The sequence below is a fragment of the Diabrotica virgifera genome, chromosome 8 (assembly GCF_917563875.1).
Source record: "Diabrotica virgifera virgifera chromosome 8, PGI_DIABVI_V3a".
Classification (NCBI taxonomy): domain Eukaryota; kingdom Metazoa; phylum Arthropoda; class Insecta; order Coleoptera; family Chrysomelidae; genus Diabrotica; species Diabrotica virgifera.
In genome coordinates, this window is record NC_065450.1 from 14613831 (window position 1) to 14685919 (window position 72089).

Consider the following 72089-nt stretch of genomic DNA (forward strand, 5'->3'; position numbering starts at 1 on the left):
TGAAAAACTCCTGATACAAGAGTATAAAACCGCTATACGCCTTAAAATGAGTGGCGCACACAATATTCCAGCTACAAAAGAGCTGATATGAATATTACGTGGCGCGATAATATATTTTCATTTTGATGAAAAATAAAATTTTAGTTTTATTTCAAAAGATTTTTCCAAAATATTTGCTAAATTAGAAGTAAAACTGGTCACAAAAGAGCTTCAAATGCAAATTGTGTCGAAGTTATCCTTTTGTGGCGCGTTTTACTTCAAATTTAGCAAATATTATGGAAAAATCTTATAAAATAAAACTAGAATTTTATTCTCCATCAAAATGAAAATACATTATCGCGCCACGTAATATTCATATCACCTCTTTTGTAGCTGGAATTTTGTGTGCGCCACTCATTTTTACGGCGTATAGCGGTTTTTTACTCTTGTTTTATATACATGGCATTTCAAAACTCATAACATAACACTAGTATACAATTGAACTAAATTACAATTTCTTCTATAGTAAGTGCTCAAAAGTGTTGTCTATTTGTCTGTTGAAAATAATACAATCTATCGTGAAAGCTGCGAATAAAATTGTTAATCATTTCTACAACAATGAACTACATTTCACGATGGCGACGTATGCCACATTTTAAATTATTTAGGTTAGTTGGTATGTTAATATAACGGCAGTTTTTCAAGTAACCCCACAGAAAAAAATCAAGTGGTGTCAAATCGGGTGATCTTGCCAGTCACTCTTTCACCTCTTTCATTGTCACCACACTTTGACTGTAGTTTAGTTCAATATTTTTAAAAAAGATTTTTTCAATGATTTGGTTAATTATTGAAGTTATACTTCTTTACCGGCGATAGAGGGTGAATTTTTATATGGTAAAACCTAGCGATCGGGCGCATGCGCATTATAACTTTGTTCTGATTGGATGTTCAAATGACATGTCAAAAATTATTCAATATGGCGGCTGTCGCACAGCTGTAGTTAGATTATTTATGGTTGTTGCGTTTTAAAATTTGTGTGAAAAGAAACAACAAACAAAAGTTAGTTAATAGTTATACTGCCTTTTTAAATAGTTTTCATATACCTATATTTTTGGACTTTTGGACTATTTTGGACAAGGAAAACTCATTCTAATTTGGTAACTAGTTTTTATTATAATCATATTGTAATTATACATTTGGATTAGGTTGAAATACACACATTTATTTTCTCAAGAATGCGGATTTTAGAGAGAAATCCCAAATTAGGTTCGATTTTTATTTTTAAATTATGATTTTTTGGCGTAGATTTATTTATCTAGTAGGTATGTAATGCTTTGATTTACATACTTAATTTGATTACCAACAAAAGTTCTACCAAGCTTCATCTAATATATTGTTTTCTTACTGTTTTGTTATATTTTTATATTTTCTTCCACAAAATTTAAACTACATAATTTAATTTTCAAAACAACTGTCAAACAGTAAAACGTTCAGTTACCGTATTTTTCCACATGATAAATAATGTGGGATTGGACGAGTGAGTCTACGCTTCGATTACGAATCAAAGCGCCACGAAATTCACGGGTTCAATTCCCGATGCAAGTTTTATTTTTTTATGCATGTTATGATTGTAAGTATATTTGTTATATAATTTTTTTTTCAGAAAATGCGTATTTAAAATTTTTGCCAACAATTATTATCGTTCAGAAATCATTTTTTCTTTGTGGCATTTTCAATGTGTTTGTGTGCGTTTTATTCTTTTATTTTTTAAAATTTTTGGTATTGTCTTAAAAATCAGATAATATGTAGTTGAAGTATAACTTCTTACGTGCGTACAAAGTACACACACATTCTTGTTTATTATTGCGTCAAGCTACTATCATTTTTGAAAATTGGATGAAATAAGCTCTTCTTTGACATATAACTCAACCTACGTCGCTATTTAAAAAAGTGTAAGATGACGGCGATACTAGAAACGATGACGTCATACAAACTTGAGTTATCTTGTAACTCATGCAGAATATAATGCCATTTAGTATCCCAAAATTTCATAATTTTAAGTTTATTACTTTCAAAGATAAAGCCTTGTTGCCAGACTTTTTCGCAACCCTGTATATAAAACTAATTTATTAGGATCAGAGCTGAATAAAAAAAATAATTATTTGAATATGAACATACTACTACCACTGCAAGAACTTAAATGACACTATATTATTATCATATACAAATAAGTAACAGTAAACTCAATAAAAAGTGATATAAAAAAGACTGATAATGATAAGAGGGAAGATACACAATAAAAACGAAAATAAGGGAAGCAATTGAAAATTCGCTGAATGAGAAATGCCTTGAAATAAAACTTCTACAATAATTACAGCCTTGTGTGAAACAGCTTGTGTCGTTCTCCATAGGATTGCTTTTTAAAGAAAGTATAATAATTTTTAAACAAGAGCATGCTTCATTTGTTTACTTAGACAAAACGTCAGGACGAGCGTATAAAATCTATAAAACACACCGATACTGAGGGAAAGAGACAAATGGTTTTATTGATGAAGCGGGTCTTTCATTTTTATCAAAATAAAAGGCTGATAATTATCACTGATTACATAAATAGGGAGATGTTTCTAACACAGTTGAAAGAGAAAATGCTTCCAAGTTTCCGTGAACCGTCTTTTACAGTGTTGGATAATGCTCCATACCAATCTGTAATTTTAAATAAGCGACCAACAAATTCTTGGACAGTACATAAAATAAAAGAATGGTTAACGAATAAAAATATTTTATTTACTCAGGCTTCTTTAAAGCTAGAATTACTAGTTAGCCAATAGGAATAAAAAACCAAAAATATTTATAAAATAGACGAAATTATACATAATTTTGGACATTCTGTCTTAAGACTACCCCATTACCATTGTGAATTCAATTATCTACAGTTAACATATTTGGGAAATATGCAAAACTTACTACGATAACTATACTTTATTGGACGTTTTGGTTATGGTAAGGGAGCAAAGTATGCTAAATGTGCAGTCACTCGAGCGTTATGGGGACCTATTGGGTTGTGATGAGTAGGTCGTAAACCAAAAAAAGTTAAGTAAAGTTTTCCATTTTAGTGGGCGCTTGCCATTTTTTTATTTAATTTTCCATTTCCAACAACCTTTTTTCCGATTATAACGCCATCTATCCATAATTCGAAAAAATGTTTCGAATAAAAGTTACTTATTTTTGCGTAAGGAATCCAGATCTGCCATAAAAAATGGGGGCTCCTATTTAAGATTTTAAAGTAACCCCCTACCCCCCTCCGTGGGGGTTCGTGTTTGCTGTCATTCGATAGATTTTTTATAAATATTGAATAAGTGTATTTTACAGTTTTTCGATCTGATGTTCATTTAGCGAAATATCGCAGAATTCGTATTTAAAATATTAAATTTACCCCCACCCCTCTCCGTGGGAAGTCGTGTTTGGTATCATTCGATAGATTTTTAAAAAATATTGAGCACGTATTTTTTAGTTTTTCGATCTGTCATTCATTTCGCAAAATATTCGCTTTTTTCTTGTGAAACTTTGGGACTCACCCATTTCCTTACGCCCGGCTCAAATCGTAAGATTTTTGAAATATACACTCTTTTGCATGTACTTAACTTACCTTATCTTAATCTGACAATTTCTAGTTTTTTTAAGAATAGATTATTTTTTTCGGGCCCCCCTTAACGAACTCCCCTGTGTTAAGAGCCAATATATGGTAGAGGTACATCTGCAGGATACCAGATTTCTCCCCATATGATAATCTGGCGCGCTCGAGTAACTGCAAAAATCCCCGCTTGGGCTCCCCTACCATTACAGTGACGAATAGGTTTTGAAAACATTCAAGAAGCATTAAATACTGCTACTCCTACTGTTAAGTACATTGACTTTGAAATTTATTAGACTCTGCCAATTATTGTACAAGTGCGTATTACCGAAGATTGCCGAACGAAGTGACCCAAGTTCATTTGCCAGGGTTACTGGGTGACAAAAAAGTACATAACGACGAGAATACACACAAAACCAACGCTTCGATGAACGAACATTTTTACTCCTTACATTCAAATTATTGTAATTTGTTTTAGATCTGTTGTATTAAAATTTACGTGAAATTCTGAAAATTCTTCACCACATCCACAACTATTGGTCCTTCGAACAACGAATCTACAGTGCCAGCAGAACTACAAAAGAAAATAGCAGCTTTACATTCTACGAACCGACGTCGTACTTGACCCGCTGTATCAACCCCAGGAAGCTACATTATTTACAACACTGAATACTGAATCCTTTTTATAATTTCACATTTTTTCAGTCTCTATTTGATAAATATTTTAAGTACATGAGTTTCAATCTAAATTAATATATTTATTTCGAATAGTGACATATTTGACGTTTTACCTACTCTCGTATTCATTGTGAATGTGCTAGCTGATTTTTTATTTTATTCTGACAGATCGTAACTAAACGTTAATAATAATTCTTACGTACATAATAATTGAATTACAAAACATTTATTTCCGTTTTCTGCACTTGAATAAATCATTTCTTTTTATTTAATTACATTCATCGAAGATCAAATATTTATTTCTTTAAACATCAAACACATTTTGATTGTTTATATCTGTATAATAATATACGCCACATACATACATAATATTTAATTATTTTGCATCCTCATAAATTTTGGTCAAATTGTCAAAAATGTCAGACCAAAACAAAACAAAGAGAATGGCCACTAAAGGTGCTCTTACACGTTTAACAACATATTTTCGAAGTATAGAAAATAATGAAATTATCGACCTCGTAGATTTAGAAATGCGATTATCCAAAGCCGAAGAGCTTTTAGATGTTTTTAATGAGGTTCAGCTGCTTATTGAAACTGATGATCCTGACTGCGAGGAAAATTATGACACAATACATGCCATTGAAAGGCAGACTTTTGAGGACAGATATTTTAAAATAATATCTGACATCAAAAACCTTATTTTATCTAGACGACCTACTGAAACGTCTGATTCACGTATTGTCAATGGTTCAACAGCAGCTGGGCCTACAAATACAAGCAACATTAAGTTACCTCCATTGAATCTAGCTACATTTGATGGATCGTTTGATCAATTCCTCTTCTTTCGCGACAGTTTTAATTCTATTATTAATGATGATACTTCACTTTCCAATGTACAAAAGTTTCATTACTTACGTCTGTCATTACGTGGCATAGCTGCCGACACTATTAAATCTTTGCAAGTCTGCGATGCAAACTACGACATTGCTTGGAGTTTATTGATCGAAAGATTTGAAAATAAACAGTTACTTGTAAACAATCACATTAAAGCTCTCTTTAACCTACCACTAGTCACAAAAGAATCAAATGAAGGTCTCAGACAACTTCTAGACAATACACAAAAACATTTACGTGCTTTAGAAGTTTTAAAACGCCCCACTAAACACTGGGATGATTTGATTATTTATTTGTTAACAACTAAATTTGATAACTCAACAAGACGCTCTTGGGAGTCACAAAATTGTAAAGACAACCTACCAGTTTTAGATGATTTACTGAAATTTTTAAAAGAACGATGTCGTATCTTAGAGTCATTAGATAACTACAATGATAATAAACAGGATCAAAATTCACCACGATACAAAGGTAATAAGTCTGAAACAAGAGCCTTTGTTTCTAACACAGAGAATAGGTTTAAATGCAACTTTTGTAACAAGGAACATAAAATATATTATTGTCCTGACTTCTTAAAACTAAATCCTACTAATAGGTTAAACAATGCAAAACGTCTACGTTTATGCCTTAATTGTCTTGGCACATGCCATCGTACTAAGGATTGTCGTTCTACTGGTTGTAGAAAATGTGGAAAGATCCATCACACTCTGTTACACTTCGAGAATTCACAATCCTCAAATTCAGTTTCCACAGAAAACAATTCTTCTCAATCTTCATTACCTTCCAATGTTCCAAACACTGGGCTGCAGTCAAATGAATCTACTTCTACCTCTAACTTCTCTTCAACACATCATATAAGCTCAAGTGTTCACACTGCTATTAAACCGTATATTCTACTCTCAACTGCTGTTGTTAACGTTTTTGACAAGTTCGGCAACTCACATAAATGCAGAGTACTCTTGGACAACGGAAGTCAATCCAACTTTATATCTGAGAAATTTTGTGATATTTTACAACTTTCAAAGGAAAAAATCAACACTTCGATCTCGGGAATTAATCAATTAACTCACAATATTAACTTCCGGACATCACTAACATTTAAATCAGATATTAACAATTTCTCGAAAAAAATATCTTGTCTAATTTTGCCCAACATAACAAGTAATTTACCTTACATACACATCAATCGTTCCCAGCTCAATGTTCCAACAAAATTACTTCTAGCTGACCAGAATTTTGAAAAACCTGGTCCAGTAGACCTTCTTATTGGAGCTGACACATTTTGGGATATTTTAAGCGTGGGACAAATCAAACTTGGTCCTGGGTTACCGATCATTCAAAAAACCACTCTTGGTTGGATAATTTCTGGCCCAATTCCAACAAATATTCAACACCACCCCCAACATAATTGTTACTTTTCTTCTACCAGTGAATTAGATTCACAGCTCACAAAGTTTTGGGAACTAGAGGAGTGTCCTAAAACTAAGTTTGTTTCCGAAGAAGACATCTATTGTGAAAATCATTTTAAGCAGCATATTTCTCGCCATTGTGATGGTCGTTTTATCACTACTCTTCCACTAAAGGAATCTCCATCAGTTTTAGGGGATTCTCTAACTACTGCCAAAAAACGTTTTTTAAACTTAGAGAGAAAACTTGAAAATAACATTCAATTGAAATTAGAATATCATGACTTCATACGTGAGTACATTAAACTTGGTCACATGTCCCTAATAAATGACACTAATGATAATTCTGGATTCTTCTTACCTCATCACTGCGTTTTAAAGGAAACTTCAACCACTACAAAGTTAAGAGTTGTATTTGATGGTAGTGCGAAAACTACCACAGGCTACTCATTAAATGACATCATGTATGTCGGCCCTCATTTACAAGATAATTTATTTTACATTTTACTTAGATTTCGTCAACATAAATTCGTAATGGGTGCAGATATAACTAAAATGTATCGTCAGGTTTTCCTTACTCCTGAACAACGTTACCTTCAAAAGATCCTTTGGAGATTTAATAAAAATGATGAAATTTCTGCTTATACACTGAATACTGTTACCTACGGTACTGCATCAGCAGCGTTTCTTGTCATTAGGTCTCTTCATGAAATTGCTCATCGACATATTTCCGAATACCCAAAAATTTCCTCTATAATTTTGCACGATTTTTATGTAGATGATCTATTAACTGGTTGTGACACATCGGAAGAACTCCGAGAAATCAAGGAAACTATTTCATATTTATTATCTTCCTACGGTTTTCCTCTGAGAAAATGGACTACCAATGATTCGTCTCTACAAAATCATTCTGATCCTGATTTTTTGCATTTTGGTTCTGACGAACATAACAAAACACTAGGATTACTTTGGAATCCGTCTTGTGATTCCCTACAATATTCTATAAATATCTCCACAATTAACTTAAAGATTAGCAATAGACAGATTTTATCCTGTACAGCACAAATATTTGATCCTTTGGGGTTACTTTCACCCGTAACAGTTACATCGAAAATTATTCTTAAAGAGCTCTGGAAACTCAAGATAAGTTGGGATGAATCTGTTCCTGAAAGTATTTACACACTTTGGTCGAAATACTACTTCGAACTTACAAAATTAAACACTTTAAAAATACCTAGACATGTACTTTCTTCTAACCCAGTTTCTGTTCAACTTCATGGGTTTTCTGACGCCTCGGAGGCGGCTTACGGTGCATGTATTTACATATGCTGCACAGATACATTTGGAAATTACACTTCAAATCTTTATTGTGCTAAAACTCGAGTTTCTCCTATGAAACTTGTAACCATTCCAAGACTCGAACTTTGTGGGGCATCACTACTTTCTGAACTTGTCGAAAAGGTCACTTCATCTGTAAATGTCTCCTTTAAAAACATTACGTATTGGACTGACTCTAAAATTGTTATTTCATGGATAAACACCTCTCCCCATTTACTTAAGACTTTTATAACAAATCGAGTCTCACAAATACATAAACTGACCAACCCTGAATTTTGGAAATATATTAATACTTATGATAATCCAGCAGATCTACTGTCACGAGGTATAAGTCCTTCTTCGCTCAGTAATTCCCACATATGGTTTCATGGCCCTTCTTGGCTCACTTTGCCTCAAGAAGAATGGCCTCAATATACAAAACATCAAGAAGTTTGTATAACTTCTGAATTACCTGAACTGCGTAACAAAACTCTTGTGTTTCATCACATCAACAACGAATTTACCTTTTACTACAAATATTCTTCATTAAATAAATTAACACGCGTCTTTGCTTATGTCTTAAGATTTAAAGACAATCTGTCGATTCATAAACATTTACGAATAACAGGTCCCTTGACCACAATAGAACTCAATAATTCCCTTTTAACCTTAATTAGGTTCGTACAACGTCAGTCATTTCCATATGATTATGATGCACTTTCCAATTCCAACCAAATTGACAAAAGAAGTAAACTTCTTGGCCTAACTCCATTCTTTGATACAACAACAAAATTAATACGCGTTGGCGGTCGTTTACATCATTCGTCATTTGATTTTAACAAGAAACACCCCATAGTCCTACCTCAGAAAGATCACCTCACGATACTCATTGCTCGCCATGAGCATTTGAAACTTTTACATATTGGTCCTCAAGCACTTCTTGCTTCCTTAAGAGAAAATTACTGGCCAATATCAGGGCGCAATTTGGTTCGAAAAATTGTTCGTGATTGTGTCCGATGTTTTAGATTTAACAATAAACCCGAACAGTATCTTAAGGGCAATCTTCCGGAGTCACGAGTTACCCCTTCACGTCCCTTCACGGTTTCTGGTGTCGATTATGCTGGTCCCGTTTTATTACGAGATAGAAAGGGTCGTAATTACAAAACTTCTAAAGCTTATATTGCTCTCTTCATTTGCTTCGCCAGTAAGGCTATACATTTAGAAGTTGTCAGTGATCTCACGACAGAATGCTTCTTAGCGGCATTACGCCGATTCACGGCCCGACGCGGTAAATGCTCCGAAATATTTTCAGATAACGGCAGCACTTTCGTGGGAGCAAATAATGAACTCAGACAATTTTTTAACACAAATGCTGATCACATTATTACAGACCTCTCAATCGACGGTATTCAATGGCATTTCATTACTCCACGTGCTCCCCACTTCGGTGGATTATGGGAGTCAAACATTAAATCAGTTAAGCACCACATGAAACGTGTAGTAGGTAATGCAATTTTAACATTTGAAGAATTTACCACGGTTTTATATCAAATAGAGGCTTGTCTCAATTCTAGACCACTCTATCCTCTTTCTAATGACCCAAATGACCCTAACCCTCTTACTCCTGCACACTTATTAATTGGATCTCCATTGACGAGTATACCACAACAAAACTTAATGGACATTAATGAAAATCGTCTTTCAAGATTCCAAAGGGTGCAACAGATATTACAGCACTTTTGGACAAGATGGTCCAAAGAATATGTATCCCATCTTCAGCAGCGGGTCAAGTGGAAGGAGAATTGCCAACAGCTGATCCAGCCTGGACGCATGGTTCTAGTAAAGGATGATGGACTTCCTCCCTTGAAGTGGCAGTTAGGCAGAATTTTAAAAACTTAGACCGGAAGTGACAATATTGTGCGGTCGGTTGTGATAAAGACAAACTCTGGTGAGATTAAACGACCGGTTGTGAAATTATGTGTTCTGCCTAACCAAGATCAATAACTTTTGTTTGAAAACTATAATTAATATGATCTTTGACTTTTTCTTTAAGACTTTTTATTGAAACCCGGTCTTTGGGGTTTCAAGGTGGGGGAGTATATGTTAAGTACATTGACTTTGAAATTTATTAGACTCTGCCAATTATTGTACAAGTGCGTATTACCGAAGATTGCCGAACGAAGTGACCCAAGTTCATTTGCCAGGGTTACTGGGTGACAAAAAAGTACATAACGACGAGAATACACACAAAACCAACGCTTCGATGAACGAACATTTTTACTCCTTACATTCAAATTATTGTAATTTGTTTTAGATCTGTTGTATTAAAATTTACGTGAAATTCTGAAAATTCTTCACCACATCCACATCTACCTACTTTTTGGGAAAAAAGTGTACGGAATTGTGAAAAAGTAATACAAGAATGTTGAATGCTGCGAGGTAACATGTCTTCATCTTCTTATTAAGAAAAATTGTGAGTGTCATTGTTATTATTTTATAAGTAAATACTAACCACTTCAATTTAGACACAAGACAATTTGTAATTTTTTTCTCTTTTGCACTAATGATTATATAAAAAAATAATAGGAACCTTACCTTGTAAAAGGTATATATTAAAATCCCTAAAAAGGGTTACATTACAACAAAACGTTTTCGGAATCAATATTCCATCATCAGTGTTATCACAGGTTTGCATGTTTTAAGTCACCAAAATATACGGGTAAAAACCCTTGAGTTGTTTAAAATTGTTAAGGGTACATTATATTATTTACAAGATTTTTAAAGGATGTCAAAAATATTTCCGGATTAACCCCTGGCATCACATGGCATCAACGATATTAGTTGGAATAGTTAAAGGTAGGACCTTACATGGCAGAGTTTAAGTGATAACTACTAACAGTCGGGGTGAAAAAATATACGTTCAAAATAAGTCCGGAAACAGATAAACTTACTAATTCTAAGCAACTTTTGTTTTACAGAATTTTTTCACTAAGTTAATACTTTTTGAGTTATTTGCGAGTAAATATGTTATTTTTAAATATGTTTCAACAAAAAAAATACGGTGTTTAACGGTTTCTTGTAAATAACTCAAAAAGTAAGTACCTATTTTAGCGAAAAAAACATTCTTAGCAAAAATATTGCCCATAAAAATAGTGTATGTATGAGATATCTAGACCCAGTAAAGAAGAGCTGTAACTAATAAAAATAGATTCATGTTCGTCAAATTCCAAATCGAATATTTCAACGTGACATAACCAAATAATGAAGCACTTCTTGGCGAAAACTTATTACAACTTTTTTGAAGTGTTTAAAAAAGTTTTATTTTTGTTTTTTAAAAAAGTTTCTAGAATTACAAGTAAAGAAATTACGCTTAAAATAAAGTTGGTCCCTTTTTTTGGAAAAAAATCGTGATACACACCCTAATTAGCATCCCAAATGAAATTAATCGTAACCACTTCACAAGTTACTTTAATCATGCATTATGTATTGTTTATATATGATCTGTAAGTTTCATCGGTTCAAGGTATTTAATTTTGAAGGGGCTGTAGTTGAAAGGTACTGAACTATCAATAATGACGAGTGTATGCATAATTTCAGACAGCCACATCTTAACCAATTTTTACATTACAGAAAAACAAAAAATTGAAAATATTCATAAAAGCAAAACCTACATTTTTTACTGTTTCTGATTTTTGGCATCACTAATACATTTTAAGTAATTTTGAAAAAAAGGCATTTATTTCAAAATTAAAAATTAAAAAAAATTTACTTTCAACCAAATTAAAAGAAAAACTTTTTGAACCGATGAAACTTACAGATCATATAAATAATACATAACTAAAGCAACTTTCTTGTGAAGCGGTAACGATTAATTTGATTTAAGATGCTAATTAGGGTATAATTTCCAGAGTTTTTTGACCAAAAAAAGGGACCAACTCTATTTTGAGCATGACTTGCTTACTTTTGATGCTAGAAACTTAAAAAAGAAAAACAAAAATAAATAGTTTTGCGAACAATTTAAAAAAGTTGTAATGAATTTTCCACAAAAAGTGCATCATTTTTTGGTTATTTTACGTTGAAATAGTTGTTTTGAAATTTGACGGATATGAACCTATTTCTCATTAGCTACAGCTTTGCTTCTACTGGGCCAAAGAGTTCAGACATACACTGTTTTTTTCACTTTTTTAGAAGCTATATTTTTGCTAAAAATATTTGTTTCGATAAAATACTTACTTCTTGAGTTATTTGAAAAAAAAAAAACGCCTAAAAACGTGTTTACATATTTACGCGCAAATAACTCGAAAAGTACTAACTTGAAAAAATGCTATAGAACAAAAGTTGCTTAGAATTATTAGTCATTTTATTTACTTCCGGACTTATTTTAAACGTATATTTTTTCACCCACGAGAAGGGGTGAAACTCACCCCTATGGCAAAAGTGCACATCGGCACAATATCACTTTTCTTCTTTGACATGTTATCTATGTGTATGCCAAAGTTCATGTCAATCCAAGCGAATCTTTAAAATTTGGAGTAAAAACTGTGATTCAATGTACTATATTAAATCACGGCCTTTTTATATTGATTAATCTGCTTCAATGTTCAATCTTTAATCTTCTTAAACATTTTCAGTAAAACATATTTTTTGTTAAATTGTCGGGAGATATAAATTGCTTCTGTATTGCCTAAATTTCGCTTAAAAATTGATAGAACGGAATGCCTAATAAACATCAATTTATCGACAAACTTTTATATTTGAGGCAATCAGCATGTTTGAAGGCTACAACTTTTAAAAATTTCATTATATTTAGTAACGGAGCGAAGGATGCCGAGTAAGTGAATGAAAACAACGCCAAACTTTCCCGCGGCTTAAAAACAGCAACATAATAATTTATTTTGGGGAAACTGTACCGAGTTTAACAAGCAGTCAGAAATGATTAATGATAAAAGGGCATATGAAACTCATCATACACATCATAGGTGTTTGCGATCACTGCTTTCACTGTACAAAATTAATTAAAGTGAAATATTACTGTTGTCCTTTATGAGTTATTACTTATATTTTCTAGTTATTAAGTTCTACGTTATTTACAGACATATCTTTGGCGTTTAAATTAAACAGATAGACGCCAACAGTCACTAACTGAACTCAATTCCATGTCAAATATTGCAGTGTTCACTCGTCCAGGGCGCATCTGTTTTGAGATGGACGTTGAGAGGTGACTCATATTTTTTTGCAGACATTGCTTTGAATTAACTCATATAATAATAATTGAGTTATCCTCCCACACAAAAAGGTCTGGAACATTGTTAAAATAATCAAAATGTTAAAAAATGAAGGAAAATTCGATTTTTTTCTTCGCTTTTTTGATTATAACTTTAAAATTATTCACTTCCGAGAAAAGTTGCACTAACATAAAAGTTAAGCAATTAAATTTCCTACAAAATAGGAATGGTTACAAATTTTAAAAATTGTCATCCTTGTTGCAAAATAGCATTATTTGCGAAAAAACTATAAAAAACAAGTATTCGCATTTTACGATTTTAAACCATTTCTGCTACACGTAGGACCTTCGTGTTTCACCCAGAAAGACTATATAATATAATAAAAGAATATAGTAAATTTCATTAAAATCGGTTGCATAGATTTTGCAAAATAAATTTTGAAATCCAGCTTTAGCAAGAAAAAATCATTTTTTCAAAATGTTGCATGATTAAAAATAAAGCAGATAGCAAGTTGATTTTTTTTTGCCTATAGAAGAATACCGTACCTTTCATTTTCAATTAGTAAAATTAAAATCGGTTAACTAACACAGCGTCAGGAATTTTTTTAAATAAACCTTAATTTTTGGTGCTACGCGCAGGACAGCGTGCGGTGTTCGATTCACACAACTTGATTTCCACCAAAATTTCTTCCAATCTTTATCTAATATATTATTTTCTTACTCTATATTTTGTTGTATTTTAATATTTTAATTCCACAAAAATCAAACTAATTTGACTATTGTTTGTGATATATTTTGTTTAAACAATTGCATATGTTTAAAAATAACAAACTTTTATTCTCCAAGTTAAAATATATGAACCAAGAAAGTTTCTGCTAAAAAAGTGTTATTTCAAAGGACTGAGTATGTGTTTTTATTTTGCAATAAACAAATTTATTTATTTATATCGAAATGTACTAAAAATTAAAATTTATCAATCATTATCAAAGGTCATTGGAATGCCCAATCAGAGCAAACGTATCCGCTGTCTTGCGCGTTGCACCAAAAATTAATGTTTATTTAAAAAAATTCCTGACGCCATGGTAGTTAACCGATTTTAATTTTGCAAATTGTAAATGAAAGGTACAGTATTTTTCTATATGCAAAAAACAACTTGCTGTCTTCTTTATTTTCAGTCATGCAACATTTTGAAAAAATGAATTTTTTTTGCAAAAGCTGGATTGCAAAAATTTATTTTGCAAAATCTATTATACCGATCTCAATGAAATTTACAGTATTGTTTTATTATATCTAATAGTTTTTCTGGATGAAATATAAAGGTTTCAAGTTTAGCATAAATGGTTGAAAAACGTAAAATGCGAATACTTGTTTTATTGTTCTTTTCGCAATTATTGCTATTTGGAAACAAGGGTAACAAATTTTAAAATTTTTAGGTAATCCTATATTATAGGAAATATAATTATGCAACTTTTATGTTAGTCAACTTTTCTCGAAAATGAATTCTTTTAAAGTTATAATCAAAAAACGAAGAAAGAAATCGAATTATTCCTTCATTTTTTGACATTTTGATTACTTAAACAATGTTCCGGACCTTTTTGAGTGGGAGGATAACTCAAATATAATTATATGAGTTATTTTAAAGCAATTTCTGCAAAAAAATATGAGTCACCTCTCAACATCCAAATGTAGTTAAATACTAATATTTTTACAGATGCGCCCTGGTCAACACTGCATTACAGATATTTCACATGGAAGTTTAAAAATTATCTTCCGTTATTCTTAAAATAGTTTTCACTTCTTTAAATAGTTTTTAATAACAGTGAAAATAAGAAGAAAAAAACCAGTTGAAAGGAATGAAAGACAGAAAAACTGCAACATCTCGGATACATTATGCATGGAGAAAGATATGGCCTTGTACAGCTGATAATCAGAACCTATTTTACTTCAAATCAGGCCCGAGGCACTACATAATTTTCGGGCCCCTAAATATAATTAAAATAATAATATTAATTAAGTTAATTAGATAATATTGATATCAAATTTTTTAATTGTTCTAAGACCTTCTTCTTCTTCTTAACGTGCCCTATCAAGTCCTCTTGACGTTGGCGATTAACATGGCGAAACTGTCTCTGTCTCGAGCTATTCTAAATAGGTGTTCTGCTTTCTTTCTACCAATTCCTCTGCGTCCTTCGATTTTACCCATCATAATAAGTTGAAGAATATTATACCGGTCGTCCCTTACTACGTGTCCAAAATAGGCCACCTTATCTCTATATTTGATGTTATCAAGCAGCTCGCGGGCAGCATTTGCTCTCTTAAGGACTGCCACACTTGTCAGAGTAGCCGTCCATGGTATTTTCAGTATACGTCTGTGCAGCCACATTTCAAAGGCCTCCAAACGATAAATGATCGATATTTTTAATGTCCATGCTTCGACACCATACAAGAAGACTGACCAAATGTAACATTTAATCATGCACTTTCGAAGTTTAAGTTGCAAGTTATCATTACAGAAGAATGACCTCATTTTTTAAAATGTCGTGCGGGCTATTTCGAGTCTACATTTTATCTCTTTATCTGGATCTAGTCGTTCAGTAATATGGCAACCAAGATATTTAAAACTGGGTACTCTTTGAATTATATGACCATCAACATATAACTGTGAATCTTGATGGGCCAAACGGCTAAATGCCATGTATTTTGTTTTTGAACAGTTTATGTTTAGGCCAAACTCTCTTCCCACTGTGTCAATGGCATTTAAAAGGTGTTGTAATCTATTCATATCATCACTTAAGATAACTGTATCATCTGCATATCTGATTGTATTTATCAGAATTTCATTAACTTTCACACCCCATTCCAAAATACGGAGCGCTTCCTTAAATATTCTATCTGAATATAAATTGAATAACAGTGTGGACAGTATTCAACCCTGTCTGACACCTTTTTGTATTTTGCATATTTTTGTTGATTTTCTTTTTATGCAAGCTGTCGCTGTTTAACGCCAGTATAATTTTTCTATGATTAGTACATCTTGACTATCAACTCCTTAATTCTTTAATATTTTAATTAATTTGTGATATTGTACTCGATCAAAGGCCTTCTTATAGTCAATAAATACAGCAAATACGTCATTCCTTTGATCTCGGCATTTCTGCAATAATACATTTCGTGCAAAGAGTGCGACCCGGGTTCCCAGTCCATTTCTGAAGCCAAATTGTGTTTCATCCTGGTCTTCTTCACATTTATCTCTGATTCTACTGTGGATGATACGTAGAAAGATTTTCAAAGTGTGGCTCATGTGGTTCTAAGACCACAGTTGACAAATTTGAAAATTTATCTTGTTTTATTGCAATAAAAATTTTTTGATGATCTTTCCGGGCCCCATTAAAATGCGAGCCCGGGGTAGGTGCCTCACTGGCCTAGTGGTAAAATAGGCCCTGCTGATAATTTAAGCCAAAATAGAGGACAGAAGGAGGATGGAAAGAATGCGAAGATCTTGATTGAAAAACCTAAGGGTATGGTATGGTTGCAACTCAAAACAACTTTTTAGAGCAGTTGCTGTAAAAGTTAGGGTGACTATAATAGTTACCAAACTCCATTTGGATATGGCACTTAAAGAACAAGAAGAATACATTCGGATTCGGAACATTCGGATAGAAATACGAATACGAGTATAATACAGTCAAATAATTAAAGTAGAGGTGCATTTTTATACATATATTTTGTTCTCTGGTGTAGATCCGTGGTATGCATTTGATGGAAGTAACATTTGTATTGTGTAAGTATCATTATCTCTCTTTTTTTATTGACTTACTTCTTTAGTTATTTAGGACTAGTTTTATGCAGTTTCTTTAAACCCTTTGGTGTAGAACTCTGTCTTATTTGGCTGATCGGTACAGTTAGTACTTATTTTTTTAATGGTTTATCTATAGTTGCACCTGCATTTTTTAAGTTATTCTTCTTTACGATCAAGAGTGAAGTTTTATAATACCGAGCTCATGCGCACACAGACAGTATGTAGTTCGTTGCTAATCTTTCAAGATATGTATGTATCAGCGCTGTTAGCTCAAATAAGTCATTAAAAGGATATATTAGTGTTTTTGGTAAATGTATTATTTATTATAATTTTTGTGTCTTTGGATTGGTCTTCCTCGGGAATAAGATATTTTATAATAATAGTAAGTATATTTAAAGTATTTTTGTATACTTCACTTGGTCTATTAAATTTGTCAGTATGTATGAGAAATCTTGTAACCTGTCAAAGCAAAGGGAATATAGCTCAGTGGGAGGGAGATCGAGAGGTCCCGGGTTCAAATCCCGGACGAATCATATTCTTTTTTTTTTAATTTTTGTTATTGTTTTAATAAAACATTTTTAAAAGTGGTAGGTAAGAAAGTTAGTTTAATATTTAAATAAAATACAAATAACCTGTTAAGTATATTTATTTCTTTGAAATTATATAATAGAAGTATCTTACGTGCGTACCAAGTACACGCACATTCTTTTTTTTATTATATTATACTTATATTATCTTTATCTACTTATGATTTTACTTACCTTATTATATTGATAATTATTATTTTATTACCTTACTTTCGAGACTCACTTCTTAGTAGCTCCACTAGCTATTTATTTATTTTTTTTAGGATGTAATATCCATTTTATATTTATTAAATTTGTTATATGCCTTTTATAGATACCTGAATATTTGCAATTCAATTTATTTTTTTAAGCCTACATTATTTGACTTTTGATTACTAGTCAGTCAATTTATTTATCTTTAATTATTACTTAGACTTTATAGTCTTTAGAGTTTTGAAGTAATTTCAAACTTTTTTAAAGTACCTTCATTTTTTTTTCTCCAGAGATACTCTCTGAAGTCATTTATTTAAAATAAATGAATTAGTTTAGTTTCACGAATACTACAATTCATTGGGTAATCTTTATTTTTCCTAGAATAACATCTGAAAATTATTTTGACACTTGAAAATTTTTATGATTAACAATTTAAATTAACTATATACATTGATTTAATGATTACTTTATTATGAGTATTTATTTTTTATTTGTTCTGAACGATTACTACTGCATATATTTATTTCTGGTAAGAACTTTGTGTTCTTTTTTTTGTTTGAGAAAAATTTCTCCCTTGTGTTCAAAATTTTTCTGATGGGTGAGAGGAGTGTGTAACGTTACAAACGTCACATACTTGTTATTTTATTTTTAAATAATTATTTTACTCTATTTTCTTTAATATTTCATTAATAATTTTCTTCTATTCGTTTTAACTTTCTTCTTCGTTAAAAACTCGTTGGCGTCCTCTTTTATTATTCTCTATTTCTATCTCTCTTTTCATCTAAAATCTAAATCATCATACGGAACGTATTTCATATATTCTTACTCTGTAGATATGTGTCTTTTAATACGGAACATGCCTGCAACCTCCTACGTCCTACTGTCATGATAGTGACACTTCGTTTATCAATTCTCAAAATGGTGGTGGTAAATTCATAGAAGTCAAGGGAGCTTGGAAATAAATCATTTTTATTCAATAGACGACCTTTCTCTTGGGGTAAGAATACTAAAAATTCTAATTATTGCAATCATTATATTCCTCATTATATTCCTACATGCATACCTAGTTTTTATAGTAATTTTTTCTTATACCTAACCTCAATGTCAAAGCGTGTGTTCTAATATTTTAGTTTTAAATATATCTTTTTAATTTACATATATGAAAGTTTAGTAATCAAATTTTAACTAGTAGTATCAATCTTAATTCCACTTAATTTACCCTTGCCATCTACTAGTTTTTCAATACTATTTGGCAAAAGTACAATTTGGTTTTTTAACTTCTTGATTGTCACTTATACGCATTATTCTTTTAGTTTTTTGGGAATAAAACCACTTTTCTCCCTCCGGGAGCTTCAATCATCCTCAAATCGCCGGCGATACAAGAACAAGGAACATGTTATCCAGACTGAAACCACACCACCTAGACTGCAACGACCAACACCTGCAGGCCTGGTGGCCCTGAATACCTACAACAACAGAGCCAGTTGCAGAACCAACAACAGTACCATTCAACATCAAGAAGTTACCATCGAACCAACAACACAAGCCATAAGTATAATCCAGAATTGTTATTTTTGGCAAGAATTTGAATATATGTGTTAATGAATTTAATAAGTCACATTTTTATTATATCTTTATGAACAATAAACATGATTAGTTAAAAGTATTGTTTTTAGTCCAGTCGGGTTAGACGAATAACAGGCCTAACCTTGCATTAGGAGCTGCCCAAATTTTATTTTTCTAATCTTTAGGGAGGGTCAATGTTAGTCCAAATTTAAAATCTCGACTGAACTCCACCGTTGTGTTAGCCGCTATCTTGATTTTAAACGAGAACCGTTTTTGCTCAATATCTCCGCCATTTTCAATTTTTTGACAAAAAATGTGGAAAATAAAATTTTTGGAAATGAGATTTTCTATAATTTAATTTATTATAATTTTTTTCGTGCGGTCGATATTTTCCGAGTTATGAGGGGAAAATAGTGACAGTTGAACCATAATTATTGTATTATTGAATTATGTCGTTTATTGTTAGTTTTACAACAAATATGTACCTATACAAAAATGAAGAGAATTAAATTCTACATAATTTTGATTTGTCTCATTTTTTTGCTAAAATTAATATTCAAGGTAGTACGTATGCGTTAATAGCGCGAGCGTAAGACCGGATTGATTTTATAGCAAATGTTTTTGTTCAATATCTACGCCATTTTTACGTAAAATTGTTCAAAATATAATTTCCTACAATTTCTTTTTAACAATTTTTTGAAGCATAATTATTGAATTGTCTCATTTACTATTAAGTTTACGACATAATTGTACATAAACAAAAATAAAGAGAATTATATTTTATACAATTTTTGAAACTTCCAATGAAACATCAACCAAACTAAGTATATAAAAGACATAAAAAGACATTATATGCATTAAGTTCACTTAATTTTATTAACTAGCGGGTTTTATTGGTTGAATTTGCCTGTCGATATTTTAAGTTTTATGTCAGCTAAAATATCGTGATGTTTCAACATTTTTTTTTTAATTTTGGACCCTGTTGGGGGGAATTTTCCCATTTCCCCCCTTGTAGACCCGCCACTGGTTCTCTCGAAAAATTGCAGTAAATCGTAATTGCAACAATTTCAGTTCTTACACTTTTTGTCGGAGATATTGAGCAAAAACCATTGCTACAAAATCAATTAGTTCTTACGCTCGCACATTTACCACATACGTACTACCTTAAATATTGATTTTATCAATAAAATGAATGGCATCAAAATTGTACAAAATTTCATTCTCTTCATTTTTGTATAGGTACATATTTGTTGTAAAACTAATAATAAACGAGATAATTTAATAATTCAATAATTATGCTACAACTGTCACTATTTTCCCCTCATAACTCGGAAAATATCGACCGCACGAAAAAAATTATAATAAATTAAATTATAGAAAATAGCATTTTCAACAATTTCAGTTTCCACACTCTTTGTCAAAAAATTTAAAATGGCGGAGATATTGAGCAAAAACGGTTCTCGTTTAAAATACGGTGGAATTCAGCTTTTAACGCTTTCACCGTTTAAAATACGGTGGAATTGCTAACGCAACGGTGGAATTCAGTCGAGATTTTAAATTTATACTAATATTAACCCTCCCTAAAGATTAGAAAAATAAAATTTGGGGCAGCTCCAAATGCAAGATCAAATGCTATCCCGACTGGGCTATTTGTTTGCTTTCATTCTAAATTTTTAGAGCTCATATCTAAGATTATTGCAAGACGAACACACACCCTGAGAGACTGCGCTAGGCTGGGGTGAACGATAGCTATCTTGGATCATTGGAATAATATTTTCGAATGGTATTTCAATTAGCTGGGGTAGTCTATCGCCTTATTTCGTTTCAGAGGAATTAAAATTAAGATGAAATCTACAGAAATCTGAATTAAATCGATAATTTTTGATAATCTCCCGTCGTTAAGTATATTACGTCAGATACCCTTCGTTGCTACGAAAAAATACATTCAGTAAAAATTGGAATAAATCCTTTGTAAAAGGTATAAAATTTATTAAAATCCCTAAAGGGCTACATCAGAACAAAACGTTTTCCATTTTATTACAAAATCATCATCAGTGTAAGACAGTCTGGATGCTAGCTGAGCCACCAAAGAAATATAGGGGTAATAACCCTTCAAATATAAAATGTATGCTTTAGAGATGCTTTATATTTGAAGGGTTATTACCCCTATATTTCTTTGGTGGCTCAGCTAGCATCCAGACTGTCTTACACTGATGATGATTAAAACGTTTTGTTCTGATGTAGCCCTTTAGGGATTTTAATAAATTTTATACCTTTTACAAAGGATTTATTCCAATTTTTGTGATTGATGGTATACAGCCAACTACAGGAAAACTTTTCTTTCCTTGTGGACATTCAGTAACATTAATGACAATTAATGTTTTAAAAATTATAAAAGTGATGACTTTCAATCGTCAAATATTTATAAAAACTGTGTGTTTAATGGTACTTACATAAATAAATTATAATAAAATTTTGGTGTGAACAGTTTTATTCATGAAATAATCGCAACAAATTGCACTCGAGCTCTGAAATTAAGAGCTCTTGTGCAATTACTACTGATAATTATGTATCACAGGATAGTAAAAGGAAATGTAGATAAGCGGATGAAATCTATAGTAAGAGCAGAAGAGTGTTTCGAACTCCTGAGAAAAAGAATGCTGGAGATAGAAAGAATAAATTCACGGAACTGATGAAAACGTTAATAACTGATAATAAAAAGAAAGATAAGGAACTAGAGGATATAAAAAACATGGTAGGTGAGTTGCTAGGAGAAATGAAAAAACTCAGAAAAAAGAATAGCAAGTACAAAAAAAAGCTTAGACAAATAATTCAAGAAAATAAAAATTTTAAACAAGTATGAAGCATAAAGTGGATAAATTAGAGCTAACTTTAGAAATCTGTCAGAAAGGAAAAATAATTTAATAATGAAGGATTTGCCAATAAGTACGTCTGATACGGAACAGATTAAGAAAACCTCGGTGCTTCGCACCTCGGTAAACTACCTTGCCGCTCGGCTGAAATAGAGTACTTTCCCGCTAGGTATTTGATATACTATTAATTGAGATGAGTGGTTCCTGAGATACAACCGGTCAAAGTTGACCTTCCATCAACGCTATCCATTTCTGTATCAAATTTAGTAGATCTAGTATTAATAATTAACTATTACTTAATAATATCGTCTTTATCCCACCGGTGTCATCAATGTTACAATTATTTAAAATCAATTTATTCAAAAACCAACAATATTATAATAGTTGTTTACAACTTTAACTCAATGAGAACACGATCAACTTCAAAAACTCAATTACTGCTATTTGAACTAACATTTTCTTCTGTTTATATAATTTTTCTAATCTTTCAGACATAGGGCTTTTCCCGGAAACATAGGGCCCGAAGCAAATGAGAAGCGTTTAAAATCCCTATTATTAGATATTTCGGGATTTTTAGATGACATTTCAAACATTCAATATTTTTTAATAATCAATACAACGTGACTATTAGCCTATTCTATTGTGACGCCCCACAACCCGGCCTAATTATTCTCGATGCTTCCCGGGGTTACGAGTAAAGGCCAGACCTTCCACGGCGATTCGAGGCGACCGCTGTCAGAGTATTTAAGAATAGGAATTCGAGCACAGGCCAGTCAGTCAATGAACGAGCCGCGACGCGTGATATAATTGTATTCGAATCGGATTTAATGAAATGTATATATTAGTTATCGAAGTTATTATGTTTAGTTAATTAAATCATAAATTTGAGTTGTAAATAAATTAGATGTGTTAGTTGGTGTTATTTGTAATTATTAAAATAAATAAGTGATGTAAATAAAATAATATAAGTAAGTCTTCCTTTATTTAAATTAAACTTAGTGCCTAAAGATATAAATAAATAAAATAGTAGAGTCAATCGCGTAACAAAATGGTGCAGAAGTGAGGATACTTGAAATAAATATCAACGTAAATTTTCGGTTTAAATACAGTGTGGAACCTTTAAAAATAAATTAATATAAATCGTAATAAATAAAGTGTGTGATCATGTCTACCTTGTGTAAGCTAAAAATTGCAGACCCGAGACTTGAATTAGAAGAAAGGGACCTGAGTTCTACTGGGAAAAAGGCTGATCTAGTTGAACGTCTGAAGAACGCACTAAAAGAAGAGGGTCATGATCCAGAAACTTACGTGTTTGAAGACAAGCATGCTGCTTTAATTTCGTCAATAACATCGTTAGAGACCAAAGTTTCTAGTGAAATCTCCCAAGTTTCGTCGGATGTTTTGAAAGTTTCGACAGACATTACATCGTTAGAGAACAAAGTTTCGACAGACATTACGTCGTTGGAGACCAAAGTTTCTAGTGAAATCTCCCAAGTTTCGACAGAGATTACATCGTTAGAGACCAAAGTTTCTAGTGAAATCTCCCAAGTTTCGACAGACATTACATCGCTAGAGAACAAAGTTTCAACAGAGATCAGATCGTTAGAGAAAAAGGTTTCTAGTGAAATTTCCCAAGCTTCCTCGGATGTTTTGAAAGTTTCGACAATTGCATCATTAGAGAAGAAAGTTTCGGGTGATATTTCATCCCTTGACAGCAAAATGACTAACGAGATCTCTAAAGTCACTTCGGATTTTGACGACAAGATATCGTCCATAAAATCTACTTTTGAAGAAAAGATCAAGGAAATAGAAAAGAAACTGGAGGAAACGGAAAAAGTGGACAAAGTGGTGGAACCCATCTTAACAGATATTAAAGATGATGAAACCAAATACAAGTTGGAGCCACGGTCGATAGTTGAAGGGAGTGTAGGTCATGCTCATGTTAAGGTGCCAAATTTCGACGGAAAGTCATCATGGAACAACTACATGAAACAGTTCGAATCGGCGGCCAGAGCGAACGGATGGTCCGAAAAAGAAAAAGCTGTAAACCTCACTATTGCTCTTCGAGGCGACGCTTTGGATGTCCTCCAGACCATAGCCGTAGAGGAGACAGATGACTTCGAGCAGCTTAAAAAGAGACTGAATATGCGATACGGGCACGAACATTTAGAGCATGTCTATCAGTCGCAGTTTAAAAATCGAAGACAAAAGAAAGATGAAGCTCTTCAAGAATACGAGGTCGATATTGCCAGGTTGGTACGATATGCATATCCAACAGCTCCCGAAGACATGATGGAAAAGTTGGCTGTTCAAACATTTATTGATGGCCTTCGTGATCATGAAATGCAAAGAACACTGCAATTAGCTCGTCACAAGACGCTGGTCGATGTCTTGTCTGCCGCCCTCGAATACGAATCAGCTACCCAGGCCTCTGGTGGGTACAGTAAAGTGAGGACTGTGAAAGAGGAACAGGATGAGGACAAACTTGACCAGCTTGTTAACATGATGAAAGACATTGCATCCAAGAAAACGAAGACCATAAGGTGCTGGAACTGTGGTGAAATAGGACACGTACGGGGTTCATGTAAGTACCCTAGGTACAATAACAATCAAGAGACTCACCAGCAGGAAAACTAGAACGGGTCGGCCTTAGGGGGGCAGCTTCGACCCGCAACTTTTCCAAAGACCCTCTCATACTAATAGCTTCTTTGAAATGTCGTGAAGATAGTGTATATGTGGATGGAGAAATAAATGGTAAAAAGTATACATTGTTGGTGGATACCGGAGCGACCAGGACCATTATACGACCGTCAGTTATAAACAGCCGTAAGAAACTCTTACCAACGAGGTTGCGAGTGCGGACTGCCACAGGTGAAAATGCCAACACCCACGGAGAAATCCAGATACAATTAGGTATTGGAGCAGAAAAGTTCATCCATACTGTCATAGTTGCAGACATCGAAGAAGATGTTATATTAGGAATGGACGTAATGAATTTGCATGGATTTCAATTGGATTTTAAGAACAGGGTAATCAAAGTTGGCAACGAGGAGGTATTTCTTCATCCACATGATGACAGAACTGTGCTAGCAGCCATTAAAGAAGATACAGTTGTGCCTGCGAGGAGTGAAACGATCATCGTAGCGCGGCTACAGGGAACTGTAGAAGAAGGAACGCCTGTTATGATGGAGCCATAAAACCACGACGAGGAGGTTGGTCGAGGAATCATAATTGGAAAGGAATTGGTTACTTCTGCTAAAGAAATTCCCGTGAGATTGATTAATGTCAATGACTATCCAGTGACCATCAAGAAGAAGACAAAAGTAGGACTTGTATACCCGTGACGTCCATAATCCGTCAGACAACATCAGATAATTCCAACGACAAGTTCGACCAAATGGTTGCAGTTGCAGGCCAGTCTCTAAATCAAATGGGAAAAAGAAAATTAAGGGAATTTCTTAGGCAATATCGTGATATATTCGTACCGAAAGGAGGAAAGACAGGAAGAACGACAGTTGTCAAACATAAAATTGACACTGGTACCGCTAGGCCAATTCGTCAAACAGCTCGACGATTACCACAGGCAAAGAGAGAGGAAGCTGAAAGGATTGTTCAAGAAATGAAGAAAGACGGGGTGATAGAGTCTTCTACGAGCCCATGGGTCTCTCCGGTGGTCCTGGTCAAGAAGAAAGATGGAACTACGAGATTCTGTGTGGACTACCGTTTGTTGAACAATGTTACCAAGAAAGATAGTTATCCTCTGCCTCGGATCGACGACACGTTGGACACACTGGCTGGAAGTAAATTGTTTCCTACGTTGGACTTGAAGTCTGGATATTGGCAGGTAGAAATGGATCCAGTGGACAAGGAGAAGACGGCCTTTACGACAGGATCTGGATTATGGGAATTCAACGTTATGCCGTTCGGACTCTGTAATGCTCCTGCGACATTTGAGAGGCTTATGGAAAATGTGTTGAGAGGGTTATCTTGGAAGACGTGCCTGGTGTATTTAGACGACATAATCGTTTTGGGGGAGACGTTTGAAGACCACCTGAAGAATTTAGAAGACGTTTTTAATCGACTTAAAGCTGCCCAGTTAATGTTAAACCCCAAGAAATGCCAGCTATTTCAAAGTAAAGTCAATTATCTAGGCCATATAGTCAGCAAAGAAGGAGTGGCCGTGGACAAAGGAAAAATCGATTCCATTAAGGAATGGCCGGAACCAACTGATAAACATCAAGTAAGAAGTTTTCTGGGACTATGTACTTACTACCGGAGGTTCATTAAGAAGTTTGCAGATATCGCTAAGCCATTAACGCGACTTACAGAGGAAGCAAGAGATTATTGCTGGGATGGAGACTGCCAAACGGCCTTTGAAACTTTGAAGAGGCATTTAATTACAGCGCCAATATTAGGGTATCCACTGCCAGAAGGAGAGTTCATCTTAGATACGGATGCAAGCAATGTGGGAATTGGAGGAGTGCTGTCGCAGATCCAAGGAGGACAGGAACGAGTCCTTGGATATTTTAGTAAAGTGCTTTCAAAACCTGAACGAAATTATTGCGTCACGAGAAGAGAACTTCTAGCAGTAGTAAAATCAGTGGAACACTTCTATCAATACCTCTACGGAAGGAAGTTTCTAATCCGAACCGACCATGCCGCCCTTAAATGGTTAATGCAGTTTAAGAATCCAGAGGGTCAGATAGCCAGATGGATTGAACGACTTCAAGAATATGATTTCAAGATCGAGCATGGGGCCGGAGTTAGCCACAGGAACGCTGATTCTCTATCTAGAAGACCGTGTCCAGCAGAATGTTCCCATTGCAACAAAACAGAGTCAAAGGAAGCAGCAGTACTAAGAACAACAGTGGTCAACGACGAGTGGACGCCTACCAAGATCAAGGAAGAACAAGAAAAAGATCCAGTTTTACAGAAGATTCGAAAATGGAAAGAAGAAAATCGTCGACCATCTTGGCAAGAAATATCAAGCCTAGGCTCAGTAGTTAAGACGTATTGGGCCCAGTGGGACTCATTTATCTTGGAAGACAGCTTGCTTAAACGAGTAATAGAAAATGATGATGGTTCGGTGAGGAGAACACAGTTGGTGATTCCAAAGAGCAGAGTAGCCGAAGTACTTCGTCAGTTACAAGACAGTCCATCAGGAGGGCATTTTGGTGTAAAGAAGACCCTTCAGAGAATTCGGGAACGATTTTATTGGATGAATAGTTCCGACGATGTGAAGGACTGGTGTAAGAAATGTACTACCTGTGCTACAAGTAACGGGCCCTACCGAAAAAGAAAGGCTCCTATGAGACAGTACAATGTTGGAAGTCCGTTTGAAAGAATAGCTTTGGATATTGCCGGGCCATTTCCAGAAAGTGACAATGGATGCAAATACATGTTGGTGGTAATGGATTACTTCACGAAGTGGGTGGAGATCTACGCAATTCCAGACCAGAAGGCCGCCATTATTGCAGATGTGTTAATCAAAGACTGCATCAGCCGATTTGCAGTACCTCTGGAGATCCATAGTGACCAAGGAAGGAACTTTGAGAGCGATCTATTTCAAGGAATCTGTGATAAACTAGGCATGAAGAAGACAAGGACCACGGCCTATCACCCGCAATCGGATGGAATGGTGGAGCGTATGAATAGGTCAGTCGGCAAGTATTTGACAAAGATGGTGTCGCTGGTGAGGATTACGTGAATGAATTACGAAGAAGAATGGACGATATACATGAGTTGGTCCGTTCTAATCCTCAGATCGCTAGCGACCGAATGAAGAAACGATACGATACCCAAGCCGAGAAGGGATGTTTTAAGGAGAACGACAAAGTCTGGCTTTATAATCCAAAGAAGCGAACAGGTTGTTCTCCCAAGTTGCAGCAGTTCTGGGAGGGTCCGTACCTCATTGTCAAGAAAATCAATGACGTTATCTACCGAATAAGCAAGATTCCTAGAGGAAAGCCGATGATAGTCCACCATAACCGGTTGGCGCCGTACGAGGGAGACCACGACGTAGATGAAGAAGTAGAAGTCAACCAAATTCGAGGAATACTTGACCTTACCTTTGAAGAGTTCATGGGTGCCTACGGAGGTACCGGTAAAGCAAGACATGGTGTTACCACTGAAGAAAAGCGAGATCTTCTCGCACTTCCCGATGACTATTCGCTGGCCCATACCATCCCGGCCAGTATCAAAGACGCACGAGGGTTGGCATCCGCCTTCCGAAGGAAGTTTGGTCGAGTTGCAGAACTTCAATGCCAACTGCCAGCTCCTGGCAAAGCATTGAAACTCCAAGATGCATCACGTTACCTATTCTATCTGGTAACAAAAGACACTGTCCGTGACCAACCTACCTACCAAGATGTATGGGATGCATTAATTCAATTGAGAGAGCACGTGTTGGAGTCCGACGTGCAAAAGTTAGCCATGCCAAAGTTAGAATGCAGCCAATTAGACTGGAGAGTTATCCGAAATATGGTAGAAGAAATTTTCCAAGACACCGAGGTCCAGGTGTTAGTCTGTTGCAATCCGCATAGTTACTGGTGCGGAGAGAAGACCGTCCCCTGTCACTTTTATACAACTGGGAGTTGTAAAAGAGGGTCCAGTTGCAGATACCAGCATCCAGTTCCAGTCCCGACAAGGTTCCAGGAGGAACCATCTTTTAAGGAGGGGGCAATGTGACGCCTCACAACCCGGCCTAATTATTCTCGATGCTTCCCGGGGTTACGAGTAAAGGCCAGACCTTCCACGGCGATTCGAGGCGACCGCTGTCAGAGTATTTAAGAACAGGAATTCGAGCACAGGCCAGTCAGTCAATGAACGAGCCGCGACGCGTGATATAATTGTATTCGAATCGGATTTAATGAAATGTATATATTAGTTATCGAAGTTATTATGTTTAGTTAATTAAATCATAAATTTGAGTTGTAAATAAATTAGATGTGTTAGTTGGTGTTATTTGTAATTATTAAAATAAATAAGTGATGTAAATAAAATAATATAAGTAAGTCTTCCTTTATTTAAATTAAACTTAGTGCCTAAAGATATAAATAAATAAAATAGTAGAGTCAATCGCGTAACACTATCTTTGTCGTCAAACTTTCTTTGCTATTACGCCACTTATAGCTTATCGTTCGGTAGGACTTTTTTCTTTTCCTTATACCCTTTCAGGTGTCGGATTTGGGTTTAGTTTAGCTACCTATTCACCCATATCTTTCATTATTTTCTGTCTTATGCTATTATTTTCATTTCTTTAAGGGTTTTATGTTTAATCTTTCGCGCATCTACTATTTTGATGTGTCCGTTTTTTCATCGCTCTGCGTTTTTTCTTTTTTGTAATATTCCTTGATTCGTGAATTTTTCTCGTTAGTCTACTGGGTTTCATTCTCATCAGATGTCCATACCAGTATGATTGTATCTTTATTATTTTGTTCATAATTGGTTCCTGTTTGGTTATCCGTCTTGCTGCCTTAATTCTTATTCTATCTGATTTGGTCATGCATAAGATTCTTTCCATTTCTTCTGTTTAGTTCATTTTCTAACATTTGTAACAATTCTCAATAAATATAATATTAGCTATTTTCGAGGTGGACATTTTTACTTACCCTTGGGCTTACATGGAACCTATAAAAGGTTGGGCGTTTAAGGGTTAACAAGTTGACGAACAGTGCGTCAAATGTATAAGAAAGTGTTGTGACACTAATTAATATTTAATTAATTAGCCAGCTTTTATATATTTCGCAAAGTAGAATAGGGAAATTGCTGAATTTCTTTTAGCTCTTCTTATAGTTAGAATAGAATAGAATAGAAATATGCTTTATTGCCATGAAAAATTTTACAATTTTATCGACAAAGCTTATAAATAGTAAAAAAAAAACAAAACAGTAACAATCCAATTTACTAAAATTACATAAATCGTCAATAAGTTAAATAAAATAAATAAATAAATCGAAGTTAAAACAGAAATAATCAATTGCAAAAATTTAAATAAATTTCAAATCCATAGTCTACCTAATAATTAATAAAAAAAGGTATAAAAGTTAAAAAGTTAAGCTGCTGCATATGACACCCAAATATAGATAAAAAAATAATAAAAATACTACTTGTGCAAAGGGTACTGTAATTTCTTAGTTATTGACTAAAATAATCTTCTACTGAATAATATGGTCTTTCAGACAGGTAGGCTTTTGTCAGTTTACGGAATTTGGGAAAAGATGGTGCAGATTTTAGTTGTAGGGGGAGAAGGTTGTACATTTTTTTTGCGGAATATAATATCGATTTCTTTACTAACTCCGAGGACGGGGTCGGCAAATAGACGTCAAACGTAGAATTTCTCGTGAAGTAGTGATGATTAGGTCTTGGTGGAAAGACATGTAGATGTTTACAAATTAAGCAAACAGTTTCTAAAATATACAAAGATGGAAGGGTTAAAATTCCGTGATCTTTGAAGTAACTTCTGCAGTGTGTTGTTCTTCTGAGGCCAAACAGATATCTTATAGCTCTTTTTTGTAATTTGAAAATAACATCGAATTGGGCAGCTGTACCAGAACCCCAAAAAGGAAGACCATAACGAAGATGTGACTCGAACAGAGAAAAATATGTTATTTTGGAAGATGCTAAATTGAGTTCATTCGAAACAGATCTTATAGCATAGCAGGCTGAAGAGAGTTTCTTCCGTAACAAATCGATATGGAGGGACCATTTAAGGTTGCTGTCTAAAAAAAATGCCAAGAAATTTTACAGAATCAACGGTACTGATCTGGCTGTTATTAAGAGGTAAGGGTTGAAGAGCTCCTTTATAAGACAATGCTACTGTTTTATCTACGTTAAACGAGAGTAAATTTGAGTCAGACCAGGTTTTTATTGTAAGTAGATCAGAAGTTATAGTAGCATGAAGAGTTGCAATATTTGAGTTGCTCCAAGTGATACTGGTATCATCAGCAAAAAGAAAGATGTTTCCATCGATTTTTAAATTAGTGATGTCATTAATAAAGATAAGGAAAAGTAGAGGACCCAATACTGAACCTTGAGGTACCCCACATACAATGTTTTTGAGACTAGAGTCTTTATCATTTGCTCTAACCAGTTGTTTCCTATCTTCCAAGTAAGATTGGAACCAATCTAAAGAAATGCCTATAATTCCGTAGAAATTTAGTTTTTTTATCAAAATGTTGTGATCTACACAATCAAAAGCTTTGGCATAGTCACAAAAAACGGTGGCAGTGCAAAGATTATTGTTCAGTGCTTGATATACCTCATGTAGTACAGAAAACATGGCATCAGTGGTGCATTTATTATTTAAAAAGCCGAACTGATTTTGTGATAAAATGTTGTTTTCAACAAGAAAGGACATAAGTCGGGCTTTTATGAGTCTCTCAATAATTTTGGAGAGTACCGGTAGTAGTGCAATAGGTCTATAATTGCAGGTATTAGATATTTCACCACCCTTATGAAGAGGAATAATGATGGCTGTCTTCAGGCACTCTGGAAATTTACCTTTCTCAAAAGAATCATTAATTAGTGAGATGAGGACTTCTAACACATTTTCTGGAAGATTAGAAAAAATTTTGATCGATAGACCATCAGTACTACAGGAAGATTTGCTTTTGATACTATTAATTGTTTGGATTAGTTCAGATTTAACGACTGGTTTTATAAAGAATGAATTCGAGACCTTTCTTGAATTAGGGAGATATGAAATGGGATCTTGTTGTGGCAAAATAGTTGATGTAATATTTTTACTCACATTAACAAAGTATTCATTTAGATTTTCAGGGTCTGGAAGGGAAAATGTTTGAGCAGTGTGGGTTTTATTTCGAAGATCGTTTATTATGGACCAAGTTTCTTTTGCAACACTTTTGGAGCTTCCCAGGCGGTTCTGGTAGTAGACTTTTTTAGCTGATTTTATAAGTTTAAGATAGGTTGCCCTGTACTTGATGATATATTCAGTGATAGAGACGTTGGTAGTAAATTTCTTGATATAGAGAAGAGAACGCATATTCTTGGAAGATATTCGGATACCTTTAGTAGTCCAGGGTTTGTGATGTTTTGGCTTAATTGCAATTAAAGGAAATGCTTTATTGAAGATACAAATAAGCTTATCTAAGAATTCACTGAAATTATTATTCACGTCCATGGCAGAAAAGTGCCACTCAGAGGTTAAGCATAAATTTTGGAATTTACGAAAGTTCCGGGTGGAAAAAATCCTGCCTAAACGTCGGGTTTTCGAGGAGGGTTTGCTGGAGATATTAAACTTCGTATAAACTGCTTCATGATCAGATAGTCCAGGATTAATAATTGTAGAGTGAACATCAAGTGGTGAGAAATCTGAGACTGTATAATCAATTATGGTAGATGAAGTTTTTGTAATCCTTGTAGGAGAATCAACGTGCTTTGTTAGACCATACGATTCAAATATGTTGACCAAGGATATTCGTGTAGCACAAGCAGCAGCATAATCAATGTTAAAGTCCCCGCATAAAATTTTTCTACTTTTGTGGGGCAGGTCATCTAACAAATTTAGCAGGTTCTGAAAAAATAGTTCCACGGAAGAAGCAGGTGATCTATAAATGCAAATAATATAAAGATTAAGATTCTTATTGTAAACTAACGAAAACTCAAAGGAGGCTTCACTTAACAGAAAGTCATATTTTGTTACCAAAGAAAAATCATTACTCGTAGACAAAATTAGTGTCCCCCATAAGCTGAGCTTGGACGATCATACCTAGCAATTGTGGTGTATTTATCTACAAACAAAGGCTCGTTGACTTCAAGCCAGTGCTCTGTAACCGCAACTACCGGGGGAAACCCTAATTCCTCTAGGAACAAAAACAATTCATCAGTTTTGTATCTTATAGAACGAATGTTAATCAGAACCATGCTAAAGTTGTTATCACTAAAACAATTTGAGGATTCTAGTCCCTCAGAACACGTCGTGATGTTTAAAAATTTCGTTTTGGAGAGGTAGCGGAATAGTAATTTCGGTGACATTCCCTTGATTTTTGCAGGTGGATAATTCTTTCAGAAGTGAGAAAGGACCTATAAGCATTAAGATCAGCTTCCACCTCATCTGGACCAATTCCATAGGCATTGTTGAAGTCTAGCAGAATTTGTCGTAGATCTTCTGTCTTAGTGGGAAGTCCCTCGGAAGCCAAAAAGAGTTTAACGCTTGTGTTAATAAATCCATCGTAAAACACTGAAGCTGGTTGGTCATGTAGATAAGAAAGATGAAGTTTAATGGCTTTTAAGATATCCGGTTCCCTTAATCTGGCTAGAAGATATCGACTATTAGAGTTATTGGTTAATCGAACTCTTGGTGGGGTCAAAGGATCCAGATTTATCGATGGTTCTAAAGTATCCTTCTTAACGAAATTTATTGGCGAATGGAAAGGATTCTTAGATTTACAAACTTCGATGGCTTGCTTGTCTGTACGTATGTTTGTGTTTTCTACTTCATCCTTGTTCTTGCGAGAATTGGTAATTGGATATTCCAAGGTGACAGGGCTTCTGAGATTCTTCGGATTCTTATGTGACTGAGATGAAAGCGTTGGTTCAGAATAGGAAGATTCTATAGACCATTTAATGTTAACACCATGTGGCCAAATTTCCTTATTAAATAATAAGTTAATAGATGTTTTAGATTTTATACCTATTTTGAACGAAGAGCCAGTTGTTGTGTCGGCATCTTTAAGGAGTGCGTAACATCTAATATATTCCTTAATGCCTAGCCTCTCTTTAATATAGTGCACCACTTGTATAGGGGTGTACGTTGGGGACAAGTTACTAATAACTACAAAGTGACATTTATCTTCTGTACTTTTTAGCTTTTGCTCTGGACTTGGTTCTAAATGTCGGGACTCTTCAGTTTGGGTACTTGCGGTGGTATAAGATATATTTTTCTTCAATATCTCTTTTTTAGTTGGTATAGTAGATATATTTTTAGTAAGACTGCTCATTTGATTTGAAATTTCACCGATATTTGAAGAGAGTCTTTCTAATCCCAACTTAATCTCAGTTGAATTTGTGTCTTGGATTTCAACCTTGATAGTCTCGTCTGAAGAGCCGAAAAAAACTGACGATATATTAAAAATGTCGTGTTCCATCTGTCTTAGCGATTTTAAAACCTTTTCAGGATTCAGCACGTTGTTTAGTTTGTGGATCTCGTCAATTTTTTTCGTAAGATAGTCCAGTTTACCGTCATTTTTAGTTAATAGATCATAAGTCTCGATGAAAACAGGCAAATTGTCATTTAGTTTTTTAGTAACTTGAATTAAGGCCTCAAAGTTCTCTAAAGGTATCTGATTTTTTGATAAATTTGTAATTTTGTCGTTTAAATATCTTAAACTTGGAGAGTCACATATTGTACAAAAGAATCTAAGATGGGAAAACTTTTGGTCCAATAGGGCTTTAGTAGTGGTTTTATTTAGTCCCGTACATCTCATACAAAAATTTCTTCGGCAATCTCCGTTACATCTTAACTGATTGTATTTATCTGAGTCAGAATATTGGGTAAGACAATGTTCACAAGTATACGTCATTTTCAAGGTTAATTGATTACGATGTGCAAAAATTAACTAGGTCGATGTGATGGTAGTAATAAAAAAATTGAAACACTTACAGCTAGTATTCACAACACATAAATCAAAACAAATAACAAAATGTGTAAACACAAGAAACAAATCAAAACATACATCCGTACACTTCCATTGCTGGAAAACGAATGAAGTTTATCAAAACAATGAAATTTGTTTGTAAACATGTGGAAGACGACCGTGGGATATCGTGTTAAACTTAATAGGCTTCTGTAGATGTAATGTGACATTTTTGACACCAAATTTTTGTCACAAATCGTTATTTTAAAAATATCGTCTATAGACGTTTTGTCCGTCAACGTGTTAAAACATATCTGTACCGTAATTTTAATATGTAGTTTAAGGGCCGTTTTCTATCTTTAATCATTTTCATCTAATCAGATTGCTTCTTTAACAACCAACGTATAATTCAAGAAAATATCTCGAAATAATAAAAAATTCTACAAAACAATTTCAAACAACCAAAACGTATGATAAACCTTAATCAAATAATACCGTAGAAGTATACAAACAAAATTATATTCTAACGTTATATGGCTTCCCCTTTTCTTACAGTCTACCTCGAAGACTGCCCATGAAATTAAAATTCCAATAGGAATCGAACATCTAAATCATCCAGAATACTTTTGTCGTTATCTTTGAGAGTCCAGCATTTAGCAGCATATACAAAACCAATTTTTAGGAGACCGAATGATTGGCTTCACTCATGAGGCGTACTTACTGAGAAATAACAGTTGTAGTGATCTGAGAAAGCCAGTTTACAAACGAAAAGGCTAATTATTGTTGCTGCTGTAAATGACGATGGACTCGTTAAGAATTTGTATTTGATGTGAAAATCTATCTATAAGCGAGGTTCCTACAGCCCCTGCCGCTTCTCGCATTTCGACCGCCATCATTTTCTGTTCATCCATTCGTCTTCTTTGATGGCTCTATCTCTCATGATGTGCCGTACATTTTCTTCCCAAGAAACGGAAGGCCTTCCCTTTCTTCTTCTTTGTTGTGGTATGTACTTTAAAGCTTTCTCTGGCCATCTATCTTCATTCATTCGTTTCACATGACCATACCACACTAGTTGTCTCGTTTCAATTCTATCTACACTGGAATACACAGTATTTGTCCTCCTTCTGAAGCGTTTTAAAATGTCTGCTCAGATTGGACCAGGGCAAAGACTAACTACTTGAATACTGGGGGTCGAAATGGGGCTAAAGTAGAAGAAGCAGGCACTCAAACCTTCTTTGCGAACGGCGCATCAGTTGGTTGTTCGGTGAGCTGAGTCGTGGATTCGTTAGGAGGGATGGGAGGGTTTAAAGAAGACTAACTACCATTAACAAATAAGCAAAGAATACTTACACAGACTTGAGGACTTTCCTACTATTTCAACTATGACTCCATTTGAAATAAATCCTCAGATTCACTATTGGGTACTTACTGGACACATTACGGTACTTACGGATACCAATTGGGAGGACATTAATCTGAGATTCCTCTTTTGGGTCAAACTGGGCTTTTTTTATCATCTTTCTGGCTTCTTTGCCATATTCCGTTTCTTTTCCTCTTAAACTCAATTTCAGTTGCATTAGAAACCTAGTTAATAATTTTCCAAACGGTTATAGAAAATAAAAATAGGTACATTTTCAAAATATTTATTTCAAACCTCAAACTTTATTTTCATTAAAAAAATATTCTCAAAAAGGAAATGAATGACTTTACCACAGGAATGACAATTAAAAACAACTACAAACTTTTACATGATTTGCAATATAAAAAATCTTCAACTTTACATGATCTTTTACCAATACAAAAATCTTTTACTTTATTGAGAAGTGTATCTTAAAACAAAATTTGACTGAGCTGTCAAATGTCACTGCCATTTTATTTAATTTACATAATACGGTTTATTTTCAAACAAAATAATTTTAGACAGCTACAATTGCAAAACAGGACTTTTAAATATTAAACAAACCTTACAAAAATTAAACCATTTTGAAAGCAAAATATCTTTATAGAATATTTAAAATTCTACCAATTACAAATTTTAATATTTACTTGTGATTTATTCACTTTTTTATTTAAAAACAGAATGTACCATACCTTTTCAAAAGAAACATCAGATGCTTCTCAAAATGAGATTCTCATTGTCACATACGTCACATCTCACTACTTAACCAAACTTTCCATCCAACACGGGGGTGGGGGGCAGGCATTCAATTCTTAAAGACGAGACAGGGCTTCACTGGAACGGGAAACAGGAAACATAAGCTGGAAACTCGAACGAGACCAAACATCTAATCGGGAAACTTTAAAACTGGACTTCAATAGGGGAACTTCAAACAAAAAAAAAAAAAAAAGAAACCACACACTACCATATCGGCTAGGCACAACTGCGTCACGCTATTTGCATTGCGACTTTCACCTTTAAATCCAACATTATGGAGTGAAACTTTGCACGGGTGTTCTTTAATGGTTATAGAACAAAGGATAAACCATCCACTGGATCTAACATAGCGACAAAAGAAAATTTTAAGCCCGTAGGTGCGGTTTCTTGAGTTCCACCGCTGGCTGGACGTATTACCAGCTAAGAGGGTACTTGTGGGAACTACCTTTTCCGGGCGGCAAAATCCTTCACCGCTGCGAACCTGCTGCGTACTTGTAAGCAAAATTCGTCCCTATCGCCGCAACATCAACAATTTTGGGACCAGTCCAATACGGGTTTTCAAGGGGAAATAGGTACTTTCTCAATGTTGCGTAACATTTTGAAACATTTCAAACAGGAGTGGCTTAGGATATTTTTAAAGATAAATAATCTTCACAAAATAAATTGGAAAATTGGATATTCTGGGAGACAGGATATAAAACTGATGTTTGGTTTTTTCCAAACGCTACACTTCTAAGATCTTCATTCCTGATGTGATCTTTTTTGGATATACCACACGCTCTTCTTAGATAATCCACTTCTACTACTTCTATTCTTTTTCGATCTTTCTTTGTGATCTGCCAAACTTCTGCCCCATAAGTCATAATAGGCTCTCCAAGGTACGATAGATTGTCAATTTCGTTTTTTGTCTTATATCTTTAGACCATAGTAGAGAGTTTAGAATGTTTGCGCTTTTTTGCCCTGCTGCGTTCTGTTTTCCATGTCTCTTTTGGTAGTGCCTTCTTTAGATATTATAGATCCGAGATATTTATATTCTTTACATGTTTTTGGGGTTCTAATTTCTAAATCTGGATCTTCTTCATCATCCCCTATTTTAAGATACTCTGTTTTTGTTTTTGACATATTCATATTGAGGCCCCATTTTTCATATTCTTTCTTTAGTTTTCCAAACATGTAGTCCATGTCTTCCTCATGATTTGCTACGACTACCTGATGGTCTTCGAAAAACATAGTTGTTAGACATTTACCACTGCCTATGTCTATTCCCATTCCGGATACTTGTTTACTCCACTGCTCTAGCGATGATTGAATATATATTTTAAATAAAGTCGGAGACAGACAACATCCTTGTTTAAGCCCCTTTGTTATTGGAAATGATTCAGATATAAAGTTTCCTTCTTTAACGACACTTCTTGCATGATGTGAAAATGCCAATTTGAATAATGTGATTATCGTGACGATATAAAATGGAAATCGAAATATTTCTAATAAACTTACCTCAAAACAGCATTATAGAATTAGACGTTGCACCATACCAGCATAAACAAGAGGATCAACACCCAACTTCTTCATCTAAAAAGGCAGAAATGCAACTGCGACTTAGGGAGAGAACAATAAGTTTTCTTGATAACATCGATGAATACAAGAAAAATCTGGGAACACGTACTTGGCAGAAGAAGACGACGGATAGTGATAACGGTAGAGAAATGATGGCAGAAACGGCAGAATGATGATGATGTATTTCTTAGTATCGGCTCCTTCTAAATTAGTCGCGAAGCCTATTGGGAGATGTGCTAGATTTTACGTAGTAACCGAATTTTTACGGTAATTGTTCTCTCTTTTTTATTACATCTTTCATATTATTGACTACAGTTCCATTCTTAAAAGACATCTCTACCATTATACATGGTGTTTCATTGGGAAAGTAACATACGTTAACTACAGAAAGAGGACACTTAGGCGGTCTCAAAAATACCATACTTAATGGGTCTTACCCTATTAATAACAAAGATACTGAGTGTTTTATCTATTTTGCCATTTTCTTAATTGGTTCATAACTTTTTAACCACACTGTATATTTATTTTATATTGGGCACGCAAATATCGTTTAAGGTGTACAATAAATTAATTTATTTACAACTGTAAAAAATCCAGGTCCGGATTAAAAAAGATTGGAAAAATATTCCAACCCAAAAACAACACCCTGTACATTAAATTTTTTTAAAATGGATATTTCAGTTGAAAAGAGGATGAAAAACTAAATTAAGTGGTATACTTTAAATTTTTGGCAAAATGATTTTTCTGGTCAAATTTTGAATTTAAATTCTCAAATTATGTGAATTTCGAGAGCTCTAAGTAGAAAAAAATTGAAATACAGCTTACAACTTTTAAACCGCACTGTATATTCATTTTATATTTAACATGCGAATATTCTTTTAGGTGTCCAATCAATTAATTAATTTACAAATAAAAAAATCCAGATCCGGATTAAAAAATATTGTATAAATGTTCCGACCCAAAAAGATACCCTGTATATTAAATGTTTTTAAAATGGATTTTGCATTTGAAAAGAGGATGAAAAACTGAATTTAATGGTATACTTTGAAATTTCGGCAAAATAATTTTTCTGGTAAAATTTTGAATTTTAATTCTGAAATTATGTGAATTGCGAAGCTCAATTAATACCATTATTTAATCTAAATTGGTAAAATATTAACATTTTGACACATAACAGTAATTTTTGATGGTGGTAATTTTGAATAAGTACTTTTTCCGCAAATCGCCAGGAAATTTTGACATTCCTGTCAAAATTTCTTGAAGAAAAAGTCAGGACTTCCTTACTGTAAGGAAATGTCATTTCCTTACTGTAAGGAAATGATATTTCCGTACAGTTGTTAGTGTTCTACATAAATGATAGAAAACACATTGCTTATAAGGAATTAATTTATATTTTGAAAACATCAAGTCATTGCTGAATACATTTTTAAGATCAATTTGTTATATTTACAGTAATTTGACAGTTAGTACAATTATTGAACATTGGAGGAACACTCTTAGAACTATGAGAAACATTTTGGACAACATGCAGGGTGGAAGGGTCATTTTGTTGAATATTTTGTACTGTGAAAATTTTATTTGCCATCCATAAAACGTCTGTATGCATTTTCGTACTTTTCTCTTGATTTCTTTGGCAATAATTCTAATGAAGCAGTATTCACTGCCTCAACCAGCTCTGGAGGAGTCCCAGGAATGGAAATTTCATCATCACTTATCATTTTACTTTCGAGAACACCAGCAATTAAATTTATAAGCGTCAAGTTTGACAATTCAACCTCAATACGTTTCCATAGTAACCCAAGTAATTTTATTAGGAATTTCAAAGCACCATTTATTTGGGAATAAAACTATCGCGTTTTTTTTAAATCAATCAATATCTGTCGAATTTTAAACGATTTGCGGAAAAATAGTATGTTTACCTCGTAGGAAAAGCCACATTCCTGGACTCTGTGTTGCTAAGTCTCGGCTTGCGCCTCGACTTAGCAATCTTCACAGTCGTCCAGGAATGTTAAGCTTTTCCTACCCGGTAAACAATGTACTATAGTTTTGAATAGTTATGCTGCACATTTTCTCTGTTTTGTTATAATTTTTAGATACTTTGTTGATTAAAGTGATGTATTCTTTATTGATTCTTTATTATTTATTCATTATTTAAAGATGAATATTCGCCATAAACTATTTGTCACACATAATAAAAAAACACTGAAATGTTTTTACATTTTACCAATTTAGATTAAATAATGGTATTGATTAAAATTAAGTCGCATTTTAATTTTTTCTACTTAGAGCTCTCGCAATTGACATAATTTCAGAATTCAAATTCAAAATTTTATCAGAAAAATCATTTTGCCGAAAATTCAAAGTATACCACTAAATTTAGTTTTCATTCTCTTTTCAAATGCAAAATCCATTTTAAAAAAATTTAATATACAGGGTGTTTTTTTGGGTCGGAACACTTTTACAATATTTTTTAATCCAGACCTGGATTTTTTATAATTTTAAATAAAATAATTGATTGGACACCTAAAAGAATATTCGCGAGTTAAATATAAAATAAAGATTCAGTGCGCTTAACAAGTTGTAAGTTGTATTTAATTTTTTTTCTACTTAGTCCTCTCGCAATTCACATACATAATGTCAGAAGTCAAATTCAAAATTTGATCAGAAAAATAATTTTGTCGAAAATTCAAAGTATACCACTAAATTTAGTTTTTCATCCTCTTTTCAACTAAAAAATTCGTTTAAAAAAATTTAATATACAGGGTGTTTTTTGGGGTCGGAACATTTTTACAATATTTTTTAATCCAGACCTGGATTTTTTAAAAGTGTAAATAAAATAATTGATTGGACACCTAAAAGAATATTCTCGTGTTAAATATAAAATAAATATACAGTGCGGTTAACAAGTTGTAAGTTGTATTTAATTTTTTTTTCTACTTAGAGTTCTCGCAATTCACATAATTTCAGAATTCAAATTCAAAAAAAATCATTTTGCCGAAAATTCAAAGTATACCACTAAATTTAGTTTTTCATCCTCTTTTTAACTAAAAAATCCATTTAAAAAAATAATGTACAGGGTGTTGTTTTTGGGTCGGAATATTTTTCTAATATTTTTTAATCCGGGCCTGGATTTTTTACATTTGTAAATAAATTAATTTATTGTACACCTTAAAGGATATTTGCGTGCCAAATATAAAATAAATATACGGTGTGGTTAAAAAGTTATGAACCAAATAAAAAAATGGCAAAATAGATAAAACACCCAGTATCTCTGTTATTAATAGAGTAAGACCCATTAAGTATGGCATTTTTGAGACCGCCTAAGTGTCCTCTTTCTACAGTCAACGTATGTTACTTTCCCAATGAAACACCCTGTATTAATAATTTAGACGCAGTCTATCTAAAGCCGTTTTTTTCCTTAAGAATTTTAATCATATTTCAATTTCAACAAACAAGGTATAATTCAAGAAAATATCTCGAAATAATAAAAAATTCCTCAAAACAACATCAAACAACCAAAACGTATGATGAACCTTAATCAAATTAATAACGTAGAAGAAGTATTCAAACCAAATTATATTCTAACCTTATATGGCTCCCCTTTTCTTACATCCTACCGGGAAGACTGTCCCTGTCTTTTATAAAACCTACATATAAAGACCACAATGAAAATTCCAATAAGAAGCGAACACATGTACGTGCCTGGATTTTAAACATAATTTTCTTTTAAGTGGTAATATACACGAGAAAAAAAGTTAAATGAAAAATCTAAAATTGCTTATCCGCAGTTAAAAGAAATTGAAACATTGTACGAACGATCTGTTAGAAACTGCAATAGGAAAGAAAATAAGGTAATGATAAAGAGGAAGCTACGAATCTTTCGTAGTAATATCGAAAATAAACTTATCTCCAAAAATGACCTCTGAAACATATCATATTATAGATACTCATGTGTTCTAATAGTCGGAGAGATAGAAGCGGATTTTGTGCGTGATAAGTAATATGGAAAAACTATACGGGGATATGTTGAATTAGTTGTGTACATGACTTTCACCAACGGCTGGAAACCAGCGTGGGGGCCGAGGGTAGTTATAAGGGGTCAAAATCGCGGTTTTTATTATTTTTTTTGTGACGCTCATGATCGAGATAGTGCACCAAAATTTGGGAATAAGTAGGTAATGACGTAACTAAGTAAAATCTCTAGGGGCGGAACGCTGAGTAACCGACAAAGGGGTGGGGTAGGGGTCAATATAAAAAATATAAAGGGTTTTTTGCGACGTTCGTGATTGAGATAGTGGACCAAAATTTGGGAATAAGTAGATCATGACATTACTAAGTAACATCCCTAGAGCCGGAAACCAGAGTGGGGGACGAGGGTAGTTATAAGGGTCAAAGTCGCCATTTTTATTTTTTTTTGTCACGCTCATGATCGAGATAGTGCACCAAAATTTGGGAATAAGTAGGTCATGACGTAACTAAGTAAAATCTCCAGGGGTGGCACGCTGCGTGGCCGACAAAGGGACGGGGCAGGGGTGAATACAAAAAATATAAGGGGTTCTTTGCGACGTTCGTGATTGAGAGAGTGCACCAAAATTTGGGAATAAGTAGACCATGACATACCTAAGTAAAATCCTCAGAGCCAGAAACCCAAGGTGGGGGACGAGGGTAGTTATAGGGGGTCAAAATAGCAGTTTTTATTATTTTTTTTTGTGACGCTCATGATCGAGATAGTGTACCAAAATTTGGGAAAAAGTAGGTCATCAGGTAACTAAGTACAATGTCCAGGGGTGGAACGCTGCGTGGCCGATAAAGGGGTGGGGGTAGGTGTGAATATAAAAAAATATAAGGGGTTTTTTGCGAAGTGCTAGATTGAGATAGTGCACCAAAATTTGGGAATAAGTAGACCATGACTTAGATAAGTAAAATCCCCAGAGCCGGAAACCAGAGTTGGGGATGAGGGTAGTTTTAAGGGGTCAAAGTCGCAGTGTGTATTATTTTTTTGTGACCCGGCACAACATTTGTCCCCCACGCAGCATTCCACCCCTGGAGATTTTATTCATGATCTATTTATTCCCAAATTTTGGTGCACTATCTCGATTACGAACGGCAAAAAACGCCCATATATTTTTATACTCACCCCTGCCTACCACCCTTTTGTACCCCAAGCAATGTTCCGCCCCTGGAGATTTTATTTAGTTACGTCATGACCTACTTACTCCCCAATTTTGGTGCACTATACCGATCACGAACGTCACAAAAACCTCTTATATCTCCATTATGAGCGCCACAAAAAAAATAATAAAAACCGCGATTTTACCCCTTATAACTACCCTCGTCCGCCACTCTGGTTTCCGCCTCTCGGGATATTACTTAGTTATGTCATTGTCTACTTATTCCCAAATTTTGGTGCACTATCTCAATCACGAACGTCGCAAAAAACCCCTTACATTTTTTTATATTCACCCCCGCCCCACCCCTTTGTGGGCCGCGCAGCGTTCCACTCCTTGAGATTTTACTTAGTTACGTCATGACCTACTTATTTCCAAATTTTGGTGCACTATTTCGATCATGAGCGTCACAAAAAAAAATAAAAAACGGGAATTTGATCTCTTATAACTAACTACCTTTCTCCCCCACTCTGGTTTCCGGCTCTGGGATTTTACTTATTTATGTCATGGTCTACTTAGCAACCCCTTATATTTTTTATATTAACCCCTACCCCCACCCCTTTGTCGGCTACGCAGCGTTGCGCCCCTAGAGATTTTACTTAGGTACGTCATGACCTACTTATTCCCAAATCTCGATCATGAGCGTCATAAAAAAAATAATAAAAACCGCGACTTTGATCCCTTATAACTACCCTCGGCCCCCACTCTGGTTTGCGGCCGTTGGTGAAAGTCATGTACAATACTAATTCAACATATCCCCTTAAAGTTTTTCCATATTACTTATCACGCACAAAATCCGCTCCCAGCTCTTAGACTATAACTTGTCATATTGATCAGAAAATTGTTTACTTGTTTAATAATGTTCAGAAACTGTTTTCTTGTGGCATGTTTAAGTTAACAAGGATCTTCTTCTTTAAGTGCCGTCTCCGCGGCGGATGTCGGCAATAATCACAGCTATTCGTATTTTAGAGACGACTGCTCTAAAAAGTTCATTTGATGTACATCCGTACCACTCTCTCAGGTTGCGCAGCCACGACATTCTGCGTCTCCCTATGCTTCTCTTTCCTTGAATCTTTCCCTGCATAATCAATTGGAGCAAGCTGTATCTCTCTCCACGTGTAACATATCCGAGATATTCCAATTTTCTTGTTTTGATGGTATTTAGGTTTCCATTTCTTTATTCATCTTTCTCAGAACCTCTTTGTTTGTGACGTGTTCTGTTCACGATATTTTCAGAATTCTTCTGTACACCCACAGCTCGAATGATTCTAGTTTTTTCATTGATGCAGCATTCAAGGTCCAAGCTTCCATTCCATAAAACAAAGTCAAGAAAACGTAGCACCTAGCCAACCTAACTCTTAGCTCCAACTTCAGATCTCTTGTGCAGAGCAATTAACAAGAATAAAAAACCTCTAAACGCCGTAAAAATGTGTGACGCAAAGAATATTCCAGCTACAAAAGAGCTGATATGAATATTACGTAGCATGAAAATGTACAGTGGAACCTCGATATCCCTCGATCCGGGTTATCGCAAATCCGGGTTAGCCGGAGAATATGGTAAAAATTAATAAAATACGGTATACTTACAGATAAACTCCGTTATAATTGAAATAACATGACATATACAGTGATGAGCGTGCTAATAACCGGCAAAATAGCGCAAAAGATGCAAAAATTTTTAAATTGTGAGATAGAAAGAAATAAAACTAGTAGAGGTGTTAAATTTAGCGATAGTAACATATCAGTTGACATTATATTGATTGTTTCCCAACTTTAGACGTATCAGAGAATTATGTCAACTAAAACTGTCACTATGATAGTGGCATTTCTCAAACTCGTCCGATACGTCTAAAGGTGGGAAACAATCAATATAATGTCAGTTTAAAGTTACTATCGCTAAATTTATCACCTCTTCTAGGTTCATCTCTTTTTATCTCACAACTTAATATGTTCTCCATCTTTTGCGTTATTTTGCCGTTTATTAGTGCGCTCATCACTGTATATGCACAGTACACATTTAAATTACTAAAAACACGTAAACACAAACCTAAGCAAACGGAAGCGAACAATACAAGACTGTACTACACACAATACAGTCACAATCGGAACGATGTTATGTTATTTTAGAACAGTGAAGACTAAGACCATTGTTTAAAAAATAATTTTTTAAATAGTATTGTAGTCTTTTTTAAATAATGCTAACACAGATTAAATTAAATAAAGGTATACTACTACAGGTGCCTGTTGTTTCCGATAATTCAAGGCAATGAACGACGCTATGCCATGCCGCCGTGTGTCATGAGTGATTTTTATTATCCCTAGTTCAAATTACACAAATACACATTATCTCTCAAATATCATATTACATACATACATTTTTATTTTGAATTGTTGAAGTGTTTGAAAGATGAAAATCGGTCCGGGTTAGCCAGACTTCCGGTTTATCGGGGGCCGACTTATCGGGGTTCCTTCTTCTTAACGTGCCCTATCAAGTACCCTTGACGTTGGCGATTAACATGGCGAAACTGTCTCTGTCACGAGCTATTCTAAATAGGTGTTCTGATTTCTTTATTCCTGTCCACTCCCGGATATTCTTCAACCAAGAGGCCTGCTTTCTACCAATTCCTCTGCGTCCTTCGATTTTACCCATCATAATAAGTTGAAGAATATTATACCGGTCTCCCCTTACTACGTGTCCAAAATAGGCCATCTTTCTATATTTGATATTATCAAGCAGCTCGCGGGTAGCATTTGCTCTCTTAAGGACTGCCACATTTGTCAGCATAGCCGTCCATGGTATTTTCAGTATACGTCTGTGCAGCCACATTTCAAAGGCCTCCAAACGGTTAATGGTGGATATTTTTAATGTCCATGCTTCGACACCATACAAGAGGACTGACCAAATGTAGCATTTAATCATGCGCTTTCGAAGTTGAAGTTGCAAGGTATCATTACAGAAGAATGACCTCATTTTTAAAAATGTCGTGCGGGCTATCTCGATTCTACATTTTATCTCTTTATCTGGATCTAGTTGTTCAGTAATATGGCAACCAAGATATTTAAAACTGGGTACTCTTTGAATTATATGACGATCAACATATAACCGTGAATCTTGATGGGCCAAACGGCTAAATACCATGTATTTTGTTTTTGAACAGTTTATATTTAGTCCAAACTCTCTTCCCACTGTATCAATGGCATTTAAAAGGTGTTGTAATCCATTTATATCATCACTTAAAATAACTGTATCGTCTGCATATCTGATTGTATTTATCAGAATTCCATTAACTTTCACACCCCATTCCAAATTATGCAGCGCTTCCTTAAATATTCTATCTGAATATAAATTGAATAACAGTGGGGACAGTATACAACCCTGTCTGACACCTCTTTGTATTTTGCATATTTCTGTTGATTTTCGATTTATGCAAGCTGTCGCTGTTTGACGCCAGTATAAATTTTCTATGGTGTTCGGGGTTCTACTGTATTTTAATTTTGATGGAAAATAAAATTCTAGTTTTTTTTGAAATATTTTTCCATAATATTTGCTAAATTTGAAATAAAACGCGCCACAAAACAGTAACTTTGATACAGTTTGCAATTCGAGGCTATTTGTGGTGCATTTTATTTCAAATTTAGGAAATAATATGGAAAAAATCTTTCAAAATAAAACTAGAATGTTATTTTCCATAAAAATTAAAATACATTTTCCCGTCACGTAATATTCATATCAGATCTCTTGTAGCTGGAATATTCTACGCGCCACTCTTTTTACGGCGTTTAGCGGCTTTTTATTCTTGTAACAGGAGTTTTTCAAAGTTTTTTTATAAATTAAATGTATGAAGTTGAATGTAATGTTTCTCGATTACACGTTAAGCGTTATACATGGTCGCCTTTGTCGCATTCTCTTCCAAATGATCTAGCAGTTACGACAGCAGACTTGTGATAAGACAATCAGAGTTCATATCTCAGACATCCTAATAATTATGGCCGACAAATGAACTCATATTGCCCTATCAAACTTTGCATCGTAACCACTACAACTACATAAACCATTTCGGCGATAATGGTTAAATGGATTAAACTCTTGAAGCTCGATAACTTCTAAACAGCTTAACCGATTTTGAGCATTAAACATGAGTTTGAAACGTATTGACAAGTAGTATCTGATTCATCCAAGGTCAAGTCAGTATGATACCTGCAGGTATTACAGGAATTATTGAGCTTGAAAACCCGTTTTTCCCACAAGAAATAGATTTGATCATATTTATGAAGCCTATAGTTTAAAAATTCGAATTTTTCCAGATATGAGGTATACACCGTTAGACACGTCTAGAGTTCTTCTACAAACGATCATTTATTGGCCTAAATCGTAGGTTGAAATTTTGAGTAATTGTCGAAAAACCAAAATTTTCAAAGTTTAGTTTTTCAGTTTTTTGGCTATGTTGAGCTGTGATTATGTCTCATCCTGACCGTTTAGACACCATTTGAAAGTTTGACATTGATATGGTGTATTTGCGGATTTCCTATCTCTCCTTGAACCGAAGATACATACCCCCTAAAAATATGCCCTTTTGTACCTACCAAGTCCTATAGGTGGCTTATGGGTGGTCAAAAGTCACAAACTACACCGGTTCTGAATCGGCCCTGAACCTCTGTTGAAACATAGAAAAAAATTCAGATCGGTGTAATTTTTCCACATACATACATACATACATACATACATACATACATACATACATATCCACAAACATTTTTCCCTGTTTAAATAAAAATTGAGTCATACTTCTGAGCTTGGTAACTTTTGAACGGTAACACCGACTTTAAAAATTAGACATGCGTTGGAAAGGTACTATCAGTACTATCAGAACCTGCAAAGGTCGGACTTAAATTTTTGAAATTTTTGGGAGTGTTGGGGACGAAAACGAAAAACAGATCAAAAATGGAAAGGGACGTAAAATCCACACAAAATGGAACGTTGACATTTGGATGGGCGAGTCTTTTCCTAAACTATAAGATGGGATTTGGCCCAACTTTCAATTCAGTCAGATTTAGAAAATCGAAAATATCGTGTATGTATATTGTCGCATGTAGGGATATTGTGCGTCACTAACGAGAACTGTCGTCCTCTGGTAATAGACTAGGGCATTTAGCACTAAAGCACCTTTGGATGCATAAATTGACTTAAATACAGCACCTAAAGATTCACAACTTTTTACATGGTGTTCAGGATGATGACACGAAAAAAATCTATATAAAAATGGGTGGACATGCATAATCATTTTAAAGTACCGTAGAATGGGGTGAATAGAAACACTTTTGTATTTTAAAGCGGTGTCTCTTTCAGAGTGGCATAGTGAAAATTTGTATGTATATATCTAAATAACAGTCTATACCTGGGCTATCCATCTTTGATGACTAATATTTCTTATGCCTACTGGTTGTTCAGTAACATTTTTTTAGTTCACTGATCCTATTCACCTGCGATTGGGGTGAATAGGATCGGCCATGCTTTTATAATGTTTAATCGTATTCGCCTTTCCGTAAGGTGTATAGGATCACACAATTTTTGTATATAAACTAGATAAACTCTAGCATTAAAAAAAAAAAATTCTTTTTAATTTTTATCAAACTTTTATTGGTAAAATACATGTTTACAGGTATATGTCGCAGCAAAAACTATTTAAATTGTTTCTTATATTCACTTAAACGAATTCCAAATTTGAGAAGACCTCTGCCATATTTTTCTGGAGGATTTAATTCTCCAGCAATTTGTTGGAAAGTAAACTCGTACTCGTACTCATCTTTCACATCCGGAAAAGTGTACACATAACCTGAATAGTCTCTAGTAGTTTTTTCGCGTAAAAAATTTCTTTCGTAACCGCCCTTATTTAATTTTACAACTTGGGCTATATAATATCTGCTAAAGGCCCTGGTATGGATGAATATTGTGCTTTGTCATTGGTGAAGTAAGGTAACTGTATCAGTAACCAGTCACCAATATTAATGTCATACTTGGTGACAGGTAAGAGACTATTTGAGATCTTAGAATTATTAGATGTTGGCAGATAAAACACCTCTTTCTCTGCACCAGAGTTTTCACCAATCTCTTCTTCAAAATCCGGACATTGGATCCATATCTGAGCTTGAATCGTGTGTGCTAAAATGTTGGCTACTTTCGTCGGAAAGTGGAGTATCTGAATTTGAATCGTGAGTGCTAAAATGTTGCCTACTGTTGTCGGAAGATTCAAAGTCATCAACTGCTACGCTTTTGCCGGCAGGTACTTGAAGTTTCTTTTTTCGTTGCTTAGGTTGATTTTCATCATATCGCATTGACTTCAAAATGTGAACAAAAGAAGAATTGATTTCATCTTCGGTTTCAGGCGTTGGGTTTTTCGCAGGTAGCATGTTCAATAACCGATCAGCATTTAAGGGTATAATTCCGCATTTATCGAATCCGGCAATTACATTTTTAGATCTGTTCTCTTCAATCGATTCTAATAATTTTCTGAATAAACTTGGGAAAACGTTTTTAGGAATTCCTGATTCATTTCTTCCAGGTTCTTTTTTATAAAACCCTACTATGTTCCTCCATGCAACCTTTAATGGTTTAAAAAAGGCAACGTCTAAAGATTACGCACCCTTTTATTGATTGCACTGGAAGGTGAGACGATAAATTGTCACCAATTCATACCTTCTTGCCAGTTAACTTCTTCAAATATTGAATGGCGATCGAATGTACCCAATCGTCAAAACAATAACTGCCGAACCATCAAGATTTACTGCGATTGTATCTAGTACGGGGTGGCCCTCCAGTAGTCCAAGAGTCATACATGTTCAAGGCTTTGTAAACGACATAACATGGAAGTACATCGCCACTACCAGATGCAGAAAACATGTTTGAGGTTGACGACTTACTGTGATTCATAATTCGCTCCGGATATTTGCATCCCGTCTTTTCATTTTTTTTTCGTCCCAGGTCATCGCAAAGGTTTGTTTCATCATAGTTTATAATGTTGCTGGCGGGAATACCTTCTAGTTCTGCAGAAAGGCGTTCGAAATACTCCGTAATTTTGTTGCCCTCGTAACACTAGTACGGGTCGTTTTATATTTTGGCACATTCTCTCCGACAGCATGTTCGAATGTCGTTTCAAAAAACTATATGTGAACTCTTTACCGGGAAGATTTTCCTTAAAACGGGGCACCACTCTACCAGCTTCATTTAAATATTGTTGGATAACCAGTCGTAAATCATAGGTATCCAAGGGGGTAGCCCCACTCACTGCATATAACTAAGTAATTTGTCTGCAATAGATTTCTCTTCGGTTTCACTTAACACTGTTTGACCCCCTTGTTTTTTAACACCTACATTTTTGAGGTGTCTTTGCAGCACGGTTTAAGCAATATTATGTTTTTTCGCGGCTTGTCTTATACTATACCCGTTATTAACATCACTTTTGACCTCTTCAATTATGTTTGAATCAGGTTTCTTGTACCGTTTTCCTCCTACTTTAGGTTTATAATTTCTAGGCATGTTTACCTATTGATCCAGTTCTGGATCCTATTCACCCCACCTATTGATCCTATGCACCTCGATAACCTAAAATACGTGCAACGAATTAATATGTTCCTATTTTATTTTTGCTTACAAATAAACTAAATTCATTTTGTGTGCCTTATATACAAACCTGTTGGAGTTAATTAGGCCAACTGCACTGAATATATGCTTGCTTAACAAGTTCGTAAGTATAAACAAAGTTTAGGCGCCAACGAAAACAGCTGATGGACAGTGCAACATGTTATGTCGTGGTTTTCAATGCTATCAACTGCCGGATAATACAATATTACCAGGCTTCATGAGAGCACGAGTTAGGCAACCAATCAAACTCAAACAGAAAAGTTTTGATTAGGATATCGACGTTTTGTGATTTTAACTGATAAATTCCCACTTTTTGATTCCATTCACCCCAGCGATCCCATTCTACGGTACATAAAATGCTTAAAAGTGCATAAACATGTCGAAAAAAGCAGATTTTGTCATACATGTGTGTATCAACTGCCGGATAATACAATATTACCAGGCTTCATGAGAGCACGAGTTAGGCAACCAATCAAACTCAAACAGAAAAGTTTTGATTAGGATATCGACGTTTTGTGATTTTAACTGATAAATTCCCACTTTTTGATTCCATTCACCCCAGCGATCCCATTCTACGGTACATAAAATGCTTAAAAGTGCATAAACATGTCGAAAAAAGCAGATTTTGTTGTTGTCTTTTTTGGGGTTGCTCAATATGACTACGCCATCAGAACCAACCTTGGAAGCACTTAGTGCCCAGGGTCACTGGTAAGGCACGTCATCTTCTGGAGTTTCGAGGGAGTTCGGCCCTAAATTTATGCATAAAATTACACGGGACTTTTTGGGGTTGAACACGAATAATCCATCAGAACCGACTCCCGGGGCACATGGTGCTCACGGTCACTACTAAGTCATGATATATTTTGGAGTTTGGACGATTTTTGGGAAACAGGTGTACCGGGGATAGGTTTTGATGACGTGTTCTTGTTCAGCAAACCGAATAACTTACTTAGTTACTTACTCCGTGGCGTTACAACCCTTCGTGGGTTTTAGCCGACTCTACAACATGCCTCCACTGGAGTACCGAATAACCCCCAGTAATATGTTTGCAGCAATTTAGTGCCGAAAACCGTGGAAATTCCAGATGACGTACCGTAGCAGTGAACCTGGGCACCAGGAGCTCCAGTAGTCAGTTCTGATGGCGTATTCGTCTTCATTCCATAAGCCCACGTGTAACAAAATCTGACCCTTAATACACTTATTTTGACATGTTTATGTAAGTTTGGATGTGTTTTATGCACTTTAAAATGAAACTATGTATTTCCATCCATTTTTCTATTGTAGACTTTCTTCTTGACATCGTCCGGATCATAATGCAAGAAGTATAAAGTTTCGTGGTAGTGTATTTAAGCATTGTTTTAAATGCCCTGGTCTGAAAACACTGTGTCTATATTTAGTCCGTTTTTTAACGGTAAAATATTGCAAAATCTCTAAATTTTAAAGAACCGCTTGGATTGACATGAAATTTGGTATACACATAGCTAACAAGTCAAAGAAAAAAAGTGATATTGTGCCGATATGTGCTTTTGCCCTGGGGGTGGTTTTCACCCCCTCTTGTGGGTGAAAAAATATTCATCCAAAAAAGTCAGGAAATGGATAAACTGGCTAATTTTAAGTAACTTTTGTTCTGTAGAGTTTTTTCACTAAGTCAATACTTTTCGAGTTATTTGGCAGTGAATATGTTCATTTTTTCAACAAAATAACCACGCTTTTAGACGGTTTTTCGCAAATAACTCTAATAGTCAGAATTTTGTCGAAAAAACATTCATAGCAAAAATATAGCCTGTAAAATTTTTTAAAAAATGGTGTACATATCACGTCTCTACACTTAGTAGAAGCAGAGTTATAGCTAATGAAAAATAGGTTCATATTCGTCAAATTCCAAATAGAATATTTTACCGTGAAATAACCAAAAATGAAGCACATTTCGGGGAAAACTCATTACAACTTATTTAAAGTATTTAAAAAAAGCTTCATTTTTGTTTTATAAAAAAAATTCATAGCATCAAAGTTAAACAAATTACGCTCAAAATAAAGTTAGTCCCTTTTGGTTTTGGTAAAAAAATCGAGAAAATCACCTCCTAATTAGTATATTAAATGAATTTAATCGTTACGACTTCACAAGTTTCTTGACACGTGTATATATTGTTTATATAATCTGTAAGTTTCATCGGTTCAAAGTCCTTATTATTGAAAGGTCTGTAGTTAAAAGGGGTTGGACGAATCATTGATCACGAATGTATGCAAATTTAGAAACACAAAATCTTAATCAATTTTTGTCTAACAGAAAGACAAAAAATACATGATATGAAGAAAAGCAAATCTGACTTTTTTGTTTTTCGAGATTTTTGGTATCTCTAACAATTTTTAAGTTATTTTGAAAAAAAGCATATTTTTCAAAATTTAAATTTTTAAAAATTTTATTTGAAACCAAATTTTTTCAAAAATAAGCATTTTGAATCGATAAAACTTACAGATCATATAAAGACAACATAAGTAAAATAATTTGTGGAGCAATAATGATTAATTTCATTTAAGTTGCTGATTAGGGGGTGGTCTTCCCGATTTTTTTTTTGCAAAAACAAAAGGGGCCAACTTTATTTTGAGCGTAACTTGCTTAAATTTAATGCTAGAAACTTTTTGTAAAAACAAAAATAAAGCTTTTTTTAAACACTTTAAAAAATTTGTAATGGGTTTTCCCCAAAAAGTGCTTAATTTTTTGGATATTTCACGTCGAAATATTCTATTTGAAATTTGGTGAATATGAATCTATTTTTCATTGGCTACAACTCTGGTTCTACGAGATCCAACAACCTGACGCGTACTCCATTTTTTTACTTTTTTTTAAGCTATATTTTTGCTAAGAATTCTTTCCACAAAATACTTACTTTTTGAGTTATTTGCGAAAAACCGTCTAAAAATGTGGTTATTTTGTTGAAAAATGAACATATTCACTCGCAAATAACTCAAAAAGTGTTGACTTGGCGAAAAAGCTCTATAGAACGAAAGTTACTTAAAATTAGTCAATTTACCCATTTCCGGATTTACTTTGGACATATATTTTTTCACCCCCAAGAGGGGTGAAAGTCACCCCCAGGGCAAAAGCACACATCGGCACAATATCACTTTTTTCTTTGACATGTAAGCTATACGCATGCCAAATTTTATGTCAATCCAAGCGGTTCTTTAAAATTTAGAGCAAAAACCGTGAAAGAATGGACTAATTGGATTAAGCCACAATTGATTGTAATTAAAATTACGTTTTTAAAAAATAGGTAGAAAAATAAAAAATAACAAATAACTAAAAATTTGACGATTCAATTTTCACTCAGGAAATTATTTTCAAAGGATTATTTATAAATTGCATTAAAATAATATAACAATTAAATTTGACTTCTTGTAGGTTGTTGACTTCTTCAGTAGGTAACAGTCATGTTTTTGGCTCAAAAATTGTTAGTGGATTTTCTACCCTGGGGGGGAAATCAAATGCTGATTAGATATGTTGTGTGTTTCTGCATTACCTATTTATATGTATTGCAACTGGTCCAAATATGGCCTCCATTTGTTTTTTTATTGAAACTTGCTTATTATAATTTTATAATAATGTCTAAATAGCATTTATACATGCTACAAGACATTAGCAAAAAAACTGCTAAGTATGTATTTTTTATTATAAAGTTTATTTATTTTATAAGTAATAATATGAAGTGGGGCATATTTTTCTAACCAGGCCAGGCTGTCTGAAATATGGGCCCCATTCAAAAACTAGCAAAATTTTCTTTTGACAACAAAAATATGAATTAACTTAGCCAACAATTTATGTTTAAGAAATAATGAACGTATCCCTGAAAAAATAAAATAAAAGTATCCACAAAAATCGCAAACGTAAGAGTATTTTTAGCTCCGGTACACTGTTCATCTGCCCAGAGATTGGACATTAAAAATTGAACCCATGTTACTCCTATAATATTATCAGAAAACTGTTTTTCACAAAATAGACATGTGGCGCCATTGCTTTCAGGAGAATACTGTCCTATCTGTGCTATGTCAAGGTCTTCATCAGCGGGCAAACATTCCTTTTTCTCTTTTTCATTCGAACTGAATTTGGTTTTGTTTTTCTCTTGGGTTTCTGTATATTTTCTTTCGGCTTTAGCGCAGAAACTATTCGCTTCCCCTTTCCTTCCTTTATCTTTTCTTTTTCTTTTGATTCAATTGAAAATACTTTTCTCTTTACCTTCCCTTCTTTTGATTTTCTTATATTCTCAATTGATAATTCAAGGCTTGATTTGTATGGAGATGAAGTTATAACTTGAGAATGAGAAGTTTTCCTTCTTCAAAGACGCTCGCTCCGTAACTGATGGGACAGGTGAAAAAACGAATGTTGTGTTCCTTAATGGTCGATCTGGGTCTTTAGAATGACCTGGTCATTGATCTTCTGAACGAACTGTTATATTTTCTGAAGAAATCGTTTTTGAACGGTCACTTGTCAATCCTTTCAAATAAGTTTCAGTCGAGTTACATGTTTTCTCAGATACAAGTTTCTCAGCACTGAAATCAGCACCAGGAAAAATGGTTATATTTATTAGCCCTATTCCCGTTACTTTAAACCCATTCTTAATTATCTCTGCGGTCTGGGATTTTAGAAATGCTTTTTCCATCAGTTCTGCGAGATCTATACAGGCGGTCCGAATATGGGCCCCTAGCCCATATTTACGTCACACAAAGGGCCCATATTTCAAAATATGTACGTCCAAGAAAAATGTTAGCTTATGATTTTGTAACTATTTATTGTTCAGAATCTATATTAAAACCTCTTTCCTCCTTTTTCTGTCACACAAGCATAATATATCAATTCCGAATAATGTCAATAAACACAAATATCACGTAATATAAACTTACCCAATAAAATTTTTTCAAGAGTCAAAATCAAACGATCTACTCTGTGTAACAACAATATATGTACTGGCCGAGGAATCCGTAAATATATGACAAAAGAGGAGCCTTCTAGTATATTTCGGCATTTTCTAACATATAGCTCTACTTGTTTCATAGATATTGTGGGGGTCTATATTAAATACCTAGCCCACATTCGGACCAGTTCCTGTACTTTATTTATTTGTGTATGTGGTGGTGTCTTGTACTTGTGTATTGTGTGTTGTATATATTGTGGATGATTACAGACGATGAGTCTCAGGCTTTGTTAATGCGCTATTGTTGGTATGTTCTTGTTGTCAACTTCCTCTTTTAGTATTGCCAATGGGGCGTAGGGGATGAAATCAATATTTCAAACACATTTTTTTTTAAATATGGTAGAATTGTTTTATTTTTATATCAAATAGGCATATTCAGTACAATTTATAATAAATAAACAGTTCAATAAAAAATTCAAGGAAAAATATCGAAAAATAAGCCAACGGTGGCAAATTTTTGCAGACACCTCAAAACATAATGAATTTTGCAGTGGACATCAGAACTCATCATTGGATCATGGCAAACAAAAAATTCAAAAAGATTTTATTAGCTTATGAGTTTCTGGAGGTAACGCTGTCAAGTTCTTTAGTTTTATCGAATTTTATCTTTTTGATATCACTCAGAAGTCAAAACAACGAATTTTTTTTTTGAAAAAAAGGGTGAAAAGCAACATATTTATTATTGTTAAACAAAAAATAAGCATAAAACAAAAAAATATCTCGACATTGTTACCTCAAGGAATGTCTAAGGAAAATACAGTGCGTTCATAAGGTAATGCATAAATTCGTTATTTCGTAAACCGGTTACTTTAAGGAAAATTTCCGAAACAGGTCGATTTTTATTTTTAAATTACGGTTTTTTGGCATATATATCATATTAATAACGTCATCCATCTGGGCGTGATGACGTAATCCATGATTTTTTTAAATGAGAATAGGGGTCATATGATAGCTCGTTTGAAAGGGTATTCAATTCTCTATCCAATAATAAAAACATTACCATAATGTTTTATACAGTGTGTTCAAAAAACATTTTTTGAATTAAAATAAGTGAGACAAAAAGAAGAATATAATGTAATTATTTAATTCAAAATACATTTTACTACTGTCAGTAAAGAGAAAAAAATTTATTTGACAAATAAACATTGATTTTCGCTTAAACGAAATGTTCAAACTGCCAACCGACAGGTGGGTGACAGCTTTAACATTGAATTTAAGCAAAAAACAATATTTATTTCTCAAATAAACTTTTTTTTCCTGTTTTCTGACAACAGTAAAACGTATTTTGAATTAAATAAATTACGTACATTATTCTTTTTGTCTCAATTATTTTAATTAGAAAAATGTATTTTTGAACACCTTGTATAAATAATTAGGTTAATGTTTATATTAGTGAATAGAGAATTGAATGCCCTTTCAAATGAGCTATCACATGACCCCTATTCTCATTTAAAAAAATCATCGATTACGTCATCGCGCTCAGATAGATGACGTCACTAGTATGATATATATGCGAAAAAATCTGAATCTAAAAATAAAAATCGACCCATTTCAGGATTTTTCATTAATGTCGCTGGTTTACAAAATAATGAATTTATGCGTTACTTTATGGACGCAATATATATAGAAAATTCCAGGTGGGTAGGTCAATAGTTTTTAAGTTACAATGTCTACTGCCTTTGAAAAAATCAGTTTTGAGAAAAACGCGTTTAAATTATAGTCAAGTTTTATTTTCAATTTCTTTTCTGTCTGTCAAATTGTAAAGTTATGCACGCCGGAATATGTTTTTGAATCGCGAAGTAATTTACAAAAGAAAATGAGAAAAGCTGTTGACCGTTTCTTACCACGCTCAAGCGCGCTGGCGGGAACTTGCTGCAAAGCAAGTGGAAGGTAGGGAGTTAGGGAGATAGTATTGAATATCCCCACCTTCGACTTGCTTGTTGAACAACGGTCAATAGCTGTTGCTATTTTCTTTTGTAATTTACTCTGCGATTAAAAAGATATTCCGCTGTGCATTATTTTACGATTTGATTGACAAAAAAAATTGAAAATAAAAATTCACAATAATTTAAACGCTTTTTCCTCAAAACTGCTTTTTTCAAAGGCTGTAGACATTGTAACTAAAAAACTACTTGACCGACCCACCTGGAATTTTGTATTTGTTTTCTTTAGACATTCCTTGAGGCAATACTGTTGAGATATTTTTTGTTTAATGCTTATTTTTCTTTAACAATAAATAAATATGTTGATTTTCACCCTATTTTGCAAAAAAGTCGTTGTTTTGAATTCTGAGTGACATCAAAAAGTGAAAAGTCGATAAAACTAAAAAATCTCGACAGCGTTACCTCGAAAAACTCATAATAGACCAGTAAGGATTTGCGAAAAAACGTCTATTTTTGGATGTGAGAGGTGGCATTCGGATTTTTGTAGATAAAGTTAGTTGACAACTTCAGTAATAATAATTGACTTATGCTCCTTCTCAAATATGCCCTGAACATTAACAAAAAAATTAAAATATTTAAAAATTTCGAAAAACATCGATTTTTTCTGCTTTCTTTGCTTATAACTTTAAAACGATTCGTTTTGGAACAAAGTCGTGCAGAAATAAAATAAATATAATTGAATTTTGTATGATATACGGCTGGTAAAAGATGTCTTAAGGTATTACCTTTTCTGCAATATAGTTATAAATACAAAATAAGGGGGCAAAATAAGTCTGTTGTTATTCAATATTTTTTAACCACTTTGGTGGCACTTAGAACCTTAGTAATTCGCTTAGGAAATTCTTTGTAACATACTTAAATCGTGTACCAAATTTCATTAAAATCTACCTAATAAATTTTGCAAAATAAATTTGCAATCTAAATATTTTTAAAAAAGTTCAAATTTTTTAAAATCGTTCTGAACAAGAAGTAGACCATTTAGAAGTTGGCTAATTTTTTACATATAAAGAGGTACTCTACCTATCTAATACACTTTACAGAATTAAAATCGGATTATTTAAGGGGCCCCAGCAATGTTTTAAATTTATAAACAATTTTTTGGCTTAAGTATTTTCTATGGGAAATAAGCCAGAATTTTACTAAAAAATGAATTTATTAACGTTTCGAAGCCCAAATCGGTTTGGGCTTCGAAACGTTAATAAATTCATTTTTTAGTAAAATTGTGGCTTATTTCCCATAGAAAATACTTATAAAAATGCCACAAGGTAATAGCTTCAGAATAATATTTTTTGGCTTATAAACAAATAGCTTTGTTTAATAAAAAAAAATAAATTTTTAGCAATGCAAATAATTAAAACCGGTATAATTTGACTTAAACTTTTAAATTCTGTCAGCGGAATTGCTATTTTTTTTTAGTCAAACGTTATTCGCGTTCAAAAATTGCAATTTCTCGATTTTTTGAAAGTTCCACCGCGTTTATCTCGAAAACTATGCATCCTACGAAAAAACTTGTAAGAACATTTTTTGCTTAGAATTACCCAAGAAATACAGAAAATGTTTTATTTTGCGAAAAATCGATTTTATGTAATTCCTCAAGTTCTTTGTTTATAACAATCTTATCGACATCCGGACCAACTGTTACCCAAAAAATTCGTATTCTACGGGTCAAAATACATAAAAAAACTTGGGTAAGTCCATCTAAATAAAGGAGCCCGTAGCACCCCCTCCTGGCCACAGCACTAATTGGTTTATAAGCCAAAGAATTGTTTATAAATTTAAAACATTGCTGAGGCTGCTTAAATAGTCTGATTTCAATTCTGTAAAGTGCATTAGATAGGCGGAGTATTTCTTTATATGTAAAAAAATTGACAAATCTTTGTATGATCTAATTTTTGTTGTGCAAGATTGCAAAATTATTATGCAAAATCTAGTAAGTCAATTTTAATGAAATTTGGTGCACGGTTTTAGCATATTACAAAAATTTTCTAAGCGAATTAGGAAGGTTCCAAGTGTAACCTAAGTGATGGAAAATCATTGAATAAAGACAGTCTTGTTTTGCCTCCTTATTTTATATTTATTGCTATTTTGAAGCAAGGGTGATAAATTAAGACATTTCTAACCAACAGCATCTGATAGAACATTTAATTATCTTTGTTTTATTCCTATAGGATTTTGTTCTAAAATGAATAGTTTTTAAGCTATAAGCAAAAAAAGTAGAAAAAAAAACGAAATTATTTGAGATTTTTAAATATTTTATTTTTTTTATTAATGTTCCGAGCATATTTGAGAAGGAGCATAAATCAATTATTATTAACGAAGTTATCACCTAACTTTATCCGCAAAAATCTGAATGCCACCTCTCACATCCACCTAAAGACAGATCCTTACTAGTCTATAAGCTAATAAAATCTTTTTGAATTTTTTGTTTACCATGATCCAATGATGAGTTCTGATGTCCACCGCAAAATTCATTATATTTTGAGGTGTCTTCAAAAATTTGCCACCGTTGGCTTATTTTTCAATGTTTTTCTTGAATATTATATGAAGTGTACTAAATATGCATATTTAATTTAAAAATAAAATAATTCCCTCATACTTGGAGAGGATAGGAGAAACGAGCGTGCGCGAATAGCGGAGAAATAGCGAATAGCAAATTTCTCAAATAATTCATATTGTTAATTGAATTTGCCAAATTGACATATCTCTTACCTACTGTCATTGAAGAAAATGGGATTTCGCAAACCATGTTTACAAATTGTAAAAATACAACAAAATTTGTCAATGTAATTTCTACTCGTTTTCAACTTCTAAGTACAAATTAATACAAAGAGAGACGCGGATTTTCATCATCAAAAAAGAAGTAAGTAACTTTATGTACTTTATGCACTTTAGTTAAAGTGTACTTTAGGATGTCATTATGAAATCGGGCATTAATGTCATTGTTTAATTGATAAATTTATTTGGTACCTACATACAATGTTTTCAAACACCAATGTTTACGAAATACTAAGTTTTCAATCTAATGGCATACAAAACAACATAATGTTACTCTACATCCCACCAGACTGAAAACAATGGGAGCCTTCTCTGGTTACACCTCCGAGGCTTCTACAATTTGCAAGCCATAACGGATGCTGAGACTAACGAAGATGAGGGAATTTTACAATTTATAATTCACGTCCCATCTGCTCAGCGCGGTAAAGTTCCAACGAGAATGGTTCCCTTCGTACTCCAATCAGAGTAAACATGTAAACCAAAAATGAATAACCATTTTCAATTTCGTTGCAAAACGAAAATACAGCCGCATCATATTCTAGTCCAATCAGAGAGTGCAGCAAGTACCTCTACTGGTTTCGAAACTTATTAGTCTCTAATCAGGAGGCACATATGCTGCTCTCTCTGATCCAACCAAAACAAACCCCGGCGTGCAGTCACGGATTGCAACGAACGAAATGGCATAGATACCCTAGCGGCAACTACTAGCAAAAGACTAAGTTTCCAATCTAATGGCATATAAAACAACATAATGTTACTCTACATCCCACCAGACTGAAAACAATGGGAACCTCCTCTGGTTACACCTCCGAGGCTTCTACAATTTGCAAGCCATAACAGATGCTGAGACTAAGGAAGATGAGGGAATTTTACAATTTATAATTCACGTCCCGTCTGTTCAGCGCGGTAAAGTTCCAACGAGAATGGTTCCCTTCGTACTCCAATCAGAGTAAACATGTAAATCAAAAATAAATAACCATTTTGAATTTCGTTGCAAAACGAAAATACAGCCACGTCATATTCTAGTTCAATCAGAGAGTGAAGCAAGCACCTTTACCGGTTTCGAAACTTATAAACCGGGAGATATTAACAGAAGTTCAACCACGATTTTCTAAGTCCTGCCCTTTGCAATACTGGAAGGTTAGGGAAGGTACTTACAATTTGTGGAAAAATCCACGGGATTCCTGTGACATTTTCCTGTGAAAATTAGATTTTCCATGAAAAAAAAAATTGGGAGTTCCGATGAATTTTTAAGTCCTGCCATATCCATAGAATAACAGAATACTATCTATTTTATGAAGAAAATTTTTTGGGCAGGACGGTTGCAAAAGGACTAAGGGAGTATACAGATATACAAACATGTAATGAAAATAATGAAATTTTCATAATTTTCTAAGTCCTGCCAACTTAATAAATTAATCATATTTATTTCAAAATGACCAAAAAAAATGTTGGCATGACGTCACCTAATGTTTAACTGCACTTGTTTCTTGGAAAATTCTGTATAAAATTTTCACTCTGGTTCCGTGATTTTCTAAGTCATAAAATAAATTTTGTTATAAAATAAATAATTTCAGTAGACATTATTCAAAATGGCAGGATGTTTAGTTACACCTTTTTTATTATATATATTTAAAAAATTTGTAAGGAAGTTCGTGGAGAATTACACGATTTTCTAAGTCATGCCATTTCGCACATATTTCAAGAAGGTTAATATAAATCTATTTTCAAAGAAGCAGGATGGTTGTATAGTTATTTCGTATAAAAAAATTAAATTGTGCTTCTGTAAAATTATTTCAGGGTGTTATACAAACATATTCATATCACCACAATTTTCTGAGTCATACCATGTCGAGTATGCTTAAAAAACACTAATCTAAAACCGTTTAAAACTTGGCAGGATAACGGCAAAGATGAATAATACAAAAAATTAATTTGTATATCATTAAAACAATCGTATCCTATTAAATATTATTTTCCTGAATAATGTCTCGGAATTTTTACACACTTTTCAAATCTAATAGCAAACTGTAACATCTTTATTTTAAGCGATTAGATCATATTTTTATTTAAGTAAACGCAATAAAAGTAAATAAACAATTTTTACAATGTATTGGTTATAGTAGGGAATTTACCTACACATTATATTATACAGGGTGTCCAGAAGCTCTCATTACAAACGAAAACCGGAGATTCCTCAGATAGTTTTAAGAAAATTTAACTCAATTCACCTAGTTCAAAAATGCTTCCGGGGAAAGCTAGAGCTCTTTAAAGATGGCGTCTTGTAATTCATCATCGTCATAATTCAACCCGGATTTATCCAATGCTGGATATAGGTCTCCCTCAGTCTTCTCCATGCATTTCTGTCCTGTGTTGTCTGCATCAAGTTTCTGTCGATCCGTTTGATGTCATCAGACCATCTGGTTGGCGGACGACCTCTACTTCGATATGCTTCGTCTAGAAGAAGCATATCGAAGTCTTGTAATTAGTTTCTTTAAAATAGCTGCAGAACGCTTTTATTTGGAAAAACGAAAACTGGTACACTTATTTATCTTCCAGAGGTCAATTGTCAAATGTCAATTATCAATTGTCAATTTTTAGTACCGGTCATAGGGGTCCGTTTTGGTACGGAAACGGATATTTTATCGAATAACTTTTCTGTCTAACTTTTAAGCATTTCTGACACTGGATTATTAAATTCTGCGATAGTTTTGTACTAAAAGGTTTTTAACTCAGAAGAATACGCAGTGTTCTAGAAAAATCGATTTGAAAAATTTTTCGTTTTTTGGTTTTTTGAGTTTAAAAGAATTTAGAAAAATTCTATTTAGGAAAACGAAAACTGCTACGTTTAATTCTCTTCCAGAAATGAATCGATTTTATCAATTGTGAATTTCTAGTACTGGTCATAGGCATCCGTCTTGGGTAGATCAATGGATATTTTATCTCATAACTTAATGGTCTTTAAATTTTTAGACATTTTTGAGAGTAGAGTATTAAATTATGAGTTATTCTAGTACTAAAAGTTACTCTTGCTTTAAGTCTACAAATACACCGTCTTTTTTTAAATTTTTTAAAAAATTTTTTCAAATTCAACAAACGAAAAATTTTAAAATGGATTTTTCCAGAAAACCGTGCATCCTACTGACTTAAAGCAGGAGTACCTTTTAGTACTAGAACACCTCACAATTTAATAATCTAGTGTCAAAAATACCTAAAAAGGAAAGACAAAAAATATTCCTATGATCGGTACTAGAGAGTCGCAATTGATCGAATCGATTTATCTCTGGAAGAAAAAAAGGCGGACCAGTTTTTGTCTTTCGAATTGGAAGCGTTCTGGAGATATAAAAAACTAATTACAAGGCGCCATCTGTAAAGAGCTTTAGCTCCCTTAGGCAGGCCGCACATCAAAGAAACATGAAACGTAAATCACGTTTCATGGAAATAAAACACTGCTAAACAAAGAGACGTCGCGTCGGGCCATTTATGCGACTCTCCGAAAATAAAAATACTAAAATTAAACATTTTGGTATACTATTAATAACTGACAATAGTAGACTATATTAAAAATCGTTTAAACATAAATTAATAGAAGATTGGATATCAAATCACTAACAATATGTATAGGGTGTGAATGTTACTACAAAATTAACAAAAAAACGTAATTATATTTTAAACTACCTCGTATAATATTTCAAAACACTATATTTTATTAAAGAGAACATCGAGTAGAATCCAAAAATGTAAAAATATACAGGATATTCCATTTAAAAAAACATAAGTTTGTGTCACTCTGTGAAAACGGGTAGCCCTGTATATTAGAAAATACTGTTAAATCATAGTCCTATCTGTGGCCCATGTTTTACCTAAATAACTTTTTTCGTATATCTTACGACAAACGAGTAATTGGACTTTGTCACACTAATGCCCCACCCTGTATACAAAATAATCATAAAACCATCCTGCCTCTTTGTAAATAGACATATTAAGATTCTTGAAACATGTGCAAAATGGCATGACTCAGAAACTCGTTGATTTTTTCACGAATTTTCTTACAAATCTAGGACTCCTGCCGTCTTACAAGAACCGTTTAACCTTCCTGCCGAGTACCGAAAAGGTATTGATTGTATTTAAGTATTATAACTTTTTAAAGGCAGGACTAAGAAAATCACTGAATCAGGGTGAAAATTTTCCGCAGAATTTTCCAAGGGACAAGTATACTTAAACATTAGGAGACCTCATGCCAATATTTTTTTTGATCATTTTGAAATAAATATGTTTAGTTTATTTAGTTGGCAGGACCTAGAAAATCATGAAAATTTCATTATTTTCTTTACACGTTTGTATACATGTATACTCCGTTACCCCGTTTGCAACCCTCCTGCTCAAAAAATTTTCTTCATAAAATCGATAGTATCCTGTCTATCTACGGATATGGCATTGAAATTCATCGCAAAACCCTATTTTTATTTTTTGGGAAAATCTAATTTTTACAGGAAAATGTCACAGGAAATTTGTGGATGTTTCCACAGATTGTAAGTACATCGTCTACCCTTCCAGTATTGCAAAAGGCAGGACTTAGAAAATCGTGGCTGAACTTCTGTATAATATCTCCCGGTCTATTATTAGTCGCTTATCAGGAGACACATATGCTGCTCTCTCTTCAGGAGGCACAAATGCTGCTCTCTCTGATGCAACCAAAACAAACTCCGGCGAGCAGTCACGGATTGCAACGAACGTAATGGCATAGATGCAACTGCTAGCAAAAGACTAAGTTTTCAATCTAATGGCATATAAAACAACATAATGTTACTCGACGTCCCATCAGACTGAAAACAATGGGAGCCTACCTCTGGTTACACCTTCTCTGGCTTCTGCAATTTGCAAGCCATAAAGGATGCTGGTTTTAAAGGTAAACAATGTTTACCTTTTAATAATATAACCTCAATCTTACTTTTTCTTCTTATTCTTTTTTGGGCTATGGCCTTGACAATTAACAGGTAACCAGGACTAATATAATTGGCCAATATAATTAAAAGTGCTACAAATGTTGCTGAGCTATGACACCAGGTGTCGCTCTTCTGAACTTGCACAGTCCCAACAATGGTATCGTCGGCATACATGAATCATATGTTTATCCGGAATATATTCAGGCATGTCATTTACATAAAGTAAAAAAGTAATGGACCTAGTGCTCGACACTGGGGGTATTCGTAAATTACTATAGTATATTTCCGAGGAATTATTATTAATAGACACAAAAAGTGGTCTATTCGTTGTGTACGAATATATCCATGAATTAACTGGTTCGCGAATATTACCCTGGTTTAGTCCATTCCGGATACGGAAGATTTTGTTTCGCTGTTTATTATGAATAATGATGGTGCCAATATGACATTTCAGAAATATAATCAACGACATCAAGATAAGCATGACAGTAGGAAATATGTTTTAGAGTTAAGGCCGGTATACGTGAAGCCAGTAAGAAAGCAAGTAAAGTGGGCAGGTTACTTACCACAAGTTACTTGCCTTTTGTAAACGTTTACTTGAGCCACATTTTACTTTCCTCGCCTTAAAATATGACTTAAGTAAACGTTTACAAAAGGCAAGTACCTTGTGGCAAGTAACCTGCCTACTTTACTTGCTTTCTTACTGGCTTCATGTATACCGGCCTTTAGTAAAAAAAATTGAGGAAGCTGGGAAGTAGGTAATAAAAAAACGAACGAGAAACTGAAGAGCCTGTAATTATTATTGAACCTAGTAAAGTTGAAGTATTAGAACATGTTCGGCTAGATTCCATGTTAAGTACGAGGCAAGTAGCAGCTGTAACTGGAATCAACCCAACTATCGTTAAAGCCACTTTGAATAGAACAAATTACATCCACATAAAATACACTAATGTCTAGTAGCACCAACAAATAAACGATTGATTTGGATTGCCCGTTTATTTTAAAATATAATTTTCAAAAAACTGTCAAATTAAAAACATAAATTTTAACGATTTTCCCAAAAAATATTAAATATTAACCTTTTTCGAAAGAAAAGTGTTCTGTTACTATATTTGATAGTAAAATTGTATAAAATTCTTCTTTCACGTCCAATTTGTAAAATTTTATTTGATTCATTAGTTAAAGAATTCTATTAAAATAACTCAACCGTGCGTTTCTCCGAACGCTAGTATACAGTGCGGCAATGTTTATGAGAAGGTTTAGCGTTATAAATAAAAAATAATGAAGCTGTAGATTTAATTGTAGAAAAATATTTATAAAAGGTTTTTTGTGTAAAATTTTCCGAATTTTTCAATGGTTAAGTCAGTTTTTTTCTAAGATTTATATTTTAGTAGTTATTTAAAAATCAGTTAGTTTCGCGGTTCATTTGTGTTCAATCTCAAATTAATCCCTTAATTTGTAATCTCACATTATTCTTAACTTCCTAAACTTTTATAGTTTCACCGTGTATAATTTAAACAATGGGAAAACATACAGAGTAATATTTTAATTATTATAGTCCAGTGAACAGTCGTGGTATTTCCATTTAAACTTCCTAAACGTTGCAATAGCTTGATTAAACTGTAGTGTGCAAGTTCATTGTTCTTGTTACCACGCAAGTTATTGATGATTTGTATATTTTGATGAGATTATAAATTAGCCAAAGGGACTATTTTAAGTCGCAGTCTATTATAGAAAGTTAGCTCACCAACAACTATAATGTAACTATTAGCAGCTGTCAATAAAACCATATTCTTACTCCACATTTCAACCATGTATTTACCATCGTCGATCGAGAAGAATCGGACAAAAGGGCATTAGAAAACAATTCGATCCTGATATTTACATCGAATTGTCCATTTGTTTAATAAAAAATGAAGCACCCACTTCTGGAGTAGAACTATTTACTATGTTGTTTATTAAATATTTCTTAATCCAATTACAAAATGTTCTATCTTGTTTGATTTTTTTCCGAAGTCAAAACCTCTATTGAGTCCACTATGAGTAAATTATTTTTTAAATAAAGTAGAAAGTACGAAAAAATCCAGTATACTAAAAGGCCAAAAAGCTTTAAACTACCCATTGTTCCATATTCCACAAAATTACATTCAAGCTGCAATATCGGACCTTCTATATATTAAACTGCGACTCCTTTTCTTTTCAATATCGTTATTCATCTAGAAAATGGTGCCTTAAACCATAACTTTATATTACGAGTATTTAGTAAAATTAGAACTTTTATATAAAACTTGTTTTTAATTATGCTATAAAACAAGGAATTTCCAATATACTCTGCTTTGGGCGGCCGAAATTGAACCACCTTCTTTGTGATACACCATAACAAGCTTATAAGATCGGCAAACTTAAATGCATCAAAAGTTTATAGAAGCATCCTAAGTTAGCTAGCGAAACAGCATTATTTCTTAGTGAGATGCTTCTCCCGAGCCATCTTAGCTCACTGCCTTTGGCGAACTTTTTTCATATCTTCATATGGTGGAAATAAAGATGATTCTCTGGACAGCATGAGGTACACACCATTTGCCAAGATATTGACCAAAAAAACATTTAACTTATCACCGCTTTATTTACCCCGTTTTCACAGTCCCTGAGTTTATCACCAGGTTCTAGAAAAAGCATGAAAAAATTTGGATACCAATCCAAACTTACAAAATTCCAGCACCCCCGAACTTCCGGAAATTTTCTGCCGATGCAAGGGACTCTGGAAGTAAGTGTGGTTGCCGAAAAGCAGACCTGAAATGCTCTGCAGTCTGCTTCAATTGTTCTGGTGGAACCTGCAATAAAATCATGGAAATATCAAAATTAATCGAAGAAAATGCTGTCGAAGATGAATTATGCACAATGACGCCAAATGTAGTTATCATTATTTTGCAAATATTCACCTCATATACTGAATTAGATTCTGATTCCCAGCCTGGACCGGTTCTAGGTCAATTTCTCGAATGCAATTGCTCTAAATCAATTGCTCAAAAATCAATTGCTCGACATGAAAATTGCTCAAAATAAAAATTGTTCGAATAAAAAAGAGAACAAAGGGTGTTCAATGGTTCAGGGTGTTCAAGGTTCAAGGGATACAGGGTGTAACAAAAATACAGGTCATAAATTTAATCATATATTCTGGGATCAAAAATAGTTCGATTGAACCTAACTTACCTTAGTACAAATGTACACATAAAAAAAGTTACAGCCCTTTGAAATTGCAAAATGAAAATCGATTTTTTCCAATATATCGAAAACTATAGGAGATTTTTTATTGAAAATGAATATGTAGCATTCTTATGGCATTAGTATCTTAAGAAAAAATTATAGTGAAATTTAGACACCCCATAAAACTTTTATGGGGATTTTGTTCCATTAAACCCCCCAAACTTTTGTCTATGTTCCAATTTGATTATTATTGTAGTACCTTTAGTTAAACACAATGCTTTAAAAACTTCTTTGGCTCTTAGTACTTTTTCGAAAAGTCAGTATTTGTCGATATATTTTGCATATTATTTGTAAAATCCACCACATATTTGTATATGGCTAAGTACGATTGTGGAGACTTGATAATAATAGGAAAATTTATTTATGATTTACATTTTTGGGTACATTTTAAACCATATTAAAAAGAAGTCACATCTCGATAAAATGTGCCATATCGAAAAAATACAAAGAAGCCAAAAAAGTTTTAAAAACACTGTGTTTAACTAATGGTATCGCAGTAATAGTTTAATTTTAACGTTTGGAACCATTTGGCAGGTTTAAAGGAACAAAACCCCCATAAAATCCCTATGTAAACATATTAGAAAAGAAGCCGCAACTCGATAAAAACTGCCCTTGTCGAAAAAATACTTAGAACCAAAAAAGTTTTAAAAACATTGAATTTAACTAATAGTATCACAATAATAATTTAATTGGAACGTACACAAAAGTTTGGGTGGGTTTAAGGGAACAAAACCCCCATAACATTTTTATGGGGTGCACAAATTTCGCTATAATTTTTCTTTAAGATATTCCTGCCATAAGAATGCCACATGTCCATTTTCAATAAAAAATCTTTAATATTTTTCGACATATTGGAAAAAATCGATTTTCATTTTGCAGCTTCAAAGGGCTGTAACTTTTTTTATGTGCATATTTGTACTAAGGTAAGTTAGGTTCATTCGAACTATTTTTGGTCCCACAATAGGTGATTTAATTTATGACCTGTATTTTTGTTACACCCTGTATATCTAAAATATTTATTCACAATAATGCAAAATAATAATATGTAGGTATTGCTGTTACAAAATCTCGTGAACCTAATTCATTCATTTGGTGACGTCAATATACGAACGAAACGATTGAATCCGACATCACTGAAAATATCAGGGTGCAGATGGGACCCTGTCGCGCAATTCGCAGCAAATAAAATAGTCGTATGTTTTTAGGCTTCATTTTATTTCGGTTATACATACGTATTTTCAAGGTTCACGAGGTTTTGCACCAACTCTACTTACATAAGAAAGACACTTTTAATATGACAAATTATGTGAAATTACTCGTATATAATCACAGATGTTAATTTCTGGTTCATAGTTGTTAATTAAACGCAATAACGTACCAGCAGTGTCTCCATATCTCATATGACCCACTTGAGGTTGTTCGCCACTTATGTAGGTAATGTTCAATTTTTAGTTCACTTAAACTTTGTTCACGTTTTAGGGCGGAAATAAATTTCCAAATGCTTGGATGGTCCGCACTTATTTGCCTTTGAAATCCGCGATGTCAACCTTCGATAAAATTACAGTGGCACCTCGACATCCGAGGGTAATTCGTTCCGTAAGCCTGCTCGTATGTCAAAGCAATTTTCCCCATTGGAATTAACTGAAATATCATTAATCCGTTCCAGTCTCCAAAAAACCACCTTTGCTTTGGTTAAGTGTTTTTTAGCTCATGTTTTTCAATGATTTCACGTTTTAATTCAATCGACATCATCTTCTTCTTCGAACCCATTGTTATGAAACTAAATATGAAACAACTTTATCAAAAACACTTCGAAAACAAGCATAGCCGACAGACTGAGGTCTAGGTCTATACTAAAAATTTACACAGTGTAAATTACACAAAGATCGAGAGTGCAATTACCCCAGGCTGTGGGTGAAAAAACGTGATATAATTCAGGAAGTTTTGAAACCTATCAGGTGTTGTAAAGGACGATGCCAGGAATAACTTCTACTAAAATGTAACCAAAAATATTGTGCGCTTTTTTTTAATTTCGATTTTAATTTGTTAAATTTGCAATTTTTATTGATTTTTAATATTGTAGCTTAGGATATTGATTTTAGAGAAAAACTTTTTAACAGAAAGTTGTAGGAAATTAAAAAACCTACAATTTGAGCTATGGTAAGTTTAATTTCGTTAATTGGTTATTGCAAAACAGCCTGCGAAAAGTCCAAAATGGCCGTTTTTTACAATTGCATTATTTATTGTACAAATAATTTTTTTTTATTTTTAAAGCTTTAAAATAAAGATCTTTCAATTCCAAACATAAAAAAAAATTGGAAGCCAGATTAACGAATCTGTTGCTTAGATATTATAAATTGTTTATCCCAAGAGGTAAAATGGCGAAGGTTATAACTTTTTGAAAAAAAAAATCGTAGAACGTTGGTGAAACATCCAATCTCCTTCGAAAGAGTTATATTTTCATATTCTGATGTAAATAAATGCGTTAAACATTTTTAAACCTCTAATTTTTGGATTTGAAAATAAGGGGGAAAATTTCGTTATAATCATTTAGAGCTGAAGCGGCCCTGTACATCCTATGAGTTTTTAACTTACATATTATTGTTGCTGAAGATGAAATGAAGATTTATAAAAAAATAAAAAATTTCTACGACCAACTGAAGCCGAGATAATTTTTGGGTTTGAAAATAAGGGGGCAAATTTCGTTATAAACATTTAGAGCTGAAGCGGCCCTGTATATCCGATGAGTTTCTAACTTACAGATTATTGTTGCTAAAGACGAAACGAAGATTTATAAAAAAATTAAATTTTTCTACAACCAACTGAAGCCGAGATAATTGTTTTTCTTTTTCTTAAACCATAGTGCCTTTATTTATAACAATTAAGACATTATTTTACAGTCATTGACTAAAGAAAGACTTATGTTATCT

The 72089-nt window shown here is 33.7% G+C and overlaps 1 protein-coding gene across 1 annotated transcript; it reads left to right on the forward strand.

The window, feature by feature from the left end:
* The first annotated feature begins 4704 nt into the window (after window positions 1-4704).
* LOC126890088 (uncharacterized) lies at window positions 4705-38627 on the forward strand. The gene is made up of 2 exons (XM_050658935.1): window positions 4705-6535; window positions 38413-38627. The coding sequence occupies exons 1-2, from the start codon at window positions 4705-4707 to the stop codon at window positions 38625-38627; spliced, it is 2046 nt and encodes a 681-aa protein (XP_050514892.1).
* Window positions 38628-72089: the final 33462 nt, after the last annotated feature.

Bases quoted from the DNA above. Each gene is read 5' to 3' on its own strand.
- LOC126890088 (XM_050658935.1), top strand. From the start codon at position 4,705: ATGTCAGACCAAAACAAAACAAAGAGAATGGCCACTAAAGGTGCTCTT. The intron at 6,536-38,412 runs GTTGGATAATTT...ACAGCATTATAG, and splicing joins CATTCAAAAAACCACTCTTG to AATTAGACGTTGCACCATAC.